This window comes from Cucurbita maxima, unplaced genomic scaffold (genome assembly GCF_002738345.1).
Source record: "Cucurbita maxima cultivar Rimu unplaced genomic scaffold, Cmax_1.0 Cma_Scf00014, whole genome shotgun sequence".
Lineage (NCBI taxonomy): Eukaryota > Viridiplantae > Streptophyta > Magnoliopsida > Cucurbitales > Cucurbitaceae > Cucurbita > Cucurbita maxima.
In genome coordinates, this window is record NW_019272030.1 from 40,302 (window position 1) to 110,154 (window position 69,853).

Here is a 69,853-nt window from a genome sequence, read left to right on the forward strand (position 1 = left end):
CTTTTATAGCTATACACCCATAGAAGCACTTCCACCATTCATCTCGTTGAGTAATAATTTCACCCAAATCCACGTAAAGTCAAAGTCCTGACTAGGGACATTCATCTCGTTGACTATCACAATATCTCATGCTCAAACGTGTGAATAAATATGAAATTATTATTACTCAAAGAGAATAATACATAGACAATTGAAATAATGAACTGTTTTACTATGGCTTGTATTTTACTAAGCCGAGGGCTTCTATTTAAACGGAAATAAATCCTATAAATAATCTACCAACAAGTTGACGAAAGAATTTCGCATGCTGGATTCCATAGGTAGGATTTCATAACTTACTCAATATATTGTGACACGAAATTTGGAGGGAGGTCATATCATAGGTAGGATTTCATAACTTACTCAAGTTTAAAATCGAATTGCATATGACCTCATATGAAATATTGATCTTCTCAATTAATGAATTTATAAAAAAAAAAAAAAATTATATATTTTGTGGTCAAAATTTATACAAACTTATTGTATACGATACCCTCTCTCACATATCTCTACCTGAATGGTTCAGATCAAATCATTTGTAACAGTTACAAACTATGTTCGATCGATAGTGTTATCAAGATAAGACACCCAACATCCAACCTTATTTTTATACTATAGACTTTTTAGGTATTACTCTTGAGCATGCTCTTCAAGTATGCTAATCACATGCTATCCAAAATTATACTAATAGCTTCAGATTTCTTATACAACGAAATATTATTAAATTATAGATAAAATAATCATGATTACTATTAAAATTAAATAATTAATTATGAAGTTTTAGGGTATAAATTTGAACAAGAGGGTGGTGTTGCTACTCACAATTAATTTTCTTATAGAGGAAGTAGATGAGTAATTTCTTTAAATACTAATTTTGAGAGAGTTTTGTTTATGGGTGAATCATAAACAAACAGTTCAACAGAGAATGACACAGACACAGTTGGAATTTATGCTACAAAACCTCAATTAATTATTTCATTTCAATAATAGTTTTGATTATTTTATTTGTAATTTAATACTATCAATTTTCTGAAAAATACAACGGTGTCACTTAAATATATGAATAAATTTGGGTGTCTTATCTGAGTAATACTGTTGAAGTTGACCCAATTTGTAATTGTTACAGATGATTTAGTCCAAAGAGATATGTGAGTGAGAGTATCTCATCCAATAAGTTTGTATAAAATTAGAATGCAAAATATTTTATTTCTCTTTGTAAATCCATTAATGGAGAAGATTAATATTTCAAATGATGATTATTTGCTACTTGATCATAGTCTTGAGTAAACTTCTGCGTAAACTTCTGCACATGAGAGTTTTGAAGGGAATGAACTCTTCATTCACATAAGAGAAGCATTGGAACATTTTTGATTTTATTAAGAATTAAAAGAAAAGCAATAAACAAGAGAGCAAGAACTCTATTTTTAGAAATCTTAGATGGCAAGACTTGTTAAAGTATTACAACAGTTCTTCATATTACACAAGTTCTTCCTGACTATGACTAGAATGCAAGGCCAAGACTTATGGGAGCTCTCGAATGAAAAAGGCCAAGACTTATGGGAGCTCTCGAATGAAAATCCCAAAGAGATTAGAAAAAAAATAAAAAGAATTTCAAGAAGGATGTAGTTTCATTCTAGAAAGAAATTGAGAGAGATTCGTGTGTCTTTTCGAGAATCTTTACCAAATAATATATTTGCATATCTAATATATTATAATATAATATCTTATACAAATCATATTTAAATATTATAAGATATCATAATATATATTTAACTAATTTGAATCCGATTCAAATTTCAAATATTTTTATTTATGCATCAAATAAAAGATTTAATATTTAATTCAATCAAATATAATAAATATATTTTTCCTTCTTAATAAATTTAATATATTAAATATTAATTTCAACCATTCAATTTAATATATTTTATTTATGTATTTATATTTAACATATATAATATATTAATTATTAATTTGAATCCATCAAATTAAATATATTTTCTCTATTTATTTAATATATCTAATATATTAAATTTAATTTGAATATTTCAAATTTTTCTTTCAATTAAATGGAACATTTTAACGTTTGTATGAGCTAATAAGGGTACCTTATGAACCTACCGATTATAAGCTCTAATGATATAAAATTAATTAACTTTTATTCATTAACTATAGGTCATTCTACTGTACACCTAAAGTTACACTGTTATGCATTATAGAACAAGTTATGTTCATTGATATAATCATTACAAATAAGTCGATCTTTCACGAGTTCTTCATAATTACAGCTGTGAAAAGTCCGTTTTACTCCTGTAATTACATCTTTCACCTTAAGTACCACTGAATGAATAATTTTTTTATTATCAAATCATAAACCAAGTCCCTCTCGCGCCTGAGAGGGTAGGGCCCCATTGTTCAAGTCCCGAAATCATTACTTAAGAGAACCATTCATCTACTTTCCTTATATGAAAAATAATAAATTATATTTCATGATATTATATTTCCAACTCCCTATTTGGTCAAGTCTCCAAAATGGTAGGCATATTGAATCAGCTAAAGAGTCATTCTCACCTATGTAAAGTAAAGGACAAACCCTCACCAGCAGGAATTCATAACTCATTCAAGATTAAGATCAAATTGCATATGAGTATCATGTGAAATATTAATTTCTCAATGAACAGATTTATAAAAAAAGATTATTTCTTAGTCCAGTCTTATACAAACTCACTATATAAGATACTCTACATGAACGATTTGGATCAAATTATTTGTAACGGTTATAAAGTGGGTTGTATCAATAGTGTTAACCGGATAAGGCACACAACCTTTTCCATATACTATAGACCTTTTAGGTTATTATTTGAACACGATCCTCTTGTATACTGTTCAAGATTACATTAATAACCTTAAATTTTCATACCATGGATAACAATTAAATTACAAATAAAATAATAAAATTTATTATTAAAAACTAAATAATTAATTACAAGAATTTAGGACATAAATTCTAACCGGTTTGTCCTTTGATTTGCTAGGATAAGACTTTTGTAATAGATTCAATATGCCTACAATTTTGGGGACTTGGATCAATTAGGGAATTGAGAAAATAATGTCACTCGATGAACTTTACTCATTCCCATACTGGAAAAGTAGATGAGTAGTTCCATTGGGTGCTTGTAACGACCCTAAATTTCAGCTACTTAAAGTCGCTACCGTCATCTTAATCTAAGCTCGTATGTGAAATATAACTCTTAAAACATGTCGCTATCGCTACTAGGCACGTGTCGTCATACATCTAACAAATGTCTAGCCTATCTTATAGTAAGACCACTTACTTGTTTGGCCTTAACCGGTGTTTCTTTAAGTTCGTGTTTGCTAAGCTTTCGTTCCTCCAAACTGCTCCAAATATCATTGGGGATCATTTCCTATTAGGTCGCCATCGTCTTTCGTTAGTACTTTACAATTTTAGTGTAAATCCAACTTAAGTTCGTGAAATAAGGCATTATAAGGACATCGATTACCTTATTTAGAGTCAAAATCAGCTGGAAAAGAGTGAAATAAATGTAAGGATGGGTGTTAAAATTGTTAGACCGAGCCGATTGAGCCATTTTTTAGTTGAAGGACTGCATGGAGACAAGCCGAGCTGAGTCGTGTAAGCCGAGGGATTCTTTTTGCTACATATCGACACGTGGCTAAATAGAAGAGGAACACGTCGTGGCTTATTTCTCAGGTCGAGGCACGGGTTCGGGTCAAATGAAGCGGGTGCGTGGGTCGCAGTTGCTGCAGGAGTGGGCTGAAACGGCTATTGGGCTGCTGCAATGACTCTCGGGCTAGAAGCGTCGCGGGTTGGATTAAGGCTGACAGATATAAACTGGTGGGCTGCGGGCGTTCGTTCGACACAAATTAAACTTTGACTTTTATGTTCAAGTCATAAAGTCAAAGGAGATAAAGTAACTAGCTAAAGACCTCCAGAATTCTCTCCATATTTATTCAACATAAATTTAATTAACATTCAGAGTTTTGTTTAATTTTTTTTTAAATCCAAATGGGTTCCTTTTTTCATTGGTCTTTGATTCCTACCAACTATTTGATTTCAATTTTTAGCACATTTTCGAACATCGTCTTAGTCAACATAGGACCTCTTAATCTCTATCTAAGCAAGGTTTTGATAGAAGCATTAATCGAAGTATACCTCTAGAACTGTTTGAACTGCCCTCGTTGTTTAATAGTGAAGAGGTGGGTGGACAGGTGTTGCGAGTCGTGATTTTGCTTATGAACTCGCAATAAAGGCATGCACAAGATCCTAAAACAAGCCAAAGACACCTGCTCTTGCTGCCCATTATATCATCTCATGTACATTATGCTATCGTGGAAATTCATAGTCAAGTTGTAGGTCTTGACATGCTTGATTTTATTCATGCTACCGTCGTATTCTTCGATCTCTCTGAACTTGAACTTCTAGTTTAACCTAATAAATAAAAGTAAAAAAATTTATTTATTTGCTTACCAATTCTTTTGGATAAGATTTCTACGAGTATAAAAAAATGAGGCGAAAGACTATTGAACCATCTATTACCTAAAGGAGTGGCTCAAAACAGGACAATCTTAAGATTCTCCTAATTAACTAGAAAATGAGAGGCTTTAAACCCCTTGTTTTCTAACAGTCAACCTCAATGTGTTTGATTGAGCAAGGGTTCAATTTCTAATGTTGCTGACTATCACAAAAGTTAATGCTATTAAGACTTTTATATTAGACGAACCTCAGTGACAAAAAAAAAAAAAAACAAAAATTAAATGATTAACTTTTTTTAATGTCATGTAAAAATTTAAATCACTTTCTAATTAAAATTAATTATTAAAAAGATGATTTCTGGCGACCTCTCACGATTTCTTCAAATTCTTTCACTAATTTACAAATTTGATTCATCCATTTTGTATATGAAGAAATATAATTGACAAAAGTTGACTGAATTTTGTGAATCAAACCTAACAAAATCCTAGAAATTTCCAAACATTTGGATTTTTTATTATTATTAGTGTGGGTTTCCTATTTTGTGACATTATTTTAATTTGCCAAATTCATCAATTTATTTGCGCCCTCAACGGCGATATTTGGAGCATAAACTAACTTTACCCCCACCCCTACACATCATCACTTCCACACAAACTCTTTTTTTTTTTTTTTTCTTTTTATATATAAAAAAAAGGAAATTATTTCCTAAGTTTCTCCATTTTTATAAATATAATTTTTAAATAATTAATAAAAAAATAATTTAGGTAGAAAATAGAGAGTGAGATTTGGTCTAAATCGATTTAAAATTTAAAATTAGTTAAAAGATTTTTCAAATTCAAATTAAGAATAGAAAAGTAGTAATAAGGCGGCGGTGTAGAGAGGCGATGGTCAAAAGAAAGCGGTTGTTATAAGCGGCGAGTGGCGTTTCCGTATGGACGTGTGTCTTGCATTTGGGTCCCACGCGCATTTACAGCTTACGCGCTCTTCATTTACCACGTGCTCCCCTTCCCTCACACGTATTCTCTTCCATTCCAATGGTAACTAATACTATTTTTTTAAAATTATTTTATTATTATTTTTTATTAGTAAATTTTTAACATAATGTATAATATAATGAAATAAAATAAGGATGAAAATTGAAAGGTTGAAATACATTACCAAAATGAAGAAAAGAGAGTGGGGTTGAAAGTAAAAGTAAATAAATGAAAATTTACGGCAGCCGTTACTATATATTAACCCCTTTTCTGTCTCTCCTTCTCCCAAACCCTCAATTCTTTTTCTCTCTGTTTTTGTTTGTTTCTCTGCAACTCTCCAACTCTCTCCAACCATCTCCCATGGGGAATTATATTTCTTGCTCCTTGGCCACGCCGTTGATCAAGAATTTCAAGGCGGTTAGGGTCGTGCTTCCAGGCGGCGAGGTCCGTCAGTTCCGGGAGTCGGTGAACGCGGCGGAGCTAATGCTCGAATGTCCTACTTACTTTCTCGCCAACGCCCAGTCTCTCCACATCGGCCGCAGATTCTCCGCACTCGCCGCCGACGAGGAGTTGGAGTTTGGTAACGTTTATCTCATGTTTCCGATGAAGAGAGTTAATTCCGTTGTCACGGCGGCGGATTTAGCCACCTTCTTCATGGCGGCTAACTCTGCGGCCAGGCGGATTTCGGCCGCTAAGGTTAGGGTTATACATGAGAATCGGAATCGAGAATCCGCGGAATCGAGGCCGAGAATTAGCGATGAAAATAACGGACCGAGATTGAGCTTGGAAGGAATCGAGGGATTTCCGATGCATCGATTGTCAGTTTGTCGATCCAGGAAGCCATTGTTGGAGACGATTAAAGAAGAGCATATTAGAAGATAGGAAGATTTCGATACTTCAATTTTTTGATCGGATCTCGAATTTTGAAGAACACGATTTCGGTGTGCGGATTGAAAAGTCCGTTCGTCTGAAATTTCATTGGGCGCGCCTGGTTTCATCAGACGGAGTCCAACCTCAAGTTGTTCCGAGGATGAAACGGCGTCGTACTTATGCCTACCCTTTCCATTCTTATTTTTTTACCTGAAATTGAAATAAAGTTTATGACAGTAAATTGCCAGTTTACTGTGGTTGTGAAAAAAATAATGATCTATTTTTATAATAATTATGTGTGGAGATGAAATATTTTGAGATTATTTTATTTCTATAGCATTATCTATATTTTCTTAGACATACATTTTATGTGGCTAAAGAAATAAAATAAAAAATAGATAAGTTGGTAATTATAACAAAATGTTAGAAACTGATTATATTAATATCAAGTGGAGGAGTAACTATCGTGTTTTTATAGACATACATTTTATTAATGTGTATTAATTAACAAGTAAATAAATATAATAGAAAAATAAAGAATATAAGGGTTACTAGAAGGAATATTATATTATATACTAGGGTTACAAGAGCAAGATCAAAGGTAAAAGCAAAGCGAAGAGAGCGTATGCTCAAGTGAACAATATTCGAGTGTATGCTCAAGTGAACAATATTATACTATTGTGGAGAGTCGTGTTGTTCGTCTAACAATTCAGGCATGATATCGTATCCAAGGAGATTAGTTCAGGTCATGATATCGTATCCAAGTAGATTAGTTTAGGCATGAGATCATAACCAAGTAGATTACTTACAACATTATTGAGGGTATTAAAAGACTACTTCTAGTGCACGGAGAGTCTCTTATGATTGACTCACTAACGAGAGCAAGTTGCACAAGCTCTTCTGACTGATTTACCTATCTATATCTTAGTTAGCGAGAGTGGGAGTAGTTGCACAAGTCTCTTATGACGGTTGCACAAGCTCTTATGACTGATTTACCTATCTATATCTTAGTTAGCCAGTCAAGCGAGAGTGGGAGTAGTTGCACAAGTCTCTTATGACTGATTCACCTATCTATATCTTAATTAGCCAGCCAAGCGGGGGCGGGAGCGGGAGCAGTTGCAGATTTAAAAATTTTATTTAGATTAAATGCAGTCAATACATTGCCAATTCTATCTCCACAAAAGTCAATCCACACGACCAAACTTGTGATTACAATTTTTAAAAAAAAGAAAATTGTTCAAAGGATTACTCCAAGCATGAACACGAGCAATGGACCCAGTTGTAAGGTGAACAATATTTATTTATCTATGGACTAAGATGCTACAAGTTCGAGCCGTAAGAAAAGTTGATATTCATTCATTCATTTCTTTTCTGTACAAAGAATTTCTAACACAAACCAATCATTTAATAAACTAAACTGCATAACAACTTCAAACATCTGTACACATCCTTTCTTCACAAATTTCTATATTTTCTATCATATTTACTTCACAATCTCACTTTCCACCATATTTACTTCAACCTGCCAAAGGCTACATACAGCTACAGCCACGTATCCCCCCATACCAACACCATTCTTCAGCTCGCAATCCAATTTCTCAGACCTTCTGCTGCTATGAAACTGACCGAACGCGGATAATGTAAGGCTGAGGTTGGGACGATACGGATGTCGAACTCCTAACTATGCTGCTGGTTGAATGAATGGATGAACTAGAAGATGTAGCCAGCTGATCATAATCATCCAAACACAAGAAACCATTAATACAATAGAGTTATCACTGAGAGGATGGCATGAAAATGTCTGTTAATTGTATACGAACACTTACGAGAAGTCGACGACGATGAACTGCAGAGACTACTTTCAACATAACGTATATTGGTAGAACGATCAGTAAACTTCGCAGGCAAATCGACTGTCATTGAAAGGGAATAATTTAACTTCGTGCACAAATCTTGGTTTTGCATTTGTTTGAAAGTAGAGATTTCTCACCAGAAGTAGAGGGAAAGAGTAACCACCGCTTTCATTGAATATGAGGGGAAGAGTGTGCCTCAAAACCAGAAGAACCATGAACTACAAAGAAAAAGAGAAACATGTGGTTCAGATTTTGATATTCCCCTAACACGAACTTAAACACGTGTTATTTCGAAAACATCTTATGATCACCATTACAAAAATTGTGCGTTTGGAAAGAACTTCATGTGTCAAGGGAGAAAGAAAACTTACAACAATAGCAAAGGAATGGAAGCATAGCACGCTGGTTGCAGCAGAAGCTGAGAACTCATCATATTCGGTATCAACAACATTACGGTTTGAAGAAACCATTGCTATATAGCTAGAACTATCCAAGTTCCTTCTAGAAATCTCCCAGTTCCCCCTGCAATGGAATAGGGGTCAATCATTCTCAAGTTGAAGCAGAAAGAACATACATTGTATGCATTGTTGTACGAGCATTACCTGAAGCTCATTGGAATACGCCCCATTTCGAATAATGGAGGAGATGCTGTGTAACCTGGTTTGAATTGCTGCAAATCATAGTTACACGGTTCAGTTTAGGTGTACAAACTGCATTAAACATAATGATCTTCTCGGGCCAAAAAAGACAATCATGCTAGAGATTGTAATCTTGCGTCAATGAACTGCTTCAATTTGTTTTACTATTATGATTTTAAGGAGGAAAGAAATAAAAAACACCATACTCCACCTGGCGGCATATCTCACAAATTGTATCACCCTTTTCGTTACACCACTTCTGTATGCATCTTCGATGTGCATACTGCAAAATTCAACGGAACATGTCAAGAAAACTTGCATTATCATATCAGAAGCGCTGGCATACTAAATGATTAAACTCTTGAGGCACTACACGTTGAAAGGAGATATATAATTGATACAGAAATCAAGAGCAGCTCAGTTTGACAACATGGGTTGTGTTTGAGGTGTGAACTGCATTAGAATGACAACTACGGCAGATATCAATGTGCTAGCTTTCCAAAAGTGCAAAGGAGTTTATCACTAGGCTTCATATTTGCAATAAAATGCTAGACAAGAACAAGATCAGCTATACTTGGCATGCAATGACTTAATATGGAAATTTGGCCAATTTAATTCAATGAGTTCATCAACAAACCTTAAGGCTGCCACAGCACGAGCAAGGTGTTTCCATGTTCGAGTCTTCATCTTCATCCTGGCATATTCTACATTCCACAATTTTCTTTGGAAATGGTATATTGTCAAACTCCATTTCTGGGCAAGAACTGTCCCCCTTCAAACCATCCATGGCATGCTTTTGGCTCTCAATCGCTGCTTCTAATGTCGTCTCCGTCAACAATCGATCAACCAGCAAAACAAAGTGATCCCCCATATCAGGAAAAAGAGATTTTACAATCTTTAAACTGACCAAATACCATATAGATACAAGAAATCAAGGCTTAGTTCTTTCCAGTGAATGGGTTTATGTTGTAGATTACAAGTGTAAAGATTATATAAGATGTGGAGGCAATGAAAAAAGTAGATAAATGAGAGTACCGGCTACAACAAACAAAGACTACAGGGGATACCCATGGCTATATGTTAGTTGAAAACCCCACCAACCACCAATAACCTTCCTAACAGAAACCCAGGAAAGAAACATAGGCAAAACTTTAGAACAAGAAAAGGGTTGAATGAAAGAAAGAAGACAAGGGAAAAAAGAAAAACACCCAAAACAGAAAAGGTAAGAAGAAACACAAAAGAATCAAAAACAGGAAACAGGAATATAACAAAAGGGAAACCAATAAAGAAAGGAAAGAAAAGAGGAAGAAACTTACAAGGAGGGGATGGAATCTTGTTGAAGCAAAGAAAGCTGGTGACCCCTGTTTTCCCCCTCCGATGTTTCTGAAGGAAATTAGCCGAAGATTTCGGGAAGAAGGTAAAATGGGTGGGTGTGACACATGGATGAATGTATTCCAAGCTTTGTGGCATCAAGAGAAGAAGAAAATGAAGCTATGAAAATGGGTTTGTGGCCATGTTTCTCAGCTTGTCATTTCCTCAAACACTTCGCGTGCGTGCGTTATATTGCTAGAAATTTTCGCATATAAGTTAAGCGGCAAAACTTAGAGAGAGGAAGAGGGGCCGCCATGATTGTTGTTCTCTCTATCCTTTTCACCTCACCGTTTTGCGGTTTTAAGCTGCATCATTGCATGAGGTCATCAATGGGTTTAAAGAATGGGCCTTACAAAACATCAATAAACCACCATTTCAATTTGAGATGCCTTGTTTATAATGAGTATTAACACATTTCAGCGTGGTCGATCTCAAGAATTTTTGTTCCCACGCCAGCTTTAAAATGAAGCAGTTTGGATTTTTCGCTCATTTTTTCTTGTATTTTTTTTTTCCATACAAAGGTAGAAAATGATTCAATACGATAAAAAAAAAAAAAAAATTTAGGTCGTATTGTAATAAGTTGTATATATAAAGGAACAATTTTGTGCGTATATATTTATTACGCTCTAAGAGTGGAGTATACGAATGAATTTAGACCGAAGCCGAACAATAGTGATCGGGAGGATATGCAGTTAGAGTTAAGAAATACTTTAAATAATTGATAGTTATTACTTATATCAATCGGTGGCTCAATAAAACAAACTCCAAAGTTAAGTATGCTTAGGTTAAAAACTATCGCTATGTGCCATAGAATGCTAGTTACGGTTTCCATAGATTATGAGTTAATTTTTTTGCGTATTTTGGTCCTAGTACCTAGTTATGAGCTCCACCGCTTCCTTGAGTTGACCAGGTACCTTGTAGGAATTGATAGGGTGCAAACCCTATTCGTGAACTAACCAACAGAGGTTAGGGTCTACTTGTTATACATGGCTTAGTTGTTACCCATAAAGGATTTCAGGAGTCATGGAAGATATACTACTGAAGTACTATCAGTGGTGCCTAGTGGGGAGTGTTATGACATTTTTACTGTCCCAGCCTGAGTGGCGTAATGACCGGTAGTTTTACTATTATAGCTTGAAAATGCAAAGTAACAAGTGGTTACTGTTCCTAAAACATGTAGTTTTACTGTTTTAATTCAAGGAGGGTACATGAGTATATAGTTTATTGTTTTAGTCGGGAAAGACATATTGACAGGTAGTTTACTAATTTTGGACACCACTAGAGAGAATCCACTAATTAGAGGTCAATAGGTAGATATGTTTGGAATACGGTCATTACTTAAGAGCTAAAGGGCTTCTCCAGAGTTATGAGTATTACCCTAGGGCCTTTCCATGGGCCATAGCAACTCGAGGCGTACTTTGTGCAAGTCTGACGAAGGACCTAGACATATGTGAACCTAGAGTCAAGAGAAAACATAAAACCCTTAGGTTGTGAACCTAAGAGGGATTGAGTACTCCTTAAAGGATATGCGTGAGTGTTAGTTACACAATGACCTATAAAGTTATGTGCAAACGTTAAGCCACACTTTGGTTATCGCTAGGGACAATTATGAGTACAAAGCCTAAGTTTTCAGGTATAAGATTAAGTTTGAAAAGAGCCTACAAGTAAGTTAATTGCGGAGTATTTTTCTACTCACTCCATGTTATACTCTTTTTTAATATGGAGTGTAAACCACCGTTGATGGCAGGAGCAAGTGGAGCCGATCAGTTGTAGGGGTTGCCATGTAGAACAAGTCGTATTCGTTCTTGTCATTCTATTATTATTTTAAATGCTACTTCTCGAAACTTATGTTATTTTTAGTAAACCATTCTGATTCGACTCCGTGAACATTATCGTTGAACTATTTTTACATTGATATTGAATGCTTATTAAATTTAAAATTCCTCGTGCACAAAAGTAAATTTATCGCACTTTTTACCCTTAGTATATGTGGTGAGCAGTGATCGAGGTGTAAAAAATCAGGTCGTTAGAGATGCATACATGTTGTAAGGGTATTTTAAATAAACTTTTTTTACACCTAATGTCATGCATACCGTAACAACCTTATTTTTAATAGGAAAATAGTACAAAATATTATTTTAAAATAAAATAAAAAATAATCTTATAAAATTAAATCATTCTAAATTTTGTATTGAAAATAGTGGGGTCTTTTTTTATAAAAAAAATTTGCAAGTATTATACCAAGATTAAGTGTTATACACAATCAAATCTGAATCAAATGAGAAAAATTTAAGATAATTTCTATTTTGTTTTTTAAAATAAACATTTTTAAATTTAATTTGGGTATAATATTTTAATTAATCAGTTTGGTAATTATACATTTGATGGTTTAAATATCGAATCTCCACCATGTATGATATTATACACTTTAAACATAAACTCTAGTAGCTTTGCTTTTGGTTTTACCAAAAGCACCGATGGAGAGAGTATTGTTTGAGTATAAACCCATTTCCTAAATTAGTGGATACACGGATGGAGATGGATACACGGAAGGAGAGAGTATTCTTTGACTATAAACCCATTTCCTAAATTAATCTTAGTGGGACTTTCATCCAACAAGTAGAACTTGATCATTGATTATTGACTGAGCTCAAGTTTTTATATTGAACTGAGGTATTGAACGAGATAAAGTATATGCCCTCGACCAAAAATTCATGACATTTGCATACCGAAGTCTCAAATTTGGTAGCATCCCAAGCCCTAAAACGACTCATCGAAGTGTTTCAAGCAAACAAAGAGGAAGAAAAAGAGATGGAGAAAAGTGCAGCAAAACTGAGAGAAAATGGGCAGATTCTATAAGTTATTAGTATTGAAAGACAACATGACATGACATGACAAACATTCAAACATTAGACTGCCCCTGTTCCTAAATTGAATAACTCAGCTCAACTAATCTCTCAAACCATGATGCAAAATCTATGTCAAAATCAAACCCACAGTGACCCTCTTTGATTGTGACTCTCTGTTTCAAGATTATGTAATCAAAGGGATTCATTCATCTATGAAACCCAAATCTCTTCTACTACAACAAATTATCCAGATTTCTAAAATTCTATCACGTTTTGATTCAATCTAAGCTTAGACCCTTTGTGGGTTCCTATTGATCTAATTCCTTGTTCTTTATTGTAATCCCTAGCTCCCCTGCAACAATCACGGTGGTAGCCATGTCAAGAAACATACCGTGTTCCACCACTCCAGCCAGCCGCAAGATTCTGTCACTCGCCACCTTCAAATCGCCGATAGCTTTCTTGAAATACAAATCCACAATGTAGTTCCCATTGTCCGTCACATAGGGCTCACCATCGTCTCCGACAGCCCGAAGCTTCGCGACGCAATCGGTGTCTTCAAAGAGATTCTGAAGGCGAACGGCCGTGAATTTCCAGCAATACGGCACAACCTCAACAGGCATTGCGAGCCCACTTCCACCGATGTACTCAACGAGTTTGGATTCGTCGACGATGACTATGAACTTTTTACAAACACATTCCACCATTTTCTCACGGAGGAGGGAACCGCCTCTGCCTTTCACCAAATTGAGATGGGGATCGACCTCGTCGGCGCCGTCGATGGCGAGATCGATGACGGGATGCGAATCGAGATCGGACAAAGGGATTCCTAAGGAAAAGGCTTGGTCGTAGGTTTTCTTGGAGGTGGGTATTCCGACGATGTCCTTGAGAGTCCCCTGTCGGAGAAGTTCGGCAATCCGGTCGACGGCGTGCTTGGCTGTGGAGCCGGTTCCGAGGCCGAGAACCATACCGGATTGAACAAACTCGACGGCCTTGTAGGCGGCAGCCTTTTTGTAATCGTCCTGAGAGAAAATGGGCTGGGAGAGGGGGACGGAAGAAGGAAGAAGAAGAGCGGCGGCCATGGGGGGGGTGTCGGACCCCATGAAATTTGGGAGATAAGGAATGGCCATTGCTGTGGAGAAATGAGAGGAATGGAATCAAAAGGGAAGGAGGGGTATCATGGGGGAGAGTCCAAATTGAAAGAGGGATTGGATTAATGGAAGAAATTGAAGAAGAACAAGAATCTAGGAGTGTAATTGAAGGAGGGAATGTGTGGCGGAGAAGATTGGAAGCGATGCAGAGCAGGGATAGGGTTAAGAAGTGGACGGTGTTTGGTTCTCTCGGGAAAATGGGCTCTTATAAGCCCCAAAACGCGGTGGTCCTCTGGATTTCAACTCTCTGCTTTTGGCGCTTTCACGCCGTGGGATACACATTCGATTCAACCAATTTATGTTCGATCCATTACAATATTTTCGTTTGTTTTTCATCAGCATCCAGACGTTCAAACTCCGAGATCAAATTATGAGTTCACATTACGACATATAAGTTCATCCTTTGTGAGATTTGTGTACTTAATGTTTGGTAAAATGTCAAGTTCATCCCTGAAATTGCAAACTTTAAATTTATGCGCATATTCCCAAATCAATGGTTCACAGCTGATGAATGCACATAAAAATATTAAATTAAAATTATGATATTTTGACCTAAAAGTTCAAAAAAAAAAAAAAAACTTTATGGGGAAAGGTGAGAGATAAAAAGGAGAAGAATAAAAGGGATAAAATTATTAAAAAAATGTATAATATTGGTCTATACATATAGTCTTCCCTCTGTCATAGGAAATATCATTTCTCTATTAATATTTTTTTGGATGGATTTTATTTATGAATTTAAATAAAAATGAATATCTCAATTATTTGAAACCAACTTTAAATTTTAAAAATTAAAAATGAAACATTTAAAAAATTTTAAATCGTCCACGTAGTCCAACACAATTAACAATTTGACGAATAAGCTTGAGTCCATCCTGCCCAATTGAATAACCACTTTGAGTAAAAAATTCAATAATCTTACCATTCCAAGCTCTTAGTGCTTCCTTCAATCCTCGAACAGTTCTTCTAAACTTGCATACGTGGTTAGGATTAGTTGCATTCTCAAATCTCTTTGGTGGGTTGGTTCATGTAGATCTCCTGCTCTAACTTTCTGTGTGCTATAGTCTTCAATTCCTACTTGTCGTGAGTGCTAGCGTAACATGTACTATTGGACTAGTGATGATCTTTTAAACTGTACATGATGGTTGGAGTTAGTTATTTACTAGTCGTGTATTATGTAACAATTTTCTCTTCGAGCCTTCGAATTATGGATAATCATGCATTGAATAAGTGTAACAAAAACTCAACAAAATTTTTCATTTTTAAAACAAGACCACTAGATAGATATGAATTTAAATACAAGTACAGATCCACATAAGTTAAATATATTTTCAAATAAAAAAACATAAGAGGGGTACAAAATCACAACAAAAGACCACTAGAACGAGATGTTGAAGATCTATAGTTTTTCCAGCAGCTGCATGGCTCTCGAGCACTCCCACCAACGATAACTACCTTACGAATCATCTAAAATAGAAAAGAAGCACGGACAAGTATAAATCCTACCTATAAACTCTAATCAAATTCTATGAGACTGACTATTTACGCGTGTCTAGATCATCGACTTTCAAGTTAACCAACTCAATTCTAGGGCTCCAAATGAGCTGCATTGCATCCTTTGGGTTCTTACTGCAATTAGCCTTAAGGCCATAACTCTCTGTTGGTACTTGCTCTATCCATAACTCTCTATGCGTAGTTCTCAACTCCCTTTGAGAACGTTTATTTTCTTAGAGAGTTCTAAATGGCTCTTACGCACACTTAGGGTTAAACTACTAAAATTTTATTGCCCATGTCACTCGCTCAAATGTCGAAGTATTTATGAAGTGCTATCTTTAACTATTCCCAACTCCAGAATTGCTAAAACATTATGAAAAATATTGCTCGAATTGGTCAATTACAAAGGATTAATCGACAACTCTCTAATAGGCCACATAATGTCATCTCAACTACGAAGGGACAACCCTCGTGTCTCTCAAGCTACTACCCTTGTGTGGTCCCTCACCCTTGTAGGTGAACTTTTACCAAGAAAGAGTTGTGGATCCCTTGGTCTTACCCACATGAGGGATCACTATATCCCATCGTATTTCTCGCATAACCTTGCTACTCTATCTCACGAAGGACTATTTTAAATTGCTACATACCCATATCCCTATGATAGGTTCTTAATAAGAGTTACGGGCTTGATTACCAATTCCTACATTATCATAGAACTGGCTACGAGTGATCTCTAAAACTATCGTCACTATACAGGCCCTCGTCCCTCCTCGAAGCTAATTCATAATTAGATGTGAGTTGATAAGCTCTCTAATCATTCCTATATAGAAACTTGCTGAACTACTTAACAGTTATGTAACGACCCGAAATTTTCTACTTAATTTAAGGTCGCTAATGTATACGTACCATTAACATTGAATGCGAAAGACTTCATTTAAATTCTACAAAACATAACCTTTATCTTAAAACACAGCTATGGACTTATGTGTTTCGAAAACATCTTTAAAACGACACAACAAAATAATAAATAAAATAAAATAAGCGTTTAAGTTAAAACATTCTATTCTAGCAAGTCTAAGAAAACAAATACCACTATCCTATGCATATGCCATGGTCTCGAGTTGCGATGCCGTCGTCAGCCGTACAGAAATGTCTTGTCTTAACCTGAAAAATGTAGTAGCACATGACTTGTGTATTTAAAGAAATACTCAGTAAGTGACCCTACTATTAGGGGTTAAATGCAAGAACATGTAAATGCAATGACGGGACCTATCCTTTCAATCTATTTTCCTACGGTGCTGTCCTAACGAGTAATTTGGACATGTACCATATACTCTACACACAGCCCATACGTGCGAGTATGGACTCACTAGGTCAGTTCGCACACCACTGGGCGTCGGGCGAGCATACTCTAGGAGCTCCTTAGGCCGGACACCCGTTAGAACTAGTAACCGTCACTACAACACGATACAAACATAACGATCATTGTCCTGTCTTTGGATGTACGCGTTCGTACCCTCGTGATGGAATAGGGGTATCCCCCCAAATGCATGAGGTCCCCAATATTTCTACTTTTATCATTAATGAATATAACCCCGCTATCATCTTTCATGCTTAACATGTCATTTCTCATTTTTCACTCTTCGTATCATACATAATACTAATCGGGTTACATTTCATTTCATTTATCGTGATATCATGTCATTCATAAGATGTTGTATACATACAATTTAGAAAACATAACATATCGCTCCATGCTTTTAACATGTCATTTCATAACGTGTAATTCATACAACAATTACCTCAATGGTCATACAAAACAATCTAAACATAACACATCACATCACAATATATCGTATCATAAACATAGTGATATCGTAAACACTTCGTTGTTATATCGTTTCCTAACTTATCATAGCCTTAACATTCTTATACATATTACAGTTATATCGTTACGTGAATTTATCTTAGTCATATCATTACAAGAACGTATCTTAACGCTATCGTTCTATCAATCTATCACAAGCATATCCCTTTCTACCCATATCCTAACCATATTCTTTCATCAATCTCCCCATCAGTCCCGTATGTAACCCAACCTTAACGTTTCACGAACGTATCTTACTACTATCGTTACATTTCGTTTTGTGCATCTTTCTTGTATCCTACCTCAAACATATCCTTGAGCACATCGTACCACAATTATTTTCATACAATTCACATATTATAATCTATTCATTTGGGTACTGATATAAATTTAATCTAATATTACTAATATGATGCGATTTACTAGAATTCGTATAAATGATTTAGTTTCTAAATCAAAACTAAATCATTGTAATAATTGAATGAAAATCTAACTCTAATTCGATGTTATTTCTAAAAAAGAAATAGGACAAAAGAAAATGAAGATTTAATATATACCAATTGATCCGATCTATCTTCAAGTAAATCTCTATCCAGTGTCCAATGAATCTCAACTGAATCTCAACAGGGTAAAAGGTCATTCTCTTTTTTTTTTTCTCACGTAAATTTTAAGATGGTTGTTTTTTCTGTTTCTTCTTCTTGCAATATTTTCTGGCCTAAGGATGGGTGGGGAGAGATAATTGTGGGTAAAAGGTCATTCTCATTTTTTTTCTCAGGTAAATCTTACAATTGCATTATTTACATTACGAATACAAGAATGGTACCCAAACCAAACACCTAGTCACTCCAACAAGCTATATGAGACTCTTTTGTATAGGTATTTGGCCTTTGATCTCCATCAAACTCAAAATTGGAAACTTTTCCAAATGAGAGATAATAAACCCTAAGCATCTCAACTTCTTCCATCTCTCTAATAGAATATGTAAATAAAATTTTGTTAAATGGTAATATTAATTCTATCTAAATAATGGTAAATAATATCATATTTGCTCTTTAGCTTTTACTCATAAATCGTCACGTCAATATATTTATTTTACGAAAAAGATATCGTTCAAAATTTCAAAGTTCAAACGTATTTTCATACACAAAATCAAGATATTTTGTACAATTTACCCACCAAATAATTGAAGAAAATAATTGAAGAGCAATTATAGAGAGCCTTTTGATCACATATCACATATAGAGCCTAAGAAGTGAGAAGGGGAAACAAAATCTTCACGCTCAATCTCAAAGTCTAACACATATAGAGCCTAAGAAGTGAGTATCAGAAACTCACATATCACATATCACCAGTTTCTAAACCAAGCTATACAAGCAAAGATAAGGGAGAAGAACATTATTATTCCCTTAAAAATGAAGGCATGATGGTAAGTAAGACAGGGATGAAACAACAATCATCCTTATAAAACAACCTTAAAGTAAACAAAAATATAAAGAGATAGGGAGAGGAGGGCAAATACATGTTCCCAGAACAGCAGAGCTGAGGCCTCCCTCACTGCATATCCCCTCAAGCTCGCAATTGCTCCTACCAATATGGCAGTTGGTGTTGTGTACTGCAATAGAACCACAAATTTGTACATTGGATCACCATGAACTAGAAAGTTCAGCTTATCCGCAGCTACAATGATCCCGATTCCTAGGACAGGAAGGACCAAGAGTCTTGCGATGCTTATACCGATTGTAGTACGCAGGCCGAGTGTCGATGACTCGTTAGGCCCCTCGGCAAGCATACCGCCCAAGATCAACATTACAAAAGGCACCATTGCACCAGCTAAAATTTCTAAACTATTGGAGATGAACAATAGTGGAGCTTCAGAGCCAAAGAAGCATGCTTTGATTTGAGGCACTAAACCAACAATGATGGCTAACAAAGAAGCAATGGTTGGGGGCTGCAGAATGTGCTGTATAGGAGTTTGTTCAGCTACAATTCTTATCTTCCTCACAACTCTCGGTTCGGCCAAACACCGGATCGATTCAGGGTATGTCGGAGTAGTAGAACTATCTCTGGAGTGATCAAGATCAGGAAATGTAGACTGGGAAACATTTGAAATGCTCTTGAAGATCCTAGCAATGAAGGGTGCTTTACAATTCTCAGTTTCTTTTTCTTCAATTCCAGGCCATTCGGCTTCTATCAGGAGTGGCTTACTTACATCATTATCACTACTCTCAACCAATTCTTCAATCTCAGTGCCTTCCTCAACAATCTCATAAAACTCCATTGGAGGCTCCATCATATGATACACAAGAGTATAAGCAAGAATAACAGAAACCCATTGGCAAAAGGAAACATAAGAAACCCCTCTTGAGTGACAATGAGGACCAAAGGGATTATCAGCAGTATGACAAACAGAGCTAACAATGGCAAGAGGGAGATTCCCTGTGTTACCGAACCCAGTTGAGATAATGGTGAATCGGATCAAGTGAGGAGGGGGGCGGCAGAGAATGACCACCAAGAACCCTAGAAAGCATCCAATCCCTGTACTGATCACAACATTTACAGGGATAAACCACCATTTAGCAATGTTGTCAAGCGTAATGCTCTCACCGAGATAGGTGAAGATTAGGCAGGGCAAGAAGAGGGCAAAAACAAGTTTGCTTAGGAGCCTTAAGGTTGCTCTTGGGATCATTTGGATTTTTGGGTGCGCAAGTAATAGCCCTATGGCTGTGAGGGAGAGAAGCTTCATTAATGGCATAATCGCGCTAAGCAGATCTTCACTACTCGACCTGACCTCGTTTTGATCTCCGACACTGAAGTAATCAGCCATCTCGATTTCGGAGAAATTATAGAACAACCAACTGAGTGAAAGAGAAATTGGAAGGTTTATAATCGGAATCTGAAAGCGAAAACAACGAGGAGACAACAAGAACAGAACAACGGAATGGATTTCAGAGGTAATCAGATGAACAGAAGTAGAAACTGCGTTGAAAGATTAAATGGGGGTTTCTAAAATTGTCAGCAAAATTGAAAGCAAGGGAAATAATCAGAAACTGTTGGATTGAAGTAGAGAAGAAAGTAAACTCCGATTGAAGTAGAGAAGAAAGTAAACAGAATCAGAGAGAGTACTCACCGAAGAAGGAGATCCGGGAAGCTTCAATCGCGAGCTGAAGAGGGGAAGAGGGAAAACAAACCACGGAAATTCATAGAAAAATCCAAGGATAAGAGCGCCAAGCTTAGGAAGAAAATATCATAATCACATCGATGGAGGAATCTTTTCCATTATTTTTGAGACTACAATTATTGAGATCAAGTAAATAGTGTTGTAAATTGTAACTAAATTACTCAAAGTCAAAAGTTATAAATTCTTCAGTGATCTATCAAATTTCTCCTCTTTTTTTTTTTCTTCTTCTTCAATTTGAACATCAGGCAAGCTATAAGATGCTCATATTTCTCTGGATACAACATGATCATCCATTTAAAAATACATTACTCTTGCCAAATATTTTCAGATTGAACATGTATTTTTTATTGAACATCAGGAAAAAGAAAAACATGTATTTTTTATTGTGCGAAGAATGAAATGCATTTTTATTTGGAAATTTTATGTCACTACAAATATTTTCAGATTTCACTGGGCCACATCTGGATTTAAGGCCCGGGTATGTTGTCAGAGATGGGTCGAGGCCCAAAGTACCAATCTCATCAGGCCCAAGCTTTTGGGTTCAGCTCACTGAATGTTAAGCCCATCTTAGGGATGAACTCAATACACAAGTTTCTCGAAGGATGAACTCAAAGTATTTAGAATAGTTAGAAGTTTATGTTTGTATGATGACACGTGTCTTATGGTTCTACATGTGTCATATGCTTGATATGTACGACATATTTATGAAATAATATGATATGACTATAATATTATTTGTTAATGTTATGACACGTGTTATGATATGATGTGTTGATGATATGATGCATGTTATGGTGTAGCAGATTTGACATATATGTTTTATGATATAATACGTGCATGATATAATATAATATGTTAAAAGACATGTTAGGTGCATGATATGACATAATACAATGCATGATATGAATGATACATAGTAAACATGTTTTGATACGGTATTAAACCCCGATACATGTTTTAAAGGTTATATTGTAAAATGATATGATATGATATGAACGAAAAATGGAAGGAGTTGATTTACATGGTTTAATAAATGAAAAATGTTGGGACATGAGGTATGTTTATCACAATACTACGACAGTCACTATCCCTACTGGGTGTACAAACAACCAACGAACTAGAAAATGTTAGCCCGATTAGGAAAAGGGTTCAAAAGGTGTGGGTCCACTTGTTTGGCCATGTGCACCTGATCTCATTGGCAACCAAGTTCCCCAATTTTCAAACTTTGCCTTTCCAAGATCATACAACAATTATGATTTAGCCATATTATTTAAATTTCAAAACTTTATGCCTATATAGGGTCCAACATGCCAACTGTCCATGACCCTTTTACAATTTTGAAAATTTTGTGCCAATTATTTAAGAATCCACGTCATCATTTTGTTATATCAACGTCATAACCCTTGTTGTTCCCTCTTCTATTTCATTTTTCTCGTACATTTGTCTCAAACAGGAAGGAATAGGTGTGGACTAAGGGAGGTGGATAACGAACTCTGTGCATGCCTATAATTATTGGGTTGATGTTTACTCTAAAAATGTATTTTTGAAACGAAATACCGATTTATACGTAATAACAATCCATGTCATTTAGATAAGACAGTGAGAACCCCATTAGAGACGAAAGATGAAGAGGACATATTTCTAAACCCCCACCTCCCGACAGTTTGTTACACGTTTTCGATGTGGAAGAATATACCAATAAAATGGGAGTAATTTAGAATAAGTAAAAGAAAGATGCACATAATACTCATGCTCTAATTACAATTCTAGAAACAAAACAAATTGACATTTGAGGACAGAAATTAAAAATCTAGAACAAAGGACAAAATCAAAAAGTCAAAATGTGCATGGAACATAGAAATAACATCCAACCAAACACGAGACTGCCATAAATAGAACCCATCCCAATTTGGCAGTTGAGTTGACTTTTATGACTCGGTCAACCTTCCTGCCATCCCCACAACCCCTAGGCATTTCATTACTTCATCTACCCATATAATAATTTTTTAATATAATATAAAGTATTTAATATATATATATATATAAATGGTCTATGTAAGTAATGTCACATCATCACTTAAAAATATTTAACCAAATTTGTCCAATAGAATTTCGCTTTGTGTAACCAAAATTAGAAAGTTCGATAAAATTGGTTGTCAACATATATATATATATATATATATATATTGTACTTTGGTGACTTACTTTTTACATTTGACCGATTAAACAATATTCTCTTTATGGTTTTGAAAAAAAGAATAGTTTTGTTTATTACCAAATCGTTAATAAGAATAATAATTTTAACATTCATCAATTTAATTTGGCCTGTTTTTTGTTTTTAGAGACCAACTTAAAATATATGTAAGAAGTATACCCGAACTGAATTGAGTTAAATTGGAATAATTTAGTTCACAACCCAATTTAATCTTTTATTTTTAATTTATTTTTATTTTTATTTATTAATGTAACAGATTACTTACTACCCATTACAAACATAAATTATAACTTTAAATATTCTTTAACATTTTTAAAGAGAGATTAGAGTTAGTTTGTAATTTTATTTTTGAGTAGATCGGATGAGTAGAGCTGACCCACTAAAAATATTTGTAACCCATTATAAAAAAAAACAAATCAAGTTTTATTATTAAATTATATAAACATAATATTAAAATGAGAGGAATAAGTTATAATATTTTGAGTGAGTTAACATATAGCATAAAATATGATATAGGAATCTTGTGACCATTACAATTCTGTAATTATTTCTTAAATAATATTTCTTAATTTTTTAAATGACGTAGACAGATTTCAAACTACATAGGAGAGAGAGGGAAAGAATAATAATAATAAAAAAAAGGATTAAAGGAAAATTAGCGGTGATAATTATACATAAAAATATATATATAATTTTTATTTAATTAAAATGGAAACTTGACCGTTTATATTTATAATAACAGAAAGCGATACAAACAATGAGATCTAAGCTGTACAAAGACCAACTACTCCCTAAATTAAAAAAGAAAAAGAAAAAAAATTATAATAGAAAACCAAAACGACGGCGTGTGGATTTCTATGGTATCGGTTGTATGCGCAACAGTTAAGTAAGACGGACTCCGGCGAGAAGCGCGGCGGCGATGTCGATGAAGCGGTGGAGAATGACAGCGGAGGAGAGCGGAACACTGAGAGTAATAAGAAGGAGAATTCCCAAGGAAACGCTAGGCCTGGTGTTCATCAAGTGGGATTGGAGATAGCCCAAAGCCTCACAGATATGTGAATCATAGTCGGAGTAGCAGCGTTTCTCCCAGTCGAGCCAATCGGAAGGGGGTTCGTGGCTCTGCTCGACCATCTTGATTTCGTGGATCCGTTTCCGGAGTACGATCATGCTCTCGTCCACAAGCTTCCCGCTCGCGTAGTAATTGTTGTTGTTATTGTTGCTGCTGCTGCTGTCGGCTCCTCTTGATGAGGCTATTACAGTGAAGAGTGGTAGCCGGCGGCGGCGGCGAGAGGAGGGGGAGATGGGATGGAAGTGGAGGAAGGGAGCGGAATTGGCGGAGGAGATGGATTTCATTTTCGTTTGGGTTTATTGGGGAAACGGAATATTGAGAGGGTATTTATAGGGTTTTATTTATGGACAAGTGGAGGAGATGAAGGAAGAGTTAACTTAACGAGGGATGCAACCATAGGACAGGAGAAACCGTGTAAAAAGCGACGGCTCTGATTTTGTTTGAAACTATGGGTGGATGACACTTGTCATCATCCTCTCATCCCCACCTCTTTTTGTCGTTTCTTAAGGTTTGGGATAACGATAAAAGAGTGGCCAGCTTCATTTATTTTTTAATTATTCTAATAGTAAATACTTAAAATTAACAATCTTTCTTCTTTTTATAAAACTTAAATTTTTATTTTTTATTTAAAGCTATAGTTTTAATATTAGAATGATTAAATTATATTTAAATACTAAAACAAAAATCATTAAAAAAAACTAATAATTTTTTATTTAAATAAAAATTTTATGCAAATATTATTATGAAATATATCTTATATATTATATCTTAATTTTTTTCTTTTATGATTTGATTGGTGGTATATTTTATTTTATTTATAATATTTAATTAATTTATATTTTTCTTATTGATAAGTATTAGTTAATAGCTTGTATCTGTGTCAATGAATTTTAAATATAGCTCATTCTCTTCGACTTGAATTTTAAATATTATAGATATTATAATAAATATATGCTGACGATAATAAAAATAATAGTAATAATAAAAAAAGAAAAAGGTAAACAAGGTGGGAACGAGGGTCCAATGTGATCAAGCGCAAGGATTTCATGTCCCGGTTCCAATTTAGCTCACGAGAATTCTTCTCCCTCCACACCCTCTTTTATTCTCTAGGTACACACGGATTCTCAGCAAGAAAGCCGTATCTCTAATCGCTATTTGGTTAATTATAATATATCTATCTAACAAATTTCACGGTAGATTGTATCATTACATTGATTTATTTGAATGGGTAATTTGGTAATTTCAGTTTGTAATTTTTTTTTTTAAACGAAATAGGTATATTAATTAGTCGGAAATAAACCGAAAATCAACGTTGAAGGGACTTCCATTTAAATTTAACTTTATTGTAAAAAACAAGGAAACTCAAATATTATTATTTTCTTTTTGAAAAAAAAAACTTTTTATATTTATTTTTATTTCAACAACAAAATCTCATGAAATTTCTGCATATTTTAAAAGAAAGTCACACCAAATACTCCACTTTCTTTTTCTTTTTATTATTATTATAAAAAATAAAAAACAAAACGCAATCTAAAATGCTATTTGTCTTTTTGTCTTTTTGTCTTTTTGTTTGTTTTTTTTTTTTTGGACAAATTAGATATTTCTTACATTTTGGCATTTTCTTGTGTAAATGGGAATGAATTATTTTGGCTTACGCGGTTTTAACTATTAATCACTAAAAAAAAAAAAAAAAGAAATTAAATAAATTAAAAATATTTTAATAGATTTTTAGATTATTATAAACAAAAATAAATAATAATTTTAAAAACTGTCTTATACCAATATTCCAATAACACTTTAAAATTAAAAAAGAAAAAAAAAATAGGTTAAAATTGGAACATACTTTTGCATGTGAAGCAATGAATAAAATGTTTAATTTGCGTTAACAAAGTTTTATAAGCTTTATTTTGAATATAATACATTTTCAAATTTGTCATCATCACCAGAAAAATATATTACATGATCATTTACCATCTTTCACCGTCCCACCTGTAACGCTATATGTAATGGATAATAATTCTACCTTTCAAATATTAATAATTACGAAACGTTTTTTCACTTGACCATATTTATCAACTAAAATTTAGTTCGACTAGTTTAAATATATACCATTTATCACAAGGAAAATGTTTAAACCACAAAAGTTTCAAAGTTTTATTTTACTATTGATTCATATTCATTCTCTTTTATTTTACTATTGATAAATGAATTTGTGTGGATGAAAATGAATCCGAATAAATTTGATGGTTTAAAAATGTTGAATGTGATTGGTCAAAAAGGAGGAAAGAATGTACTCGATGTCTTGTTGTGAAATAGAATGTAACCTCGTTTTATCCATTTTTTTCAATATTGCTAAATTCTCTTAATGGTTGGAGCTTCAAAACAATATGATCATGTCGTAGGGGTACATGAGAATGTAGTAAGTGTCCAATTTGCATTTTAAATCTTGATCTGAATCTTGACCATGAGTTGTTACAAATAATATTAACGCAAAACCTTTCCCAATAGGATGTGATTTGAGGATGAACCAAGACGGAAGCTTATGGACATGTGATACCAACTGAAAGAGGGACACATTAATGCACTAAGGTGTATATTTTTGTTTATTATTTGGTTTTCCACAAAGAATTAGAGCGCTTTTATAAGTCATTATAGATGGTCCATGAATTTCTAGGGATGACTTCCGACGTATGGATTGAGGTCTAGTTAGACGATCCTAATCTAAGATAGGTCACGAGGGAAAAACCCAATGTTTGAAAAAGATTGTTCTTTAATTTTGCTTGTTGTTGCCATATGTATCCATGCATGGAGAATGCTTATTGAGTATTTTCAATACTCATAGTTTTTCAAAAGATTTTTAAATAAAGGTAAGGTTGAGGTGCAGAAGTGACAAATAGGGCTAAGAGACGGGTGGAGTTTATACTTTTATTTTCAACAGTCGAGTTGAACCAAGACAGAAGCTTATGAACATGTGATACCATATATGGAGATGATTAGAGATTTGCCAACCAACCCCTAATCATGAATCAGCTCGACTGTTGAGGGTCTACTTAATATTTTAGTAGATGGTTGTAATGAACATGGGACCGTGCATTAGTACTTATATGACTACGAGTTTGTAGGGTTAGAATAGAGCCTTGAAACAATGAACCTTTTAGTCTTAGTCTTTTTTTTATGAGGGCAATAAACCACATTGATACTGAACGTTGGTAGGTACGAGAATCGCTCCTCCTTGATGATAGCAATATTATGGGTTCCATTATCAAATTTGACCCATAACCTTAACTTTAAGAATTAAAAATGTCATAATAACAAAGCTGTAAAAGGAAAGATGATAACTTCTACCTCTTTGGTTACCCTTTTTTGAATTGGTAATTATATATTCTTTTTCTTTAAAATAGAATTTGGCGAAAATATAATAATAATATATTATATGATATATCATAAGGGTATATTGTAAATATAATTTTTTATTAAAAATGCATTTGAATGTTTTACGGCTAATTACAAAATCCATTATTATTATTATTATTGGATGGATTGAAAAAATGTGGAAGAAATTGAAAAAAGAAAATAAAGGAATAAAATTGGGGGCGGTGGTGGGCGGTTCATTAGAAAAGTGGAAGGTGAACCCTTTGAATGGATCAATGACGCGTGGCAACTACGTGGGAACGTTCGCCCACGTGGCTTCGTAACCACGTACCGATCCGTTAAGGTTTTTCTTTATTTAATTCTTTTTAGCGTATAATATAATTAAGGGACATATAAATTTCTTTCAAATTTGGAATTCGATGAAATATGAAATTAGTAATTTAATGTGTTTGAATTAAATAAGTTTATTATTTAGCAGTTGGTGGCACGTTTTAAACGTTTCTTTAGCTGGACAATCATTTTTTTATTTGTTGACTTTTTATTTTTTTGGTATGTTTTTCAAAATTAGATTTGTTGCGGTGTAAAAAGAAAAAATGAGATTAAGTCTACTTTTCGGTCTGGGTAGGGTACTTCTCTACATATAGTCCACGTATGCACACATGGACCCACTAGGCGGACACGTATACATACACCGTAGGCTTGACTCGTTGGACTAGAATTCGTTAATAAGCTATCTAGGAGAACGAGGGTTCGTTGACAAGTATTTAGTGGAAAGAGTTACAAGTTGTCTGTTTTAGACATTGGTGCTCTAAATTATTTGCTATGTTTAAAACACCTCACTGATTTAAAACAACCCGCTTTTCGAAATTTTTGAGCCACAGATTGATAGTATTGGTGTGAGTAAGGACAAAACAGAAATAGTTAGTAAGTGACCCGATTATTGGGGTCAAGAAATACAAATAAGCAATCATGGGGAGATCTATCTTACATAAAAGATCATTTCATGGCCTTGAACTCTAATTTCCAGTTTGGGCTAAAATTGGATGCGTAGTACTTCTCTACACACGGCTCACGTACGTGCACATGGACCAAGCAGGTAGACGTATACTACCTCCTCAAGCCTACCCTTCATCTAGCGCACACTAACTACTAGAGCCATTGAGGTAAATGAGCCCGCATAGTATTGTGGTGTACACACCAGACTCATAACATCATAACAAACATAAATGTCTTAAGGTATGTTATGAGATCCCACATCGATTGGGGAGGAGAATGAAACATTCTTTATAAGTGTGTGGACATATCTCTCTAGCATAAGTGTCTAAAAAATTTTGAGGGGAAGGTCAAAAGGGAAAGCCCAAAAGGGATAGTCTGCTAGCGGTGGGTTTGAGCTATTACAAATGGAATCAGAGCCAAACACCGGGTGATATACCACCAAGGAGATTGAACCCCAAAGGGCGGTAGACACGAGGCGGTGTGCAAGCAAGAACGCTAGGCCCCAAAGAGGGGTGGATTGTGTGATCTCACATCGGTCGGGGAGGGAAAGAAACACTCTTTATAAGGGTGTGGAAACCTCTCCCGCATTTTAAAAATCTTGAGGGGAAGTCCGGAAGGGAAAGTCTAAAGAGGACAATATTTGCCAGAGGTAAGCTTGACCATGACATATGTGTTTGTATTAATACTAACAGGGAAGTAACCCGACACATATACAGAGCTATGCATGAGATCCTCGTAACTTCAAATCATATAATATGCATATCGTACATTTGTCTTGCATAAACATTTGCATGAATACATTCTTGGCATAACATTAGTTCAGTCTCAATAATAATCATGCTAACATGGTGTGCATGACATATCACAACATAACATAAGTCATAATACATCATCATGTAGCCATGACATAACATATCATAAACCATAATATGAAGGGGCCACAAAGCACGTGCCATTTATATATCATTCAATTCTTCTGACCATACTAATAGTAGAGTTATCTACTTGAGTAGTTTAAGCCAGAGTCGCTAAATTATACTCGAAGCTAGACCAAAATCTAACGGTAAAAAAAAATGGTAGGTAACGTTCAAAAACAAGTGAAACGGGGTAAAAGTACTTAAGCCAAGCCATTTAATCCATGAAGTTGCTGGAAGTTGAGTCGAGTCGCTCAATGTTGGAGCTAAAGGGGGTACGGGTCAAAGTCGGGTTCAGGTTGGGCGTGTGGGTTGGTGTCTCGGGTAGGCGGGCGTCGACAACACAAAACCGGGCCGCGGGTTTTTGGGCCGTGGCGGCTAGGCATGGACCGGATACAGGCTTCAAGTTAAGGCGCGGGTCGCTTTGTCAGTTTGGAGGGCAGGTCACCGGGTTGGTTTGGGTTGTGGGTCGTCGATTTCCGTCTGGGCTTGGTCTGGCTGGCTGTGTTTGGGCCGAGGCTTGGTGGGTCGTGGGCTTGCTTCGCAGGCGAGCTAGGCTTCGGAGGTTTCTGGGCTGGATTTCCGGACCTAACTAGGTTCGGACCTGTGGTTTGGGTTCTGCTTCTTGACGAGGTTGAGGTTTGGTTTTAGGCTCATATTTCGAACCTGATGCTCGGAAGCAATTTCAATATTTTTCTTTTCTGTTTTGAGTCTTCCTCCGATTTCTTGACCTATTTCTAGCTGATTGGTATGTTTTAATTGATTCTTGCATGTCTCGGGTAGGCGGAGGTCGACAACACACATAAATTTAAATCTTGGAACAATTTGAGATATTTTTCTCTCGATCTACTCCTCCCTTTTCGATGTGACTGCCTATGCTTTAGTGATTCTACCATAATACTTTGACAAACGCGATGCTCTAATGCACCGGGCTTTCACCTCATAAGCTAGGATTCTTACTGGCTTCCCTTTATAATTTAAGTTTGTATCTACCTGTAACGGTTTGTAGCCTATCACATGTATTAAGTCGATCAAGAACTTGATGACATGTCCCTTTATAATTTAACTTATATCATAGCATTAACATAACACACGTCAAACAATCATTAAAACATGACATGTGCAAGTGTCACAGGGCATGCATCATTCGTACAACAAACAAGTCATCCAACCAAGCCAATATTAAAACCACAACTTGGTTAGCCTAAACTAGAGTCACTGTACTCCATTGATGATATGCTATTTGAAATCTAATTCCAACTCAAAAATTCCACTATGGAATTGGCTCACATAAATTAATCTAAACTTAGCTCAAAATAGTATAAATTAACTAAAATATAGTCCATTGAACTCCTTTAAGACTGTCAAAAATGCCTCTTGAAGAGTCGAAAATGGTAGGAGAGAGATCGAATGTATCAAATTCAGCTGAATGAGCTAAAAGATCAAGCTAAAACTGTTAGAGCTAAAACAGTTAGAGCATGGATTCTCTAACTGGTTTTAGGATCATTGTCACTTCAATGTACCTGTTTACTGCTTTGATTCTTTGATATTTATTTATTGCATTGATTTTCTATACTTGTTTGTTGCTTTGCTTACTGTTTATATGCTAAAATAAATATTATGTACCTTTTAAAGAAAAAAAAAAACACTAAGTTTGTTCAAGGATAACTTTTCATCAACCATGAATTATAGTTGGATTTGCCCTAGCTTGTGTGTGTCCTTTGTCGTCCCACAAGTAGTGTATGGATTGTAGAGGTACGAAAGAATGACTTTTGAGTATTGGTTGACAACTGAGGTTTGTATTTTGTCTTGAGTGAGCTATTGTCGTGGGTGGTGTGACACGACGACATGCCAGGGAAGAACATTTGTGGGTCACCCGAGAATGATAGATGTGTTGCTGTATGCCTCTCTTAATTTTTATGTGCCAAAAATAATTTAAAAATAAATTATTTTAAATGGAAGTGGGATCAATACAATGTTCATAATTTATCCATTAATACTTGAAAAATATTGAATTGAATCTTGAAAATAAGATAAAATTCAATGGGAATTGAGTCGGATATAAATTTATATGGTTTATGTGATTTTGAACCTAAAATTATTTTCCATAAAGAATCACTAATCCACAGAGCGTCACTGCCGCTGGGACCCACCACTCGTATTTTGTACTTCCACTTTCATTCGCCCCTTTGCTTTCTCCAGCAATGGCGAACAACAACAAAGAAGAGCCGAAGACGGCGCCCCAGCCCGATCGATGGTATGATCTGTCTCTAGGTCCTTCATTCAACAACGAATCCTCCAACAAATTTTGCACTCTCCGATGTAAGTCATTCCAATTTATTCCAAATCTAAAATCAAGACACAATTGGTGTGAGTTTCCTTTCCCGCGAAACTGCGGGATGTGCGAAATCAGTTTTTGTTTTTGTCTTTGTTTTTTTCTTTTCCCCCTCAACCGTCAAATCGTTTGAATTGTTTGTCCATTGCGGTTTTAGATGAATTTAAACCCGCGTCGATCGATAAAACGAAACCGGGATCGCTGAAGAAGACCAAGGAAAATAGGGTTACTATTGAATTTCAGAACAATCAATTGGGGAAACCTAATGTGGCGTTTGTTGGTAGTAGTGAGGATTACAAGGAGAATGATGCCGTTTTGTTTTTTGATGGCGAGACATTCCGGTTGGAGCGGCTGCACCGGGCGGTCAAGCAGCTTCGGCACCTTCGTCAGCCGGGCGAATCTTCTGCCGCTGGCGTGGCCGCCGCCTCGTCCACCTCCGCCTCTGCCCTTCATTCTTTGACGCCGCCGGAGCCTCGGCTATCTCCTCCAGCGGCTAAAGTTCCCAAACCCATGCATATGGGCCGAGGCAGCTTTCCGTCGGTGCTAGTAAGAACTCTTCATGATTAATTTCCTATTGCATAAACTTATATCAAAAAGAAAAAGCATTTGAATTTTGGGAATTTCCATGCTCAAGAAGTTTCTTTAAATCTTTCTTGCTTCTGTCAGGCAAGAATCACATATTCATTTGAAGTGTTTTACTCTTCTTAACAAATGAGAAGCATAGATTGAGAAAATATGACTAGTTAACAATTTCATTTTGAAAAGTGCAGCTAACCCTTAGACTAGGTGAAGTATTGGTGTACTTTTATATTCCAGCTAATTTTCAATGAACTTTTTTTTTTTTCTATCCTTCTCCCTGTTCATTGTTCTAATACTTTCTGCTGATTGTATAACTATGCCCTTTAGTTCTAATACGTGCTGCACTTACAGGTAGAGGTGGAAAAGATAGATATTGGAGAGCCAGGAAATACAGGTCAATATGCTTTTCTGGTTCTATTATATTTTTTCTCAATTGGTATGTACTTTTGTTGCAATCAAGTGGCTGTCCATCGCCATGATATTTGTTGATTGTGAAAAGATTTCAGAGCAAACACTACCTATGATTTTGAAATTGGATCCCATACCTACTTTATCCATTGTGGTTGTTTCTGCCTGGTGGGTATCTTAGTTTACAGCATGCAGTTTTTTAATTTCTTTTAAATGAATGAAACAAGAGGCAATGCAAAAATAATGAGAGAGAAAGCCCAACAAAAGGATCTCTGTTGGTCACACATAAAACTTAGAAAAGGGCTTTGTTAAGAATGAAAGAATAATGACAAATTACGTTTGTTACAGAGATCCAAAGAAAGTAGCGATGCAGTTAGTCTGCATCTGTATACCTAAAGCCAATGTGAGAGCTGTTTTATTCCTCATAGGGGTGGATCTTAAGTTCTTGAGTGAGATATGTTAGTATGATGCAACTTTTTTTCTTTACCTCAAATCTTATTATGGGAAGATCACTGCTATTCAGTCAGGATGTAACGTTGTCTGTAAGATCCCGTCCTTACAGGCCTCTTGCATCATTCCTAACCAGAGAAACGTTAAGAATAAATGCATTTGATTGACCATTTGTCTGATAATTTTGAACTATCTTCTAAATGTATTTTTCTTCTTTGTTTCTAGATTTTTGTTTAATTTTTATTGTCAATGATTAGATAGTATGGCCCTAAATATTGAACAACCTGTTTTACTCATGAGTCAAGCCGAACAACATTTATCTTTAGTAGAATTTATTGCTTTAATTTGTACAATGATGTTGAAATCTTGTCGCTAGATGTCTTTTAATTTCTTTGTTAGAACACCATTCTTCCCAGGAATTAGTACTCCTTTCTCGAAAATTCAGATTTAGTCATACAATATTGTTCTTAATCGAACTTCCGAATGCATTATGAAATGAAATATTAACATTTCAGCAACTGGTTCGTGTAGTCTTTCAACTGGACGGTTTTAGTTAGAAAGTGCATCTAGTGTAACATTTCTTTTTGTAATTAGTAGGGCCTCATGCAACAAATTGGCATTTGTTTTTTGTTCCATTAGCAGCAACTTTAACCGTTATCAGGGGTTCATTTGTGTATGGTTTTTTAATAACATTTTTCACTCCTATACTTATTTCCCCCCTACATTTTGTTGGCTGAGAAACAGTAGAATCTTGATCTACAGAATGTGGTTCTTCATTAGCTACATAGTTCCTGTCTTATGTTCTCTGACGATTCTTCGTGTTTCAACTCTGTAAGGGCTGCTGTTTTGATTATTATCTTTTTCTTACCTCTTGTCTAAAATATGTTTATGCTCATTGCAGGTGCAAAATCTGTTGTTGCTAGTAAAGGGCCTGCTGATTACTCATCAGATCCACCAAACGTATCTGCTCCCTCTCCAGGCCCTAAGAATGATGATGAGCATCAAGATATAGATATTGATGATATTTTTGGGTCTGTTTCATCTGATGATGAAAATAATGCTGAAGAAGATAAAGTTGACGCTGGATTCGATATAAATGTACCACATCATAATGATACCGACGATGAGATTGCTGATGTGGATGATAGTGGTGACGAAGCTGAGAAGGGACCTAATGCTGCGGAAGCTCTCAGAGCTCAGGTTAATGCAGAGGGCAGGGAGGGGCCTACAGCTGCAGCAGCCCTGAGAGCTCAGGTTAATGCAGAGGGCAGGGACGAGCAGAGTTCGAGTTCTAGTAGCAGTGAATCAGGCAGTGGCAGCAGCAGTGGAAGTAGCAGTGGCAGCAGTGACAGTGAAGGAACTGATGAGGATTCGGTTACCTCAATCTGAAGAGATGATCTTGAGCTTTGAGAAGGCGTCTCAATGGAAATGAAGCTGATAAAGACCGATCTTAAGACCGATCAAAATATGCAAAAATTGTTCTCACCATCACTCCTTGTGGTTCATACTTCATTCTTTTTATTGGGGGGTTGATTTCAATGCTTGGAAAAACTCTTAGAATAATTTAATTGTAACATAGAACTTCAAATATAGTGATTTTTGTTCATGTGGTTCTATTTTACTGATGCAGGCTTAAATCTCATTTTTAATCCTTATATTTCACTTAATTGTTAATTTGGTTCTTAGATTCTAAATTTTTTGCACTTATCTTTTGATCTGTCCAAGAATTATATAATTTTGAGTAAACTATAAATTATAAAATTATCACAGAGCTCAGATTCGACAAGATGATGGCCACGCACGAGACCTCTTCAATGTTGAGTCGGGGGATCAAATACCTTGGTGGTTCATGCCGTTCGCCCTTGGTCTAAACCCAACTCAAATTGTATTTTGAGTTGAGTTTATATATTTTTCGGAGTTATTGAATTTTTGTATTTTGAGTTGAGTTTATAGATTTTTCGAGTTATTGAATTTTTTGAACCCCTAGAATTAAAACTCATCCAAAGTAACCAACACCAAAATATCACAATCTCAACTTTGAAATGAGAATTTAATGAATGAATTAGGAGGGGTGAGTCGTTGATAAAGGACGTCAGAGTAGAGTTGCGAAAATGGAAGAAAAGGAAAGAAGGGATAAATGTTCGTATTGTTTGAATAAATTGTTGAGAGCCCCATTTCAACACTTCATCATATCCAAAACCTCAACAATAATATGCCTCATCTTTTCATCTTCTCTAACCTGTTATGAACATGGCTACCCCCCCAAACAAAATCAAATCTTGTAATTTGTAACCAACTGATGTAACAATTTACCTCTTAACGCTTCGTTCGTAAAACAATGCAACTCACTTTGATCTTTCCATTGTATTGCCTTTCATTGGCATTGATTCGATCGAGCGTTCCAGTCGTCAAGAAGATTCTTTATGGACTCTTCTAACTTCTTAGCTTGTGATCCAGGCTTCAAGATATTGACATCACTCCATTGCGAGCAGGGATCCATCCACCAGCTCTTCCGACCCGAGCACCATGCCCCAGGAAGAAGTCGGTTGTGTCCCCGCTTCAAAATTTTTTGATCGACCATGTCCAGCACAGACTCATCTTTATGAAATTTTCGAGCAAATGCAGCACCACTTTCAGCCATAACATCGAAGTTCGATACATTGAGGTAAAGGGGTTCCATCTTTGGAGGATCATCCCAAATCATAAATCTTAGATCACTATTAACAGTTTTGTTCTTGAACTCATTTGAATTGCAAATGACAGAGTGAAAGTAACCTTCTTGTGATAAAACGTTGTTGTTAAAATACATAAGAAGCGTCCGAGGAAGGTTATCCCACCCGAGAACACAGAATTCAAGGAAAGATCGACTTAAGATGAACCAAGGGGAACCTGCAAACGCGTCGGAGATAAGGTCTTAGGTACAATATCCTTCAGCAAGCATTTAACCAAGTAGAATGCATGAGGAACAAAACACAAAAGAAGGAGAAAGGTAGCAAAATCAACTTTAACCTGTAAATATTTTGAAAGCATCAGGCGTTGGCCGCTTCTCAGTGGCATGAAATATTTGAGTTCTCCTAGCCAAATACAACCCTGGATCAACCACAATTGGCCGGACCCTCTGACCTCTGCATTGCCAAACACTGAATATTATACTGCAATACAACCATAACAGCATATAACGCAAACTCGTATTTGCTTACTCTTTCCACCCAAGGTCACTTGAGTGATCTATGAAATTGAGATCTCTTCTAACAGATGAAAACACATGCGACAAATCTGAAAGAACATACAAGAAAGACATTAGTTTGCAAGGAAAAGCCAAGAAACTCATGGAAATCGAGTCGAACAACTTTGTACACTTCCCAGCCTCTAAGTAAAATGCACTGATACAAGATGAAAGTAAAAACAAATGGCTGAAATTTCCAATTATTACACTTTTAAAAACTAATGATTCTCACAAACCATAAGAGATCCTCAATTATAGTCTCTTATAGATAAGATTCCTACTGGTTCTAGTAAGAAAGAGCTGTAAAGTGAATGTTAAATGAGATGAAAATGGTTGCTCTGGCATTGTTCAAATTTTGTACCAGAGAGTTCAATCCAGGTATAGCACATCACTGTTGAACCTCAAATATTATTACGGTACGAAGAAAACATCGAACTAAAACAAAGCTAATCCATCAGTTTGCTCTAATATAGAAGGTGACAGTGACTATGGTCTTTAACAGAGTAATTCTCGGGAATCGACTGTCGTATGAAGACTTCACAGATCAAATGACTCAATATGAAGAGAAGTTCTCAAGGATAAGCATTGATATTTGAATTGGTTTCATATCCCAAAAAACATATAAACATATAAAAGATCCTAAAAGCGCTTGAGAGCTCTTTCAAGTTACTCAATCTAAGAAAGCCATCAAATTATTATGATTTGGTTCACTAATCTTTCGGGAAATGCAGCAATAACATAATAAACAGAGTATCCATCCAATAGTCAGAACCTAAATATGAACAAAAAAACATCATATGAACCAAAATTGGCTAAAGGGTATAACAATCTTCCAACCAACTTCATTAACTCTGTTAATTACAGGTCAAGAAGCCCCAAATATTGCCATATATACCTCCCCTAGGTGAAGACGAGCCAAAGAATCAAATAAACAAACAATCAAACAACACATTGACATTAATCCACAGATTTGATAACAAAACACACACACACAAAAAAGGGTAAGAACTACTCCATTCCCCAATTGGCATGTGACGATAAACGCAACAAGAAACAATTACCCAATTGGCATTACCATCCTGACTGATCAGCGGGTAATCCCTGGCACTCAAAGTGATAAACCAGTCCCACCCACTCTCAATTCTGAGAAGAATCGATGCAGCATGAAGAATAGTGGCAACATTAGATGATCCCATGTAAGAGATTCGATCGGGCTTTCCAATCACATCAACATTTTCAAAGGCACGAATCGCCGGCACCGATTTCACTGTCACAGCGAGCTGCAGCCGCTCGTCGTTGGAAGCATCCGCCGCAAGATGCAGAAGGTAGCGGTTTCTGGGGTGGTAGACGGCGAGCAACAGCCTGAAGATTCGGTCCTTGTCACCACGGCCACCGGAAATGTAGTAGGCGAACGCCGGAGGATACGGAGCTCCGTGGTGGATTATTGAGGGAATGGATCGCGGAGAACTGAATGCAGAAATGGAAGAGAATAAAAGGAGGAGAAGAGAGAGGAAAGCGGCGGAGAAGAGAGTGAAGAGCCATTTCTTCTCAGCTCCCATGACGGCGACCGTCGTGCCGGTTTTAGTTCTTTTACTTTCCAGTGATGGGAATTGCAGTGCTCTGATGAGGATTCAACAGAGTGGGGCATATGGGGTAACCGTCAATTCGAGAAATGTGTTGTCGGTAGATCTTCGTTGCTTTGGCCTGAGAAAACCGCTTATCATCGACGCCGTCGAAGATCTGCGATTCAAAAACACAGACTAAAAAGATCGGAAAACTGTGAAACCCACATTCTTCTTCTTGTAATTTCACTCTGTTCCTCTCCCTCCCTTCTTCTTCTTCGCCAATCTGTAAGGAAATTTCTAGGGTTAGGGTTTTTTCAGATCAGATTTGAAGCGATTTGATCAGGAAAATGATGAAATCAAAGCTTGAGCTTAACAGGGAAATTGGGTTTTCCGTGTGTCAACAATCTCTGCTGCAGTTTTCATTTGTGCCATTAATCTTTGATGATTATTGCAAACAAAGTAACTGAACCGAAAAAAGTATGAACTCCACGCGATTTATGCGCGATTAAGGAACAAATTTATATAATTTATGCCTTGATTTGTAGTAGCGTGAAGTCCAATCGATTGAGAAAAGAGTGGGGGAGAAATAACAGATGATGCAATGCTGGATATGCCTTGATTGTAGATATGTAATAAAATGGAACACAATTTTCTTGAATGCTTCAAGAATGTATTTGTTTTTTTGTGTAGCAAAAACAATGGATGGTAGTTTGGTGGAACTTTGGTAGATTCTTGGGAGGTTAATTCAAAGGATAAAATTGTAATTTTACTATTCGAATTTCAACTTTTAATCTATAGTTAAAAAGTATATATATAATACTTTCGGTTTGAGTTGTCATGTTCGATGTACACCTCTAGTGACCCTATTTGAATTAGGACAACCACCCTAAGCTTCTATCTTAACCTATAAGCATTGATCGACGAATTTGTGACCAGACCCAAAACATGAAAAACTTGTTCATGATCTTGAAATCAGACACCTTGGCCAACTGAATGACCAAGAATCAAAACATTGGATACCTAGCATGTGCACATAGTGGTACAATTGATCCATACCCTCCGACATGAAATTACCACAACTTTCTTTTACCATATTAGGTCATTTTACAATAACAATCACAAAGCAGACATGCACATATATCTAACAATTTTAAACATTTAAAAGTCGTCTAACAAAAAATTGTCTTTAACTTAGTTTAATCACCGTTCTAAACCTTGTTTGCTAAAGTTATTTGTCAATCCCTAACCAAAATACTTAAATCAATCTTATCCAACAAAAATCCATCTGAAATAAAGGGTTGAGGTATAATGACGTTAAAAATCAACATCATTTAGAGAATCAAATAAATTACGAATGATATGAAAAGAACAATAAATTAGTAACTATAATAAAAATGACAAATATGATAACTATGGTATGGTAAGTAGTCAAGGCAAATATCTAGACATTTGCTTATAATAAATGGTCAGATATGATATATATATAGTAAACCATAATTCATGAATAAATATCGTTACCACCCCGCAAGCTGAGAGTCAGAGTTGAATGAACTCCAAACTTGGATCTAAAAAATTCAAAGAGAGGTCAAGAAACAGTTTTTGTGAATATGTTAGTAACTTGGGTTGGAGGAGACGTCTGGTTGGGTGACATAGGTTTCTTGACCATCGAAAACTTTAGAGGGATGATCGGACAATGGCGATTCGGCTTTGGCTCCTACCGGAATACGTTTAACCCACAAAGTAGGAGGGGAAGACCGGAGAAAGAAGGAGAATAAAGAGAGAAAACTATTAATAATAATAATAATAGAAGGGAAAATTCCTATAAGAATTACTAAATCAAACATTGGAAGATATAGAAATTGAAGTTAAAAATATAATGGGATGGAACTAGAGAGTATGGAAACAGAGAAAGAAAAAGAAGAAATTGGGAAAATATAAATTGACGAGTCAAAAGAGAAACTCGATAAAGTCAAAGGAGATCGATAGAAAATAGGTGTAAAGAAAAGAGAACCATCAGCAATTATGGGTTGAGAAACAACGGTGGCTTATGGACTATAGAGATGCAAGATATAGATTTCATCTCTATAGTCCACAACCCACGGTTGTTTTAAAAAAATGGGATCACTTCTTATGGACAGAATTAAAGCGATGACTTTATTATAAGAAAAGGGCGAAAGAGAGGGTTCAATGGTGACTGTGAAGAAGGAAGTGTGGACGTGGTGGCCGTTAGAGCCAGAGGAAGAAGATGACAAAAACTGAGAATGCAGACTCTAGGGTGTATTTTAGACAAAGAAAGAGAGAGAGAGAGAGGGGCGGAGACAGAATGGGGTCGGTGCATTGTGGACTATTTTGCTATCGAGCAAATGAGAAATAGTAAGTATATCTCGAGCATATTTTAACTGATTATGAAAGAGACCATTAGGAGTGGGTGAAGAGCAGTAGATCCAGAGATAGTAATTATGTTCACAACACCACCATTGTCAAAAGTGGAGGCCGGTGGTGGAGTAGTAAGTGGAGCCAGTGGAGAAGTTGTCGGCACCATAGCAGGTGATGAAGTTCCAATGGACGGAGAGAGAGAGTCATGCCCCCAGGAGAAAGGGATGAAGACGGTGTTGAAGGCGAAAGATTTGCCACAGTGGGCGAAGGAGTCGATTTTGGCAATGAGGCTAGCGACGATTTGGTTGGCGAAGAGACCCGTACAGAGCCCAGATTCTGAAGGTAAATCTCTGCAGAAGGTCGACGGACTTGTCTAAATTCTGTATATTTTCGATGAGAACACTGATGAGGATCCTGAAGTTAGGGTTTTTTTTTTTGAAAGATGAAGAGCCGATGAGGAAGAAATGAAGAGGCTACGTTGGCTAAGGGGAAACCAATTGTGGTGGAGAAGGTGAGGTTTTATGTAGAGAAGATGGCGAAAGGTGGGCTTGAGAAGGATGATTTGGAGACTAAAAGGGTGGAGCCGAAGAGTAATCAATCGGCTTTGCTTGCGGCAGTCATGGAGACTGCCCCTACGGCGTCAAAGCCGGCATGGTGGTGGAGAAGAAGATGAGTAAAGGATTCAAAAGCCATTGAAAATAATAGATCGGGGTTGGTAAGTCGAAAGGGCTCTAATACCATGCGAATATTTACTTAAAAAGCCTAAGCCCAAGCCGTGTGGTGATTTTTTTTTTTTTTTTATAATCATTTATAAATCAAATAAATTAAAAAAGATATGAAAAAAACAATAAATGAATACAAGATATTTGCCTAAAACAAAGGAACAAAATGAGTAAATAGTAGTAGAAGGAAAATACCTAGATATTTACCTATAATGAAGAGTCAAATATGATATCTATAGTAACATGTCAAAGTCATCCATCTTCACTATCACAAAATCGGTTTGTCCTGTCCAAGTTCTTATTGTTAATGTAGTTCTCTTTTACAACAGTTGAGACATGTAAGGCTACTAAATTAAAAGTTTTCATTCGTCTCCTATCTCTATGCTATAGGATGTTCAAGCGTTTCACTTCAGTCTCTATCATGAAGTTATGGGTAGTTCTATAGTGGACAATACAATTCTTTGCCACTTTAGGGTTGACCCAGGTCTCAACATGAATATGACTGCGTTCTATTGATTGTTCTATCTCACTTACTCTCTTCTGAAGAGCAGATAAAAATCTTTAAGGCCCCCATGCGAGGTTTTTCCACGTTTTCGACTAGCTATGTTTCAAATTTGGCCATCTCGTACTCACCTTTCAAGTTCATTCCAAATTTGGCTATCTCATTTTCTTGGTGGGCTCCCTTGCATGTGAAGCAAGGCGAGGGGCATTGATTTTGACTATGATTGTTCCGGGTGTAAGGTCTTGGCCCTCGAGTTCTACCTCTATGTTGGGATGATTCACATTCCCCTCCTCCACCTTCAAGTTTGTCACTTCCCCCACGTTTAGGGGAGTTGGGTCGATAATTTTAATTTCCTCCGGTTGCATATGCCTAGTTTTGGCTTATCTCTTGTGGTTGATTAATATTAAAATCAAACAATTTATCTGCTGTAGCATAGGTCGTGGAAAGGTCTTGAACTCTTTATTCGTAAAACTTGATTTCACCCACACCTTCAGCCCCTCAAAAAAATTGAAGACCTTATCTTTCTCTAACATAAGCCAAAAAACTGCTTAAGTAATCTCGGATATTGCCGGTATGCCTCAACTCTCTTAACTTTATTCTTGTGATTATCTCAAATATTCTATAGGAAGAACTGAGAGCAAAGTTCTTGTTTTAAGCTCTCCCAAGTATCCACAATACATCAACCATCTTGAATGTTAGTGTATTTAGATCTCCACCACAACTTTGCATTGTCAACTAAATTCATTGTTGCCAACAAGACCTTTGCTTCTTCCGACACAGTGTTTGTTGTTTGAAAGTACTATTTGAGGTTAAAGATAAAGTTCTCTAGAGTTTTGGATCTTGAACACCATAGAAGGGTTTATGCTCCGAAACCTTTATCTTATTGAATTGGCGCCTCAAGTTGGGGTTTGGTTCCCCATCGCTCTAATAGCGAGATTTAATCTGACTCTCAAATCCGTCATTTCATTCTTCACCACTTTCTAATGGTGTTAGTTTGGCACTCAAGCACTCAAATCCACCATTTCATCCTTGACCACTCTCTAATGTTGAGATTTAGTATGACACTCAAATTCGCCTTAAGGACCAATCCATGAGTTTTTTTTTTGTCCTAAGCGAGTTACTCTATGGGGCATGTGTGTCTTTGACGACTTTCTTTAAAATGGGTCTTTCAAGGATAGTGTCAAATGACAATGATGTGTCGACATGGCGTCCTCACCCCATGTGGCAGAGGTTGGATCATATACCCGTTGTCTGATATGGAATCCGTGAAAGATATGACATGAACACGAAAGGATCCAATGTCTCAATAGAACTCGAATGGATGGATGTTCAGGATACCTTGATATTATGAATGACATGTGGGCCCATTCTAGTTGGGAATGAATGAACGAGCTATGATAGGCGAGCATTGTCGAGCGGACAGCTACCTCTTGATTTTGTACCAAAAGAATAAATAATAAGGACCGGTTCAAATTGATGACCTCTTGATCTAAAGTCAAATGTTTTACCACTGAGCTAATGGGTCGAAGGTTGGATCGATCATAAACTGATGACCTCTTGATCTAAAGTCAAATGCTTTACCACTGAGCTAATGGGTCGAACGTTGGATCGATCATAAGGGCCCTACTAGGTTCAAACCGATGATCTCTTGATATGCAGTCAAATGCTCTACCACTGAGCTAAGGAGGACCCATGATGGGTCTTATGTTCTATCGAGCTACTCTATGGGACATACCCTATCTTGGTTGACTTTCTTTAAAATGGATCTTTCAATTGGGTGTGTCAACATTTTGTCCTCACCACATGTATCGTAGGATGGATCGTATACCCACTATATGATATGGTGTCCGTAAAAGATATGACATGGAAATAGAGGGTTCAACGCCTCAATAGAACTTAGCTGGATGAATGTTCGGGATTTCCACATATTATGAATGACACGTAGGCCCGTTCTCAATGAATTACACACCAGATTTTGTATCAAAAAAAGAAAAAACAAGGGTCAAATCAAGTTTGAACATGTGTCTCTTGATTTGAAATCAAATGCTTTACCATTGAGCCAAGAACCCGTCCATGGGTCTTATGTCCTCAACGAGCTACTCTAAGGGACATGCGTGTCTTTGGTGAGTTTCTTGGAAATAAGTATTTCAAAGATAGTGTTGGACGACATGTGTGTGTCGACATTGCGCCCTTACCCCATGTGTCGTAGGATGGATCATATATACCCACAATCTAATATGAAGTTCGTAAAAGATATGGCATGGGTCCAACATATAAATAGTACTCAGATGGATGGATGTTCGGGATGTCCCCATGTTATGAATGACATGTGGACCCATTCTCGATGGGAGAGAATAAACGAGCTATGATGGGCAATGATATCTCGAGATTGAGATGAAATGAAGGCATATGGGCCATATTAATTGGGACCCTAAATGAAAGATGTATGAAGATCACGACACAAGACATGATATTTTCTGATGGTCGAGTGGACAAATAACTCTGATTTTGTATCAAAAAAAGAAAAAATAAGGGCTTTACTAAATTCAAATTGATGACCTCTTAATCTGCCATCAAATTAATCTGCCATCAAATGCTCTACCACAGAGCTAAGGACTCATTCATTGTTTTCATTTTCTTAGCGAGCTACTATATTATGGGACATGGGTGTCTTTGATGACTTTCTTTAAAATGGGTATTTCATGGATAGCGGATGACATGAAGGCATATGGGTCATATTAATTGGAATCCTAGATGACGAGTTAAGATGTTTGAACTGATGGCCTTTTGATATGCTGTCAAATGATCTACCACTGAGCTAAGGACCCATCCATGGGTCTTTTGTCCTTAGCGAGCTTTTCTATGGGATATGCGTGTCTTTGACGAGTTTCTTGGAAATGAGTATTTCAAAGATAGTGTTGGACGACAATGTGTGTGTCGACATTGTGCCCTCATCCCATGTGTCGTAGGATGGATCGTATACCCGCAATTTGATACGAAGTCCTTAAAAGATATGGCATTGACACAAGAGGGTCCGACATCAAAATAGAACTCAGATGGATAGATGTTCGGGATGTCCCCATATTATGAATGACACGTGGGCTTGTTCTGATGGGAGTGAAGGCATATGGGCCATATTAATTGGGATCCTAGATGACAGATGCATGAAGATCACGACACCTAACATTATATTATCTGATGGTCGACTAGACAAACTAGGTTCTAACTAGTGACCTGCAGTCAAATGCTCTACCACTGAGCTAAAGACCCATCCATTGTTTTTATTTTCTTAGCGAGCTACTCTATGAGACATGGGTGTCTTTGGCAACTTGATGACATGGGTGTGTCGATATTTCTCCCTCGCCACATGTATCGTACGATGGATCGTATACTCGCTATATGATACGGTGCCCATAAAAGATATGGCATGGACATAGAGGGTCAAAATTATCTATGATGGGTGATAACATCTCGAGATAGGGATGACATGAAGCATATGGGCCATATTAATTGGGATCCTAGATGACGAGTTGAGATGCGTGAAGATCGCGACGCCGCACAGTTTAAAATATACGATCACATCAGACATGATATTTTATGATGGTTGAATGGACAACTACCTCGTGATTTTGTATGAAAAAAGAAAAAATAAGGGCCCTACCAGATTCAAACTGGTGACCTCTTGATCTACAGTCAAATGCTCTACCAGTGAGCTAAAAACCTAAGATAGATAGATGTTTGAGATGTCTAGATGTCTCCATATTATGAATAAAATGTGGGCCCGTTCTCAATAGAAATGAATGAACGAACTATGATGGGTGATGACATCTCGAGATTGGATAACCGATGTGATAGCAAAGAAACAATAAGGACCCAAGATGGATGGATGTTTGGGATGTCTCCATATTATGAATGACACGTGGGCACGTTTTCGATGGAAATGAATGAAAGAGCTATGATGGGTGATGACATCTCGAGATTGGGATGGCATGACGGCATATGGCTCATATTAATTGGGATCTTGGATGATGAGTGGAGATTTATAAAGATCATGACGACGCAACACAATTTAAAATGTACGATCTTCGTGAAAACTACCTCTGTGATTTTGTATAAAAAAAAGTCCGTTCTCGATGAAAATGAATGAAAAAGGTATGATGGGTGATGACATTTCGAGATTGGGATGACATGAAGGCATATGGGTCATATTAATTGAGATCTTGGATGATGAGTGGAGATGCATGAAGATCATGACAACGCAACACAGTTTAAAATGTACGATCTTCGTGAAAACTACCTCTGTGATACAAAACAAGAGCTCTGCCATATCAAAAAAAGGAAAAACTACGGGATTGAACTGGTAACCTCTTGATCTACAATCAAATGCTTTACCACTGAGCTAAGGACCTAAAACGAATGGACGAATGGATGTTTGGGATATCTCCATATTATGAATGACGCGTGAGCCCGTTCTCGATGGAAATGAATGACACAATTTAAAATGTACAATCGTTTAGGGCCCTCCCAAGTTCAAACTGATAATCTTTTGATCTGCAGTCAAATGCTCTACCACTGAGCTAAGGACCCAAGATGGATGGGTGTTTGGGATGTCTCCATATTATGAATGATACGTGGGCTCGTTCTCGATGGAAATGAATGAACGAGCTATGATGGCTGATGACATCTCGAGATTGGGATGACATGAAGGCATATGACCCATATTAATTGGAATCTTGGATGATGAGTGGAGATGCATGAAGATCATGACGCAACACAGTTTAAAATGTATGATGATCTTCGTGAAAACTTCCTTTGTGATTTTGTATCAAAAAAAGAAAAATAGCTCTACCACTAAACTAAGGACCCAAGATCGACGGGTGTTTGGGATGTCTCCATATTATGAATGACATGTGGGCCCATTCTCGATAGAAATGATTGAACGAGCTATGATGGGTGATGACATCTCAAGATTGGGATGATATGAATACATATGGGCCATATTAATTGGGATCCTAGATGACGAGTGGAGATGCATGAAGGTCATGACGACGCAACACAGTTTAAAATGTACGATCTTTGTGACACCAGACATGATGATATTTTCTGATGGTTGAGTGGATAACTACCTCGTGATTTTGTATCTAAAAAAGAAACAATAAGGGCTCTACCAGTTCAACTTGGTGATCTCTTGATCGACTCTACCATTGAGCTAAGGACCTAAAACGAATGGATGTTTGGGATATCTCCATATTATGAATGACACGTGTGCCCGTTCTCGATGGAAATGAATGAACGAGTTACGATGGGTGATGACATCTCCAGATTGGGATTACATGAATTCTTATGATGAGCCATATTAATTGGGATTCTGGATGACGAGTTGAGATGCATGAAGATCACAGTTTAAAATGTACTATCTTCGTGAAAAATCTCCATTTTATGAATGACACTTGGGCCCGTTCTCAATAGAAATGAATGAACGAGCTAGGATGGGTGATGACATCTCCCGATTGGGATTACATGAAAGCTTATGAGCCATATTAATTGAGATTTGGATGACGAGTTGAGATGCATGAAGATCAAAATGTACTATCTTCGTGAAAAGGAAAAAATAAAGGCCCTACCAGGTTCAAACTGGCGACCTCTTAATCTAAGGTCAAACGCTCTACCACTAAGCTAAGAACCCAAGATAAATAAATGTTTGGGATGTCTCCATGTTATGAATGACACGTGGACCCGTTCTCGATGAAAATGAATGAACGAGCTATGATGGGTGATGACATCTCGAGAGGATAAAATAAGGGCCCTACGAGGTTCAAACAGATGACCTCTTAATCTACAATCAAATTCTCTTCTACTGAGTTAAGGACCCAAGATGAATGGATGTTTGGAATGTCTCCATATTATGAATGACACGTGGGCCGGCTCTCGATGGAAATGAATGAAGGAGCTATAATGGGTGATGACATCTTGAGATTGGGATTAAACGAAGGCAGATGAGCCATATTAATTGGGATCCTGGATGACGAGTTGAGATGCATGAAGATGACGCAGCACAGTTTAAAATGTATGTCGTGACAACAGACATGATATTTTATGATGGTCGGAGTGTACACTATCTTGTGATTTTGTATCAAAAAAAGAAAAAATTAGGACCCTACCAAGTTCAAACTTATGGTACTTTGATTTGCAATCAAATACTCTACCACTTAGCTAAGGATCCAAGATAGTTGAATGTTTTGGATATCTTCATTTTATGATGACACGTGGGCCCGTTCTTGATCAAAATGAATGAACAAGCTATGACCTAAGATGGATGGATGTTTGGGATGTCTCCATATTATGAATGACAAGTGGGCTCGTTCTCGATGGAAAGGAATGAACAAGCTATGATGGATGATGCATCTCAAGATTGGGATGACATGAAGGCACATGAGCCATATTAATTGGGATCCTGGATGATGTGAGATGCATGAAGATCACGGCCACACAGTTTAAAATGTACGATCTCGTGACACCAGACATGATATTTTTCTGATGGTCGAGTGGGCAACTACCTCATGATTTTGTATCAAAAAAAGAAAAAATAAGGGTCCGGTGACCTCTTGATCTGCAAATGCTCTACAATTGAGCTAAGGACCCATCCATGCATTTTATGTTCTGAGCGAGCTACTCTGTGGGATATGCTTGTCTTTGGCGACTTTCTTGGAGATGAGTCTTTCAAGGATAGTGTCGGACGGCACGAGTGTATCGACATTGCGCGCTCATCCCATGTGTCGAAGGTTGGATCATTTACCCGTTATCTGATAAGAAGTCTGTAAAATATATGGCATGGACAAGAGAGTGCCAAACGCCTCAATAGAACTCAGATGGATGAATGTTTGGGATGTCCCCATATTATGAATGACATGTGGGCCCGTTCTCGATGTGAATGAATGAACGCGCCGTGATGGGCGATGAAATCTCAAGACTTGATATGACATGAAGGCATATGGGCCGTTAATTGGGATCCTAGATGACGAGTTTAGATGCATGAAAATTAGGACGACACAATTTGGATGACATGAAGATCACGACGATGCCACATAATATAAATCGTAGAACCTAGACACCAGACATGATGTTTTCTGATGGGCGAGTGGACAATTATCTCGTGATTTTCTACTATAAAAAATAAAAAATAAAGGCCCAAAATTGAGCTAAAGACCCATTCGTGTGTTTTTTGTGTCCTAAACTAGCTATCTTATAACGGGTGGATATCTTAGATGACTTTCTTTTAAATGAATCTTTCAATAGTTACCTATAGCACATGTGAGTCATGATTTTATAACAAATAAAAAGAAAAATTAAGGGCCCTATCAAGTTTAAAACTGTGACTTCTTAATTTACAGTTTATACTTGCAATGTTATGACTTGTAATTTTGACCAAACATAATTAGAGAAAAAATATTCATAGAATTATAACTCATGCACTAAATGAAATTGACATGGTCATCGACATTAGACCGACACTTTTGTTGAAATTGATATGGTTATCTACCATTTTTTGTCATGTTTTTCCTTCTGGATCATTTTGAAATTATTATTCCAACCGTGAATGCATTTGTATATTTCCACCATTGATTGGATTTAAGTTTGTTGCACAGTTGGATTGTAACTCTTCAAATTTAGTGAATGTTTGTATTAAAAATATATGAAAATAAGAATACATTAAAAAAGTTGCATTTTTTTCGTTCGAATTAAAAAAAAAAATCCTAGAAAATTCATTTGAATGGGTGCAGTGTGAGCAAATCAAACCTAGGTGGCAGAGGTGAAGATATGTGCTAGGGGTAGCACACGTAGTGTAACGTTCATGCTTATCTAAGGTGTGTTGCTCATGACTGCATGTCTGTTACATGCGAAACTCTTGCCTTGTCACAAACTCTTACCTAGGTGGCAGAGGTGAAGACATGTGCTAGGGGTAGCACACGTAGTGTAACATTCATGCTTGTCCAAAGTGTGTTGCTCATGACCGCATGTCTGTTACATGCGAAACTCTTGCCTTGTCACAATCATCTTTTTACCGTCAAATTTTTTCGTAACGAGCAAGTGTTTCAACAACCTTTGTTCGACTATGCAAGACGACATACATGTGGCCTTAGGCATGAGCACGACTATGCAAGACGACACACATGTGGCCTTAGGCATGGGACCGCCGGTAAAATCTCCTCGCTCGTGAAAGCGCGTGATAATGCGTAGTAAGCTATTTTATAGCACGTACAACCTTTGTTCGGCTATTTTATACTCGAATTTTGATATTAATCATATTATGACTTGAATTAATACCAATTAGTAAAATTTTTAGAAATTTGAAGCACCAAACGAATGAGAAACATGAGTAGATAAGACACACGATCATGCAAATAGCCATTTTGATTCCTTTGAGCAGTATTTATAGAGATCACTAGCATATGCTAGCATACAAGCATGAACTGCCTTATATAGCTACTAACGGCATGTTTAGGACATTTGATTGAGATAAAACAATAAGCATATTATGTTTGATGTTTGTTAAGGTTTGAAGTGCCCCTATAATGAGATATGAATTGAATGATGTATGATATGAATTTCACTATGCTAAATACTCGAAATTGAGAATGATAACTGTACTCCAAGTGAATTTATTGAGTTAGAATAGGGCGCTAGAGCCACGATGATTTTACGATAACCTAGGTCAATACGATTTTAGTAGATCAAGCACTCCAATTTTGTGAACGATGATCAGAGGTCAAAACTCTAGTGCTTCAAGAATCAGATTAGGCTCAAAGAGCCGGTCTAGAGAGTAATGAAATAAGATTCGAAATTTTAAACCACTTAGACACCCTAAAAACTTAGTTAATCTCTACCGCGCCAAGGAAAAACTAAGAAAGATTAGTTGACCTACTATTTCCTCCTATACACCATTATCCTATAAGCAACTTTAAGTCCAACCTAATAGTGTCCTTGCCAAGAAGTAGGTATATAGGAGCCAGTACCATTGAGTTTGACCTAGTTCAAATAGATTGGCACGTCAAAGTGACTAGGTGCCAGTATCATGTAGAAATGGCTAAGATTTGTCTGAATAGGGTCTTTGCATTCTAAACCCATCATGAGAGGGAACGAAGGACCACACAAGTTGACTTAGTAGCCCGACACATGGGATCACTCATCCAAACTTTTTTATTTTATGTTTCCTATAGAAGGGTCACCAATTAACCTGACATCAAAATGCTTAGAGAGTGTCACCATGCTCTCCTATAATATATTACAAAATCGTACTTCTAGACCCAAGACACCAGTAATTTAATTACAAGGCAAAGTTATCAAGCTAGGTTAACGAATCAAAAAAGTTGGCTGGTCATGACATAAACTACCAATGACTAAGTAGGAGTATTTTTTTCATTAGGTGGTACATAATATACTACTTGGGCACTAAGAGCCCTACCAAATTCGAACCGATGACCTCTTGATCTACAGTCAAAAGTGTAAAGTGGATTCTACATTAAAGAGAATTATCTAAATCGAGGTGAAAATATGATTCAAAATAGTAAAACCACGTTGAAAAAAGAGAATTAGCTCAGTTAAATCGAATCAACTGATTCAACCACATTGTCGTCGTCTATCTTGGAAAACTTTCATGCACATGGTTTGTTTTCAAATGTGAGTTTCTTTTGCTCATAGCTTGCATTATAGACCTTAATATCTTCTAGTCTCTCTTAAAAACTTGAAAATATCATTCACACGAACTTAATGAGTCGAGAATCACTAGATTTCATTAAGAAACGAGTTAGTTATGAACGTTCAAAGTTAGGTAGGTTCAACTAATTTACCTTGATTCTCATAGTACAAACTTCCTTAGCCCTCGATTCTTTCTCCAATCTTAAAGAGCTCATTCTCCCCAAATATGTAGCAACGGATTTTTTGTAGTTCCTCTCCCCATCTCCAGATAGGTTTACAGTTCAATGACCCTTTTTAGGGAGTCCTTTACCATTTCCACACACGACAATGACAATCAGCATGAGCTAAACTATCTGTGTAGTTCCTCATCCCTCTTGAGACGGATTAATAGAATCGCAGCCTCGGCCCTTGACCTATTTTTACACATGATAGTAACTCCTCAAGTAGCCTCGATGAACTATCATATCTCACCTTGGTCAAGCTCAATGGTACGAATTTCTAAACACCTACCGGAGCATTATTAAGTTTCACTCTAGACGCCAAATAGTGGTAACGAGATACTAGTGGAAATAGAAATGGTAGGCATGATAAGTTCTTTTAGTCATCCTTGTGTGTCGTGGAGATTTACTATTAGGTTCTTAGGGCGTCTAGGAAATTCAAATCTCAAACCCTCATTTTCAAGCCACTTTGGACTAGCTCATCGGGGCTAATTTGCCTCAAAGAGCTTTAGGTTCTTAACCACTAATCGTCCCTCACGATCTAGGGGTGCTCGATTTACTGAAAACGTTCTGACCTAAATCAACTTAAAATTGTCCTAACTCTAGTTACCTACTCTTATGTTAGTACAATCATACATGTTTTAACCTCATAAAAATTTTATGTAAATTAATATTTCAAACATTTTTTTAATGAAGCTAAAATTGGAAGGAGAAAATTAAATATTTAGTCAAAATTTGATTTCTTTCCCATTTGGACAAATTAATGTTTTGGTTTAAAATATATATGGTAGGAAGCCGACACAATTAGATTGAGTGATGACAAGGCTTCTTCAACAGTGATTACAAGAGCAACACAACAAAACTTAACCAATTTGATAAAATGAATTAACAAATCAAAAGCTATAAAATCAAGACACACAGCCAAACACAGTGGTTTCATTAGGTGAATAATGAAAGATAATTTATTTAATTTGGGATAAAATCCCAAAAAGATATTTAAAAGTTTTCAGACCTGTCTTTCACTGATTGGATACAAAAAGTCAAAAGATCTTTTCGTAAAAAACATTGTAAAACAAGAGTTCACTACTTACACTCAAAGCTTCTGTTTTTTTGTGTTTATTTGGTTGGTTTATTTATAATGCCCACATAGATCACAAATCCACAGCTCCCAACTGTTCTTGAGAAATTTGAAGAACCAAAAATAAGAAATGGGTATTCCTGATTTTGTTTCAGATTGGTTAACAGATAATCTTGGCTCAAGGAAAAAGAAGAAACGAAAGCCAAATCAGGTATATGTATATGTATATATATAGATTGTTCATTATCTATCATACATATATATATCTCGTGTTCATATTTTCGTTTCCTTTTGACGATTTATAGACGGTAGAGATCAAAGTGAAGATGGACTGTGATGGGTGTGAGAGGAGAATTAAGAATGCTGTTTCCTCCGTCAAAGGTCTCAGCTTTCTACTTTTGTTCATGATTATTATATTTTAAAGGCTAACTTGCCGTTAATTTTTTCATAAATATTTCAAAATCGCGATCGAAATAGAATTTTTGGATCGAACTAGTTTAAATTTTTAGACATAAATCAATTAGGCATAATAAATTACAATATATTGACTTTTGTTTGTTAGGAGTGAAGTCAGTGGAGGTGAACAGAAAGCAAAGCAAAGTAACAGCGGTTGGATATGCTGAGCCAAGTAAGGTGTTAAAAAAGGTTCAAAGCACAGGAAAGAAGGCTGAGCTTTGGCCTTATGTCCCCTACAGCGTCGTTGCTTATCCTTATGTTGCTCAGGCCTACGACAAGAAGGCGCCCCCTGGCTACGTCAAGAATGCTGTTCAAGCCTTCCCGGTCGACGAGGCGCCTGACCAGAGGTTGACGATGATGTTCAGTGACGAAAATCCGAATGCTTGTTCTATTATGTAGCAAAATAATTATGTATGTTTGGTTGAAGAGAAAGGTGGTGATAGTGATTAGGTATGAGTTGGGATTTAGATTGTAATATAGTCTCTTGAGTAGACATGTTTTTGTTCATATAAATAGCGGGTGAAATCAACTTATTTTTATCCCAAAATTGATGCTTCAGAAAGTGTTGGAAGCAAGCTATCATGAAGAATAGAAATACAAACAAGTTTTCATATGCGATAAAAAAAATAAGTGCCTATTGGATTTGAACACACAACCTCCTAATCTAGGATCAAATACTCTACTATTGGCTATCTAGCATTAAATACTCTACTACTAATAACCTCTTAATCTGCAGTCAAATTGATAAGGAATCATTATGAGAGAATAAAAATTTGGATTAACTTGTCGATCGAATACTTCAAGCCAAGAACACTTCGCTGAGATTCGAATAACTCCACAAGAAAGATCGTTCATGTCAAACTTGAATGATTCTAAACATGCAATTTAAACAATATAGAATTGCAAAAAAACTCAGTTATTGGCAAAAGGAAAGCAAAAATGTTCTTTTTATTGTATTTTCTAAGTTCCCTTCACAAATATAATATACATGACTTTCCTTCCATGCTTTTCCAGAGTTGTAACATTCCTACTTTATGACCATAATTAGCCATTGATATACATGCTTTCCTTCCATCAGACTTTTCCAGCGTTGTAACCTGTAATCTTAAAGTAAGTAAAAACCTTAAAGTACATTGAAAAAATATCATAACTCTAGATTAACATCCTCTCGAAATTTATAACCATCAAAGAATAATTGAAACTTCAGTTTTCTTCCTTGAAGTTTATCTTGTATAATTGATGTAACGACCCTAGATTTCTACTAATGTAAAGTCATCACCGTCATCAGAACCTATACTCTTACGTGGAATTAAACCTTTAAAACTTCTTCATAAAATATTGTCATAGACTTACATGTTCAAAAGCATATTTAAAATAACATAAGGAAGTACTAAATAAAACAAGTAAAACATTAAAAGTAAAAACCACCCACACTAACCTAAGACTAAGAGAATAAAGTACCACTATCATATGCATATGTCATGATCTTTATTTACATTCGTTGTAGGGGTGTAGGGGTGTCTTGCCTTTATCCGAAATAAAAGTAGCACACAGCTTGAGTATTTTAAAAGATGATCTGATGCAACTATGCATGAGGTCCCCTATAGTTCAACCCTATATACTGTTCGGTCCCCTATAGTTCGACCCTATATACTGTTCGGTCCCCTATAGTTCGACCCTATACACTGTTCGGTCCCCTATAGTTCAACCCTATACACTGTTCGGTCCCCTATAGTTCAACCCTATACACTGTTCGGTCCCCTATAGTTCAATCCTATACACTGTTCGGTCCCCTATAGTTCAACCCTATACACTGTTCGGTCCCCTATAGTTCAACCCTATACACTGTTCGCATTTAAGAACCCATTTGCATTTAAGTAATTAACTTCTAACCACTTCAAGCTCTAACACTGAGCTGAGTGTCTTGAGTTGGAATGTGAAAAAAGGATGTATCAAGTTTAAACCAATGACCTTTTAATCAGCAGTCAAATGCTTTACCGCTAAACTAAGAACTCATTTGCATTTAAAATAATTAATTTCTAATAGGATCAAGCATAACATTTTCAAGTGGTTGAGTGTACGACTAGCCAATGACGATTTAAGTTGGAAGGTGAAAAAAAAAAGGGCCTTATCAAGGGCAAACCGATAGACCTCTTAATCTGTAATTAAATGTTTTAACATTGAGCTAAGAACCATTTACATTAAAATAATTAACTCTAATTAGGTGAAACATAACATTTTCTTGTGGTTGAGTGTACAACTAGCCAATGATAATTTGAGTTAAAAAGATGGAAAAAATGGTCTTACCAAGTTCAAATAAATAACTTTTTGATCACAGTCAAATGCTACATTTTCTGATGAGTTAATAGACAATTAACCTATGATGATTGTAGTTCTACCTGTAGAATATGAATATGATGGAAAAAAAAAAAAGACCCTACTAAGTTCAGATAACCTCTTAGTTTGCAAGCAAACACTCTACCACTAAGTTAAGGACTCGTTTACATTAATGTACTAGGGTCATAAAATAATTAACCGCTAATAGGGTCTAGCATTATATTTTCTGGTAGTTAAATGTAATTACGATCATTTGAGTTGTACCAATTATTTGGTGAAACATAAGTATAGACATAATTCCATTTAGAGGTCATTTAGGTCCTTAAAAACAAGTCCATTAGTGGCATTTTTGTTATTTCTAACTATAACAAAAAATTGAGGCTCTAAACATGCTAGTAATCCTTTCAAATTAAACGTACATCAAAGCAAACTATACTACCATAGTACAAAATTTCATTGTTAATTTAATCAAATACTCGTTTTCTAGGTTTTATTAGATCATACCAAGTATAATGTTTATTCTAAGCCCTTTTTTAGTGGTTCAAGGAATCTTTCGTTTTATAGGGCATAATCAATTGTGCCAACTTATTGATTCTATTGTATTCGGGAGCTTAGTTTGTGTCTTTCTGAAGCTCAAAGGTCCTCAAATTTTTTTTGTGAAGATCCCTTATTGAGTTAGGTATTAAAAAACGTTGCTAATTCTGTAAGTAACTAAAAGGAGAGTCATTTAAGTAAAACTTAAGGATGGTTGGTTCAATTGAATGACACATGGGCTTGTTCTTAGTGGCATGATCGAGTGAATTAGTATGAACGATGAAATCCCGTGTAATACTTATATATATATAATAATTAAAAAAAAACGCTTGACAACAACAAGGATATTTGACCGTAGAAAAAATTGGGAGCTAGTGGGGCATAAACGCAAGCTAAAAGCTGAGAAAGAATACTTAAAGTTAGTCGTGTAGCTACTCCAATGATACTACTATTGTTGAGAAGAAAAAATGCAAAAAAAATATGAAAAATCGCAATACTGTTCATCACTGTTCATGTATGGAATAAGTGATTTGTTGGCGCAATGAGTACATATTTTCTTTTCTTCATGCTCATATTTTCTCTTCTTATTGGAGATATTTAAGGAGTTTGGAAAAATTTTGGACTTATTGGAAAATTCATGTTGGAAAAAAATGTCATGTATATCAAGTGAGTGACATCTCGGAATCTTAAATTTAGCTATACTCGTAGTATGCAAGAAAGTATGATATAAGAAGTAGGTTATAGAAATTTGAGCATACAATGATTTGGTTTGATGCATGTAAGAGCACGTTAAACATTATGATTCACTTGAGGAATGAACTAACGAGCTATGATTTGACCGAAATTAAAAGCATGTCTTTATGTGTCACAAATCATGTTATAGGAAACCTATTATAAATGTTGAATGTTGTTATGCATGTTTACTAAACATGTACGCATTGTCCTATGAACTGAAATTCATAACTAGGTATCCATGTTTAGATCCTTATGTTATATCTCTACTTCATATGTTTGTGATGTATGTGGTTATACGGGCACGATTAAGAGTTCACCAACTGACCTTTAATCGTGAACCTGATTCAATTTTCATGGGTCCAAATACCATAGAATTGACTTATGATATTTTGTGACTTATGAATGTACTCTGTGGGGACTACTGTGAAGTTTGCCTATTAACTTCCTGTAGTGAGTTTGTCACGAGCGGCCGGGGTCCACAATTGTACCTTAAGAGTTGGTTACGATTATTGTTCATACATGTGAGTTATGCAATTATACGAGGATGGTTAGGGGTTTGTCAACTAGCCCCTAATCATAAATTTGATGTGATTGTCAGGAGTTTGGATAACCATAGAACTGACATATGATGTTTTATAACATATGATTTGTACTTTGTGGGGACTATTAGAAAGTTTGCTAATTAGCTTTTTTTTGGTGAACCTATCACAAGCGACAAGGGTCCACAGTTGAACCTTAGAGTTGGTTGAGCCTTAGCATGCATGAACATTATGACATTGATACCGAGGTCGCGCCTCGAGAACTTAGAGATATGATGATGAATGAATGGGACTAGTAGAAATGACTAACCAGGAGACTTAGAGAACTTAAAGAATATTATGAGGGTTGGAGGTCCATATAGGACCAAAAACCTAGAAAATAGAATGAGTAAACCTAGAATCTAGCCTAGGAAACGTCTATACTAGGGAGCGAACGCCTAAATGAGAATAAGACACTGAACGTATTAATTAAGATCAATAAAACTTGATAACAAACTATGAACTAACGGCAAGGTGCTTACTAAGTATATCTTATATGTTCGATCCTACTTCAATTTTCTTTCAAGTGGAACTTGATGTAGCAGTTGAGGTGTGGCTGTAGAGAGTCCCATCACACTTTGAGTTTAGATTTTCTTTTAAATTTTGTATTTCATGTAGATTTAAATAATTTTTTTTGTAAAAGCAAACTTTAAATTGAATTTTAAAGCACATGCACGAATTTAAGTGTTTTAAATTTTACGAATTCTTTCTTTATTCTCACATTAGTGAGTAACGGTCTGTGGCTCGGGTCACTCGAAAAGTGGGTCATTACACCCAGTGATTTGGGATGACGTCAAGACATGAAGGTCATGTTAATTGGAAACCAATGTTGGATGAAATGTGACATTAAATTGAGATACCTTAGCCCCAAGTAGAGTAAAGTAGGCTGAATGACTTGACCGAGTGTAAAGAGAAGTCATAGATTCATTAAAATTGTGTCACATTTGTAAATACTTTTAGATTGGGCCGAATTTGTTATTATTTTGTGTTAAATTGCGAATGGTCCCTATTTTCTTTCCATACGAATGGGCTGCTAATTTTACTTGGGCTGAATTCTAGGAAAGTAGTCCCTTTTCGTCCAATATTGGGCCTCCAATTTTTCTGGGCTGCTCGAATTGGACCTTAAAGGGCCCAAATTAGTTATCTATTTATTTAATTCGGATATGTTTTTAAATAATCTTCTTTCAATTCACAAATTATAATTCCGTAAGAAAAATCGGCGGCATTTTCATTTTTTTTGGTACAGCGGAATGTCCCTTCATCTCAGTTATCCACTCCCGATAATCCCCTGCCGGAATGGATTCCGGACCAAATCTCAGCCACCGGCGGCAAAGTCGGTCGTCTCATGCTCCGCTATCAACCGTTACTCCGCCGGAGTGAGTTCGTCTCTTTGATTTTCCTCAGTTACTCGAAATTCAAATTACTGCATTAATTGGTTTACGATTGTGTCTGTAACTGAATACACAGTGCAAAAGGCAATATACCAGTGTGATGATAGTCCCGACGGGCGTAGGAGCCGCCATTGGTGGATACGCAGGTGACGCTCTTCCGGTTGCTCGTGCCCTTGCCTGCGTCGTTGATTGCCTTGTAACTCATCCTAATGTACTTCTTTCAACTTGCCTTAATATTTTACGATATTAAGTTTTCAATTTTTGTTTGTTTATTGTCAGAAATTGTGCAAAATTTTAATGATAAGTAGTATGATTAAATTTTCAGAATCTTCGCTGCAAAGTAAATTATGTAATTAGTTCATAGTTTTATTTTTCTTGTCACATTTGATCGGTAGCATTGTATAATTTTAGTTTTCAGAAGTCTAATAGTTACATTAATATTTTTGTTGGAATATTGTTTTATTTAATTAAAAAAATACAAAAATAGAACAAATAATTTTATTCAGACTGAAGTTCACATAAGTATCTTTTTGTCTATTTAGCATATTTCCTTATCATGATTATCGTAACAATATGTTACAAAATATTAGTCCATTCTTGGAAAAGATAATGTATACTTATCTGGTTAATAAAATAGCTTATTAATTTTTTTATAAATTTTTATTAATTTATCAACATATTTTGAAAATAAAATATATCAATAGTTTGTTAATTTATTTTTGAAAAAATTCAATTCTATGTTATTCTATGAGAATGTATAAGATGGATAAAAATTCCTATATCAATATATTTCCATCAAAGACTTATCGAAAGTTTGAATCTTTTTTATTTCTTGCTAACGTGCGCATGACTCAATAAGTTAAGATGTATGCCTTCCCTAAAAATGTATCTGTGTTTTCACATTTGTTGTAATAATAATAAGAAGAAGAATTCTCCTCCTCTCACTTTTATCTGTGTAAAAAAGATATGTTTTTATTTGACTTGAGGAATTTTCTTTAGGTGCTTAATGCAGCTATGCTTTATTGGCCTATGTCCAATGTGCTGTATGTTGAAGGCTATGCACTAGATCGGTTTGCAGAGGGTTCATGGGCCCTACAGCCTGTTCACCAGAATCGGGTATAAGTTAATTCATGTGCTTATCTTTTCCTTGAACCAGTTGTCATATGTCGTATTTTGCCAGGCCTAGTGGTGTGCCTCAGTGACTTCCCTGCAACATGATAATGTATTTGTAGAGTTGAATGAATCAGGTAGGATTGGTTCTTGATGCTGGAATGGAGGAAGAGCTTCGAATTCGTCACTTGCAAGTGGCTGATGCTGCTAGGGCCTCTCTTGGGTTGCCTGTGATGGAATATGTTGTCACAGAGACACCTTTAATGGTACTATTTTCTTGCCCACATGAGATATCTAATTTAACTTGGCTTATTCACGCCTACTAAGTACCTAAAGCCAAATAATATATATAGTTTGAATTTCATTAGCTGGTTAGTTTTGACCACGATGAACACTAAATAGCTTATAGTTGTGCTTCCAGATTTGAGATCAGATCTGTCTGCCTCGAGAGGAAGAATTACAAATTTTCTTGATGTATGATTATAAAAGTTGAGATGGCTTGTTTGATAGGTAGAGAAGTGGATTGATCCAAAAACTGGGCAATCAACTGGGAGGATTAGACACCCTGCTTCACTGCTGAGGGCTGTGCAGGCATTGATGAAACGATCAAAGGTGAATGCAGTTGCAGTTGTTGGACGATTCCCAGATGATGATGTTGAAGAGACGGATAATTATCGACAAGGGATGGTAATGAAAATTCCTCAGTTACTCCATTTCTTGTTATTCTTCATTCAGGTCATACCTGTTTCACTGCTTCCACTGGTGAACTTTTGTGAGCTATTGAGGATACTCTTTGGTGTATCTTTCTATGAATTAGACCATAAATGTTATGACTCTGCAGTCTGCATATAGTTGTAGAAACCGTTCATATGCTCTGAAATTGTAGTTAGAATGGGTATTATTTCAAAGACAAGCCCTCCAGTTAAATTTTATCCTTTGACTTGATAAAACTATATATGAATTTAAATATTTTATGCGTCTTCATGTGATTGTTTTTGGTAAAGCAATGTTCAAGTACGCAATTTAAGAAAAGTTCTGAGATGTGTACGTACTTGATTGTCTATCTACTAGTATCTAATATTTTGCAATCTGTCGCTTGAAGGGAGTTGATACTTTGGCTGGGGTTGAGGCTATTATCAGCCATCTTGTGGTGAAGGAGTTTCAGATTCCATGTGCTCATGCTCCTGCTTTATCGCCTACTCCCATATGCAAATCTCTATCTCCAAAATCAGCGGCAGAGGAGGTTAGTAATACTCTGGACTTATCCTCCCTCTTATTGTGTGTAATGGACTTTAAATTTTGGGGAAAATGATTCTTTTTCTGATTTTTTGAAAGGAAAGAAAAGAAGCGGTTAGTTGAAGACAATGAAGAAGTTATTACTTCCTGTAATGAGTAATAAAAAACTCCAATTTGAAAATTTTGAAACAAAGATTTTTCTGGTGGGTGACAATTTTGTTCTGGTTGGCGATACTTCTACTTTCTAGTTAAAATACATGACATGCTGAAGATACCTCCACAAGAGTATGACATGGCTTTCCACAAGACTCAACAATGTTTAGGTGAAACAAGAGAGGGGCAATACGTAAGAATCACCTATTTTAACAAGAAGAAATAATGATTTTTAGGATACATTTGAGAAAAAGTAAAAGGAAAAGAAAAGTTACACAGCATACACACAAACCAAAGTTCATTTTTCTGGTAATCATTTAATGACAACATTTGATTTGATCGTGTATGTCTACTATAAACAACATGAACGCAAATGCTTATTTTCCTCAAATTTCTGTTCTTGGTGGTAAATCTGTCTCGCTCTCTCTCTCTCTCTCATGCTTTCATCAAGGCTTCAATTCTGTGCTACAGTTAGGATACACATTCTTACCATGTGTACTTTCTGGGCTAAGTTATGCACCTCAATACATGAGCAAGAGTTCTGAATCATTGGGAAAGGACTGCATATTGGCAAATGATGTCGATAGTGTCATTGTACCTATAGATGCATGTGGAGGGGATGGCGCCCTTGCCTTTGCCAGAAGCAAACAGTACAAGGTATCAAATTTGTATACATAATACATCTTAGATGTGCAGATGCGTCTCGTACGGTCATTAACGTCTCTACATTTCAGTTCTAAGAGACTGCTTCGGATTACTACTTGAACATTGACCAAGTACTTTTAACTTTGTCACAGCCACTTATTATTGCGGTTGAGGAAAATGAAACAGTTCTCAGTGATTCTCCAGAGTCACTTGGGATTGAGGCGGTATGCATTGGAATACTTGTGAACTTTTTTATCTTTTCCATTTTTCTGGTTGTTGCTGAAGAAACTGTAATTAAATCAAGCTGGAAGTTCGAGTAATGAATTTTAGTGATCTTACATCGTCTCTAGAAACTTGCCAAAGTTAAAATTGAAGAGCCTTTTTAAACCTAAAACAAGCTATATTATGATCTGCCTTCTATGTTGCCTGGTCGCTGTCGTGTTTTGATAAATTTAAGCATATTGTGCAGGTAAAAGTCTCAAATTATTGGGAAGCCATAGGTGTTGTTGCAGCTCACAAGGCAGGAATAGATCCTTATTCCCTGCGAAGAAATAGGATCAACAACATTCGTTCCATTTCCATTACATCTCCTAATGGCCACGCAGTTTCAAGTGCCCCTCAACGATTCAACTGAGGTATCTAATCAGCGATATTGTGTATGATTATAAATGTTATTTTGTTCATCTCATAAAGCATCAGTCTCTGATTCAAGATGTCTAATGTGTTTGTTTGATGCATCCGGTACCGTTGTTTTATTCCTTGATTTGGGATATTATTATGATAAACAGCTAAATTTGAACTTTGTTTTGTTGAGCTTGGATTTGGAATTTGATCAGCTAAATTTGAATGTTGCTTTCTGCAGGATCTATTGAATTCACAAAGTTCCATACATATTCTACTCCTACTCACCAGGTAGAATTTGTTGGTTTAAATTATAGTTTTTGCATTCTACCCTGTGTCAGATTTTCTTTTATTTTTATCCCTATACTTTAAGTTGAATTTTCTCAATAGTCCTACCAATAGTAAATGAATTCAATTCTCATTGAGAGTTTAATCTTAATAAGTAATTAGTCATGTGAATTAACGGGTTCCCCTCTATAGAGACTATTAAGAAGATTTAACTAAATTGTTTGATTAAAATGAAAAACTAAGCCACATGACATAATCAAATGTATAATTTGATCATTCTACTTGGGTCACATAAGATACCCCAAACATATTATCAAAGAAAAAACTCTCGCTTACATTGGGGCCCCTCTGATAAGGAAATACATCTTTGGTATCGTCAAATGATTCTATTCGTAGGAAAGCCTCGAAATGTTATGACCCTCATTCTACAATATATTAGTAATAATAAGAAGAAAAAAATGGAACGGAGTTTTGGAAGAAAAAAAAGAGATGGAATTAATTCAAAGCCAGCAAAAGATTCAGGGGACTAGAAAGGTAAAGACATTTGATCATTCTCCTTGGGTCACATCAGATACTGATGAATACCCTCAAAGCAGGAGGAAAAGAAAGACAGAAAGAAGACATGGATGAAAGGTATCTTTGTTTGGAAAAAATTTCTAAAGCTTGTGTTTTTGGCAGTTTTATGGATAGAGACAACGGTGTTTACCGTAATATTTAATAGGATAAATTATTATTCAGAATGATGTCTCAAAGGTTGTTTAATTATCATATCTCATCAGCAACCAAATTGGTTCATAAAATATCATATTAAGACAGTGTCAAAGTCAATCAAAATTGGATTGGGGTTTGTTGTGGAGATCTGAATCATTATCTCTCTGGCATCCCAGCTGAATAAAAATGTATTTGTTGATGGAAACATGAAAATTTCTGCAATTTATAAATAAACGACGAACAGCTTCCCTTTAAGATTCTGATTTGTGTTTTTTCAAGAGAATAGAGTAAACACCTAACGTCCTTGTAGTGTGGCAATGAGCAGCGAAGTCGTTGGTGATGGCCGGCGGCGTGCTTTAGCGCTGCAACTTCTTGACCTGGTACGTGACTTTGTTCTGATGTCAGGGAGGTCCATCACCGGAGCCGGAGACGTCATGAAGAAAGACTGCACCGATCTCATTCGTCGGATTGCGCTCCTGATTCATCTGGCAGAGGAGATCACAAACTTTTGTGGTGGCTTCCGGGACAAGTTTGAGGCATTGACTGACTCTATTTCTTCTTCTTCTTCTTCTTGTTTGGATTGCCTTTCGGAAGTGATCGGAGCAATTCAGGCAGCGAAACGCCTTCTGTACTCCGCTATGACTTTCTCTGTATACGACGATGATGAGGTTTCTCTGACTTCGACTGTGAGTTCATCCTTATCGTTCTCTTTCTCTTTCCATTAGATTAAATTAGAATTGGAAAATTAACAGAGCTGGGTGTGGAGCTTCCATTAATGTAAGAACTCGGAACTTCTGAGTTTCAGATTTGCAGTGCAGATTTTGCAAATTTTCTTGGCTGCCAAAACAATTCTATTTGCTTTGATTTTACAGAAATTTCATTCTACGTGCTATCTACTTCTTCCTCTTCTTTTTCTTCCTTTTGCAGTCGTGACCTTTCAAAATATATTAAAAATTCTGTTTTGTCTCATAGGAATTGACCCTCCACAATGATATAATATTATCCACTCTGAGCATAAGCTCTCATAGCTTCGCTTTGGGCTTCCTCAAAAGGTCTTATGTCAATAGAGAGAGTCGTATTTATCTAACATGATATCAGAGTCATGCTCTAAACTTAGCCATGCCAATAGATTGGTAAATCTTCAAATGTCGAACAAAGGACTCCAAAAGAAAAGGAGTCGAGATTCGATTAAGGAAAGACATACTTTGTCCGAGGGGAGGTGTTGGATGATGAAAGTCCCATATCAGCTAATTTAGGGAATGATCATGAATTTATAATCAAGAAATACTCTCTCTATTGGTATGAGATCTTTTGGAGGAAGTCCAAAGCAAAGCCACGAAAACTTATACTCAAAATGGACAATATTATACCATTGTGGAGAGTCGTGTCTAACATGCTCTACAAAATTAAATTTTACATGTAACGGGAAAGAAATGTCAAAAATAAAAATAACTTTCTAAAATTAAATTAAAAAAAATGTTATCTACAGTCTAGTCAGCATTTGGTAATGACCATGTCATCCTTATGTTAAGTCAACCACCCATTAGAAACCAAATTTAAGATAATTAGAAATAAAAATTAAATCTAAAATTTCATTAGTTTTAAAAATTTAAGTGTCAAATAAAAATTAAATCTAAAACTCCATTAGTTTTAAAATTTCGCATGTCTTCTTCAAAGCAGGTTCGAAAGACTAATTTTAAATCAACCTAAACACGATTCAACTGGTTTAAAATTATTATATTTTCTTTAATTAGAAAAATGTTTTGCTTATGTTCTAGGCATGCCATTGTTTGATACCTCAAGACTTGGACACTGAAAATTTTCAATCTTATCCATTAAATTAAGGAGGGAGCTACCAAAAAACTGGTTCTGCAATTCCATTACGTGACATCCAGATTGGAAACTGCACTCTCAAATCTGCCATACGACCACTTTTGTGTAGCAGACGAAGTACAAGAACAGGTAAACATAACACCTTCATTCCTCCACTTAAGTTTCAAATCATTACCCTAATGTTTGAGAAAGTTTTTGTTTTGTTTCTTAAGGTTGATTTGGTCAGAGCTCAGCTGATGAGAGCATCAAAGAACTATGAGTCTATGTCTGACCCCACACATAAGAAGCTTGAAGCTACAGGTTCTGTAAAAGCCATGATCTTTCATGATGTCAAGACCATGTCTAGTGTTGATAATGGTGATCCAGACTCTCAGCATTGTCCTCCGAACCGCGACGATCTGATCCGTTTCGATTCGGATGAGATAAAGAACTCGAATCCATGTTTCAATGAGTGTTCAAGTGTTCATTCTGAAATGGAAGATGTTCTATCCATCAAGAGCCAAGATGAAGTTGGGAAGCTTGATGTAATTGAAATTCCTGAGAACTTCTTATGTTCCATTTCCCTTGAATTGATGATCGATCCCGTCATCGTCTCGACCGGACAGGTATGATCGCCATTGATTTGTTCCGTTCGAGAAAACAACTTTTCAGGACTGACTTAGTTATGATCATTTGTAGACATATGAAAGATACAACATACAAAAATGGATAGACAGAGGAAATACAACATGTCCAAAGACTCAAGAGCAGCTTCAATCTCTGATCCTCACTCCAAATTTTGCTATGAGAAATTTGATCTCAGAATGGTGTGGAGAACACAATGTTAATTTAGAGAAAGGATTAACCAACAGGAAACTTAAGAAGTATAGATCATTCGAGGACGGTTGCCGAAGGACATTACCGATCAAAACGTTGGTTCGACACCTTTCTTTCGGGTCTGTACAGGAGCAGAAGGCGGCGGTGACCGAGATCCGACAGCTATCGAAAAGCAGCTCAGATCATAGAGTTGAAATAGCAAAAGCCGGAGCAATCCCACAGCTGGTTATCCTTTTAACTTCAGAAGATGTTGCAACACAAGAGAATGCAATTTCATGCATTTTGAACCTTTCACTTCATGAGCCAAACAAGAGACTTATAATGCTTCATGGTGCATTTTCTTACATTTCCCAAGTCCTCAAATTTGGGAGCATGGAAGGGAGAGAGTGTGCTGCTGGGACGATTTACAGCTTGTCATTAGCCGACGAGAACAAGGCGATGATCGGGGCGTCAGGCGTGATCCCGGACCTTATAGAAATCCTCCAGATTGGAAGCCCAAGAGGGCAGAAAGATGCTGCAGGAGCTCTATTGAATTTGTGTATGTACCAAGGGAACAAAGGCAGAGCTTTCAGGGCTGGGATTGTCAAACTATTATTGAAAATGCTCTCTGATTCAAACGGCACATTGGTTGATGACGCTCTTTATATAATGTCAGTTCTTTGCAGCCATCCGGAGGCCAAGGCTGCAATGGGGAATGCCAATTCATTGCTTGTTTTGACCAATGTTCTTAAGAAGGGGTCGTCTCGCAGCAGGGAAAATGCAGTGGCAGTTCTGCTTGCATTGTGCAAGGGAGATTGGGAGAAGCTGGAATGGTTAACCAGGCTAGGCGCGGCGGTGCCGTTGATGAAACTTTCCGAGGATGGCACGGAGAGAGCGAGGCGGAAGGCTGCTTCATTGTTGGATCAACTCAGAAAATCATGAGCCAAGATCAAACAGAGTTTGTGGTATGGTTTGAGAGCTTCACCTTCTGGCCGGCCTTTTTTTGTTTGAGAGTTGGGGTAGCTTTTGTTTGGATTCATTTACAGAAACAGAATGTGAATTGTTTTATTTTCTTTTTGAGTTTGATCATATTCAAGTCTGATTTGTTATTCTCAAGTCCCTCCTAAGAGTTGGTTTAATAGGATTGCGACCGAGAACTAAGCTTCCTTAATTTTATTTAGATGCGGTAGAGATTTACTAGATTTTTAAGGGCGTCTAAATGGTTTAATCCACCTTTTAAGTTTGATGCTTGAGATTAGTTCATTGGTTTAATATGATCACTAGGTGCACTCATGTCTAGAACTCTAATTCTACTCATGATTGTAGGGTGATAGGTGTCACAAGAAAGTTATCGAGAAGACAGTAGGTTGTGACCCTCACGTGCCGACAAGACAAGGTGGCAACACTGTAGTGACACCCAACCGGTCACGCAAGGTCCGAGGCAAGACGAGTGCAATGATTGGACTGAGGAAACGGAGCATTATCTAACGCACCACAGAGATGTACATGAAAGATAAGTCGAGGCGTTACAAGATAGAGGCTACGAGCATGCATGAATGTCAAAAGTAGGCTTGTTGAAGGGTTGGATAGGGTCTCAAGCCTTCACCTCAAAAGTTGGGGTTTTGGAGGAAATTTGCATGTGGTTCTAGAGTCAAATTTGTCCATATGAAATATGAATGTTCACCAAATTTGATGAAAATTGGACACTGGACAGACGCTCCATGACATCGTATGATCGTTCATTAAAAAGACATCTACTCGAGAAAAATTGAAAATGCCTCAAAATGTACTACATGAGGAAGCATGATGTCAGCTCTCCACCACCCCTATGCTCTGTGGCTTAAGCGAGCATATGTGTGACAAGAATAGATTCCATAAATGATATAGCATGGACACGGGAGGGTCCAATGCCTTAATAGAACTCGAATAGATGGATGTTCGGGATGTTCTAATAAGATGAATGACAAATGGGTCAGTTTCAATTGATATTTTCAAGCAAGCTGCGATGACCTAGTTGGCTTGGGACAACAACACGATGTATAGATTGTTTGATGGGAACCTAGATGATTATGAGATGCGACGTTGCTAATGAGAGTGATAAGAATCATGGTGTTCCACAAGTTTCAACTGGATTTCTTACACGTTCTAAGGCCAAAAAGATTCAACAAGCATTCGTTTTTCATCTATAAGACCATTTGGAACTTTGGAAGTTAATATTTGTAAGGTTGAAGTGTAGCGTGGTGTTGTCACAAATATCATTTGATTGATAGTTTCTTTGAAGACTTTATTTATTATTTTAAATTTATAACTTCTTGTAATGAACCATTGAAGGTAAGTGGAGTTGCCCATAACTTCTATTAGTAGACTTCTATTAGTAGTAATTAGAAAGATAGTGGAAAGAACTTGACAATAATGTTCAATAACTTCTTTTAACCTGCATTTGAAGGGTTGACGATTTCTTTTATAGAGTTTTAATCTTTATTTGTATTCTTGTGGTTAGAAGGCATGTTCTCGTTCTTCGAACATTTTTTTAACTATATGCGAAGGTAAACCATATTAGAGAGACTTTGGTCTAAAGTAGAGGTAATATTGAGCCGAATGACTTAGCCTAATGTAGAATCAATTCGACTAGAGTCTCGGAAGATTGAATATGCATGCACGAGCGACGTGTAGCTGAACAAGTTTGGATTCCACACAAGTTGTGTTCGGTTGGTGAAGACAAACCTTGTTTAAGGTCTGATGTAGCCACAAAGTTGGACAAAAAATGTAAATGGGGTTTGAGTTCCCCTTCAAGGCTTGTTATGAGCGTGTCAAGATCAAGATGTCGCACTGTTGAAAAAGTACAACTATGACACTAGGTCTATTGGAAATGTTCTAACCTAGGCTAACGTGTAAACCACTCTAACTCTAGCTCTAGCTCTAGCACTTTAATCTTTAGTTTGGTTCACCCATGCATGCTTTACTAGGAAGATGTTTCTATCGATCACTTAAAGCACGAAAAATATATTCTATTCATTTATACATGTCTAATAAGAGATATTCCTATCAATCACCAAATGCACATAAATCATACATTCAAGCAAGATCATTGGAGGAGATAACATTCATCAATCACTTAGAGTACAAATCACAATATCTCATCCTCCATTCTTAAACCGGAGAAAACATTAAAATATGCATGCATCTCAATTTCTCATATTACAGGTATTTTCGTAATTTTTATAACGTACGTATCATTTTTATCCAATTTTCTCATTCAGAGTCCTACTCATGCTTAATCTAACCATCAAAGGCAAGATACGCTTGCATGCTAGCAAAGTCCTGACGATCTCTACAAGTACATTATTAGCCTAAAGTATGTGTAGTTACTTATAGGCATGTAGGGATGTAGCATGCCCCTCCAAGTTTGCTTTTTATGCCGGTTGAAGGCTCCAAATTTTCTAAAAATTCACTAGTAAGTCCGAGATAAAATAAAATTATGGCCAATCTCGAAATCAAGATGAGACAAAAAAATCAAGCTATAATTACTATTATATTATTAATTATAATGGAATGAAAATATATGGTTTTTATTTTTTTTATTTTTTATTATAAAAAAATATGTCAGTCTATTCAATAAAATCGAGTTTGGTCTAAACAACAATTTGAATTGAGGGTCTTGGTATGCAGGTCGCGGTCGGGCACAAATTATTGAATCGAACATAGTCACAAGTCTAATCGAGCAAGTGACACACATCTCCGACATGTTGCTCAACTTGTTGCTTGACACATGGTAACCGCTAGTCTCGCCATATTCAATTGCCCGCTGCTATGTGCCGCTCGTTTACTCGTCTATGTTTTTATAAAAAAATTCAAATCAACTTGGTTTTTCAACAAAATTGTAGAGTTTAATCCAAATTTATAAAAATATTTTTATTC

General features: G+C 36.3%; 9 protein-coding genes across 20 annotated transcripts; 4 read left to right on the forward strand and 5 right to left on the reverse strand.

Annotated features, from left to right (window-relative positions):
- Positions 1 to 5,794: 5,794 nt before the first annotated feature.
- Positions 5,795 to 6,719, forward strand: LOC111489224. The gene has a single exon (XM_023137336.1). The coding sequence runs from the start codon at positions 5,887 to 5,889 to the stop codon at positions 6,406 to 6,408; it is 522 nt and encodes a 173-aa protein (XP_022993104.1). The 5' UTR covers positions 5,795 to 5,886; the 3' UTR covers positions 6,409 to 6,719.
- Positions 6,720 to 7,723: 1,004 nt separating this feature from the next.
- LOC111489819 lies at positions 7,724 to 10,592 on the reverse strand. 5 transcript variants are annotated; one of them, XM_023138226.1, is made up of 8 exons: positions 10,204 to 10,592; positions 9,525 to 9,703; positions 9,099 to 9,170; positions 8,852 to 8,919; positions 8,621 to 8,771; positions 8,387 to 8,467; positions 8,223 to 8,309; positions 7,724 to 8,123 (listed from the first exon to the last, which is right to left on the reverse strand). In XM_023138226.1, exons 2-8 carry the CDS (start codon positions 9,672 to 9,674, stop codon positions 8,010 to 8,012), a joined length of 723 nt encoding a protein of 240 aa, XP_022993994.1. In that variant the 5' UTR covers positions 9,675 to 9,703; positions 10,204 to 10,592; the 3' UTR covers positions 7,724 to 8,009. The 5 variants fall into 5 exon arrangements, with proteins under 5 accessions (XP_022993994.1, XP_022993989.1, XP_022993991.1 ...); XM_023138221.1 differs by lacking the exon at positions 10,204 to 10,592 and adding an exon at positions 9,923 to 10,104 and having other exon boundaries at positions 9,525 to 9,789; XM_023138223.1 differs by lacking the exon at positions 10,204 to 10,592 and adding an exon at positions 9,923 to 10,103.
- Positions 10,593 to 13,091: 2,499 nt separating this feature from the next.
- On the reverse strand, positions 13,092 to 14,446 carry LOC111489500 (probable ribose-5-phosphate isomerase 2). The gene is made up of 2 exons (XM_023137750.1): positions 13,252 to 14,446; positions 13,092 to 13,221 (listed from the first exon to the last, which is right to left on the reverse strand). Exon 1 carries the CDS (start codon positions 14,232 to 14,234, stop codon positions 13,416 to 13,418), a length of 819 nt encoding a protein of 272 aa, XP_022993518.1. The 5' UTR covers positions 14,235 to 14,446; the 3' UTR covers positions 13,092 to 13,221; positions 13,252 to 13,415.
- Positions 14,447 to 18,951: 4,505 nt separating this feature from the next.
- On the reverse strand, positions 18,952 to 20,894 carry LOC111489301 (protein PIN-LIKES 2). Of its 2 annotated transcripts, none has more exons than XM_023137445.1 (2): positions 20,741 to 20,894; positions 18,952 to 20,468 (listed from the first exon to the last, which is right to left on the reverse strand). In XM_023137445.1, the coding sequence occupies exon 2, from the start codon at positions 20,435 to 20,437 to the stop codon at positions 19,073 to 19,075; it is 1,365 nt and encodes a 454-aa protein (XP_022993213.1). In that variant the 5' UTR covers positions 20,438 to 20,468; positions 20,741 to 20,894; the 3' UTR covers positions 18,952 to 19,072. The 2 variants fall into 2 exon arrangements, with proteins under 2 accessions (XP_022993213.1, XP_022993212.1); XM_023137444.1 differs by having other exon boundaries at positions 18,952 to 20,506.
- A 2,815-nt stretch (positions 20,895 to 23,709) lies between these two features.
- LOC111489262 lies at positions 23,710 to 24,390 on the reverse strand. The gene has a single exon (XM_023137396.1). The coding sequence runs from the start codon at positions 24,357 to 24,359 to the stop codon at positions 23,889 to 23,891; it is 471 nt and encodes a 156-aa protein (XP_022993164.1). The 5' UTR covers positions 24,360 to 24,390; the 3' UTR covers positions 23,710 to 23,888.
- Positions 24,391 to 31,475: 7,085 nt separating this feature from the next.
- On the forward strand, positions 31,476 to 34,769 carry LOC111489464 (ELL-associated factor 1). The gene is made up of 4 exons (XM_023137693.1): positions 31,476 to 31,679; positions 31,850 to 32,238; positions 32,623 to 32,665; positions 34,031 to 34,769. The coding sequence occupies exons 1-4, from the start codon at positions 31,562 to 31,564 to the stop codon at positions 34,516 to 34,518; spliced, it is 1,038 nt and encodes a 345-aa protein (XP_022993461.1). The 5' UTR covers positions 31,476 to 31,561; the 3' UTR covers positions 34,519 to 34,769.
- A 477-nt stretch (positions 34,770 to 35,246) lies between these two features.
- On the reverse strand, positions 35,247 to 38,590 carry LOC111489425 (beta-glucuronosyltransferase GlcAT14A-like). Its single transcript, XM_023137620.1, has 4 exons — positions 37,431 to 38,590; positions 36,330 to 36,405; positions 36,139 to 36,254; positions 35,247 to 36,018 (listed from the first exon to the last, which is right to left on the reverse strand). Exons 1-4 carry the CDS (start codon positions 37,912 to 37,914, stop codon positions 35,504 to 35,506), a joined length of 1,191 nt encoding a protein of 396 aa, XP_022993388.1. The 5' UTR covers positions 37,915 to 38,590; the 3' UTR covers positions 35,247 to 35,503.
- Positions 38,591 to 52,595: 14,005 nt separating this feature from the next.
- On the forward strand, positions 52,596 to 53,515 carry LOC111489303 (heavy metal-associated isoprenylated plant protein 22-like). The gene is made up of 3 exons (XM_023137448.1): positions 52,596 to 52,723; positions 52,818 to 52,893; positions 53,075 to 53,515. Exons 1-3 carry the CDS (start codon positions 52,643 to 52,645, stop codon positions 53,365 to 53,367), a joined length of 450 nt encoding a protein of 149 aa, XP_022993216.1. The 5' UTR covers positions 52,596 to 52,642; the 3' UTR covers positions 53,368 to 53,515.
- A 4,841-nt stretch (positions 53,516 to 58,356) lies between these two features.
- On the forward strand, positions 58,357 to 67,767 carry LOC111489474 (uncharacterized lipoprotein syc1174_c-like). 7 transcript variants are annotated; one of them, XM_023137712.1, is made up of 11 exons: positions 58,357 to 58,528; positions 58,620 to 58,754; positions 59,543 to 59,659; positions 59,791 to 59,919; positions 60,164 to 60,340; positions 60,756 to 60,896; positions 61,514 to 61,699; positions 61,840 to 61,911; positions 62,157 to 62,322; positions 62,550 to 62,599; positions 63,713 to 63,755. In XM_023137712.1, the coding sequence occupies exons 1-9, from the start codon at positions 58,403 to 58,405 to the stop codon at positions 62,319 to 62,321; spliced, it is 1,248 nt and encodes a 415-aa protein (XP_022993480.1). In that variant the 5' UTR covers positions 58,357 to 58,402; the 3' UTR covers position 62,322; positions 62,550 to 62,599; positions 63,713 to 63,755. The 7 variants fall into 7 exon arrangements, with proteins under 7 accessions (XP_022993480.1, XP_022993478.1, XP_022993479.1 ...); XM_023137710.1 differs by having other exon boundaries at positions 63,633 to 63,725; XM_023137711.1 differs by lacking the exon at positions 63,713 to 63,755 and adding an exon at positions 63,618 to 63,696.
- Positions 67,768 to 69,853: the final 2,086 nt, after the last annotated feature.

Coding starts and splice junctions, on each gene's coding strand:
- LOC111489224 (XM_023137336.1), top strand. CDS start 5,887: ATGGGGAATTATATTTCTTGCTCCTTGGCCACGCCGTTGATCAAGAAT.
- LOC111489819 (XM_023138221.1), bottom strand. CDS start 9,758: ATGGGGGATCACTTTGTTTTGCTGGTTGATCGATTGTTGACGGAGACG. Junction 8,772..8,851: donor CGTATTCCAATGAGCTTCAG/GTAATGCTCGTA, acceptor ATTCCATTGCAG/GGGGAACTGGGAGATTTCTA. Junction 8,310..8,386: donor ACTCTTTCCCTCTACTTCTG/GTGAGAAATCTC, acceptor TTTCAATGACAG/TCGATTTGCCTGCGAAGTTT.
- LOC111489500 (XM_023137750.1), bottom strand. CDS start 14,234: ATGGCCATTCCTTATCTCCCAAATTTCATGGGGTCCGACACCCCCCCC.
- LOC111489301 (XM_023137445.1), bottom strand. CDS start 20,437: ATGGCTGATTACTTCAGTGTCGGAGATCAAAACGAGGTCAGGTCGAGT.
- LOC111489262 (XM_023137396.1), bottom strand. CDS start 24,359: ATGAAATCCATCTCCTCCGCCAATTCCGCTCCCTTCCTCCACTTCCAT.
- LOC111489464 (XM_023137693.1), top strand. CDS start 31,562: ATGGCGAACAACAACAAAGAAGAGCCGAAGACGGCGCCCCAGCCCGAT. Junction 32,239..32,622: donor GCAGCTTTCCGTCGGTGCTA/GTAAGAACTCTT, acceptor CTGCACTTACAG/GTAGAGGTGGAAAAGATAGA. Junction 32,666..34,030: donor TGGAGAGCCAGGAAATACAG/GTCAATATGCTT, acceptor TGCTCATTGCAG/GTGCAAAATCTGTTGTTGCT.
- LOC111489425 (XM_023137620.1), bottom strand. CDS start 37,914: ATGGGAGCTGAGAAGAAATGGCTCTTCACTCTCTTCTCCGCCGCTTTC. Junction 36,406..37,430: donor CCCGCTGATCAGTCAGGATG/GTAATGCCAATT, acceptor ATGTTCTTTCAG/ATTTGTCGCATGTGTTTTCA. Junction 36,019..36,138: donor TGCTTTCAAAATATTTACAG/GTTAAAGTTGAT, acceptor ACGCGTTTGCAG/GTTCCCCTTGGTTCATCTTA.
- LOC111489303 (XM_023137448.1), top strand. CDS start 52,643: ATGGGTATTCCTGATTTTGTTTCAGATTGGTTAACAGATAATCTTGGC. Junction 52,724..52,817: donor AGAAACGAAAGCCAAATCAG/GTATATGTATAT, acceptor GACGATTTATAG/ACGGTAGAGATCAAAGTGAA. Junction 52,894..53,074: donor TGCTGTTTCCTCCGTCAAAG/GTCTCAGCTTTC, acceptor TTTGTTTGTTAG/GAGTGAAGTCAGTGGAGGTG.
- LOC111489474 (XM_023137706.1), top strand. CDS start 62,281: ATGGCCACGCAGTTTCAAGTGCCCCTCAACGATTCAACTGAG. Junction 62,600..63,617: donor ATTCTACTCCTACTCACCAG/GTAGAATTTGTT, acceptor ACGTCCTTGTAG/TGTGGCAATGAGCAGCGAAG. Junction 63,994..65,152: donor AGGTTTCTCTGACTTCGACT/GTGAGTTCATCC, acceptor CATTAAATTAAG/GAGGGAGCTACCAAAAAACT.